At 47.3% G+C, this 72,089-nt stretch overlaps 2 protein-coding genes across 2 annotated transcripts; one reads left to right on the forward strand and one right to left on the reverse strand.

Annotated features, from left to right (window-relative positions):
- Positions 1-3,541: 3,541 nt before the first annotated feature.
- LOC123497788 (E3 ubiquitin-protein ligase SINA-like 11) lies at positions 3,542-5,256 on the reverse strand. The gene is made up of 2 exons (XM_045234548.2): positions 5,141-5,256; positions 3,542-4,202 (listed from the first exon to the last, which is right to left on the reverse strand). The coding sequence occupies exons 1-2, from the start codon at positions 5,254-5,256 to the stop codon at positions 3,542-3,544; spliced, it is 777 nt and encodes a 258-aa protein (XP_045090483.2).
- A 16,025-nt stretch (positions 5,257-21,281) lies between these two features.
- Positions 21,282-21,671, forward strand: LOC141042601 (uncharacterized). Its single transcript, XM_073511443.1, has one exon. The coding sequence runs from the start codon at positions 21,282-21,284 to the stop codon at positions 21,669-21,671; it is 390 nt and encodes a 129-aa protein (XP_073367544.1).
- The last annotated feature ends 50,418 nt before the right edge of the window (positions 21,672-72,089 follow it).

Below are 72,089 nucleotides of genomic sequence, written 5' to 3' on the forward strand. Positions count from 1 at the left end.
TTTATTTTTTTGAACTTATTTGAACTCCAGACTTTTTGTGTGTTCAAAATGCACCATTCAAAGCCACATGATCAATTTTCAACCATTTCTGACTTCATTTGTTATTTTTCATACATTTACTGATTTTTTTGAGCTATAAGACCCTGAAATTCAAAAGCATTTCAAATGAACTCTGAAAAGGTTGAAAGTTGGCATGTTATCATCATTTCACCCACATAGCATGTGCAAAAAAGTTGAGAGAGTTACGGCAAAAACTAGATGCACTTCGTGTACAAAACGGACAATCTTTTTCGAAGTATTAGGATTTCATACGGAAACTCATCTGTTACAAAGGGATTTCATTTTTTTGAACTTATTTGAAGTCCAGACTTTTTGTGTGTTCAAAATGCACCATTCAAAGCCACATCATCAATTTTCAACCCTTTCTGACTTCATTTGTTATTTTTCATGCATTTACTGATTTTTTTGAGCTATAAGACCTTGAAATTCAAAAGCATTTCAAATGAACTCTGAAAAGATTGAAAGTTGGCATGGTATCATCATTTCACTCACATAGCATGTGCAAAAAAGTTGAGAGGGTTACGGCAAAAAATAGATGCACTTCCTGTACAAAACGAACAATCTCTTTCGAAGCATCAGGGTTTCGTACGGAAACTCATCTGTTACAAAGGGATTTCATTTTTTTGAACTTATTTAAACACCAGACTTTTGTGTGTTCAAAATGCACCATTCAAAGCCACATCATCAATTTTCAACCCTTTCTGACTTCATTTGTTATTTTTCATGCATTTACTGATTTTTTGAGCTATAAGACCCTGAAATTCAAAAGCATTTCAAATGAACTCTGAAAAGGTTGAAAGTTGGCATGGTATCATAATTTCACCCACATAGCGTGTGCAAAAAAGTTAAGGGGGTTACGACAAAAACTAGATGCACTTCGTGTACAAAACGGACAATCTCTTTTGAAGTATCAGGGTTTCATACGGAAACTCATCTGTGACAAAGGGATTTCATTTTTTTGAACTTATTTGAACTCCAGACTTTTTGTGTGTTCAAAATGCACCATTCAAAGCCACATCAACAATTTTCAACCCTTTCTGACTTCATTTGTTATTTTTCATGCATTTAATGATTTTTTTGAGCTATAAGACCCTGAAATTCGAAAGCATTTCAAATGAACTCTGAAAAGGTTGAAAGTAGGCATGGTATCATTATTTCACCCACATAGCATGTGCAAAAAAGTTGAGAGGGTTACGGCAAAAACTAGATGCACTTCGTGTACAAAACGGACAATCTCTTTCGAAGTATCAGGGTTTCATACGGAAACTCATCTGTGACAAAGGACAAAGGGATTTCATTTTTTGAACTTATTTTAACTCCAGACTTTTTGTGTGTTCAAAATGTACCATTCAAAGCCACATCATCAATTTTCAACCCTTCATGACTTCATTTGTTATTTTTCATGCATTTACTGATTTTTTTGAGCTAAATGACCCTGAAATTGAAAAGCACTAAAAATGAACTCTGTAAAGGTTGAAAGTTGGCATGGTATCATCATTTCACCCACATAGCATGTGGTAAAAAGTTGAGAGGGTTACGGGAAAAACTGGATGCGCTGCGTGCATTATATATAATTATGTGTGTCAAAAACCATTACAGATTCGCATGGATAGATAAGTGACCAATAGAAGTTCATCATCACATTAAGAACAAAGTACATACATAGTTATCATTGAACAACATATAGCTCTTCAGAGCATCTAGTTAAACCATACATTGAAACTATGTAAAACCTTTCAATGCAACAACAAATGCGATCATAATCACAACCAATGTAACAATTGATCCAACAACATAATGATACCAAGCCTCGGTATGAATGGCATATTTTCTAATCTTCAACCGCATTTCATCCATCTTGATCTTGTGATTATCGACGACATCCGGAAAATGCAACTCCAATATCATCTTCTGCTCCTCAATTTTTTTATTTTTTCCTTCAAGTAATTGTTTTCTTCTTCAACTAAATTTAACCTCTCGACAATAGGGTCGGTTGGAATTTTCGGTTCAACTACCCCCTACATAAATAAAATCTATGTCACATTGGTCGGCATAACTGTCATAAACAATAAATGAACCAAATAGTTATAACAAAGATAATATATACCACATCCAAATCATAGACAGGACGAGGGCCGACGGGGGCGGATACCAAAACCATCGGACTATATGATAACAAGCAATAATAAAAGTAAGAAAATGAGACAAGTATCTATCTAAAGTAAGAATATTTTTTCTTTCAGAAAGAAGATAAGAACAAGATGCTCACCACGGTGGTGCCGGCGACGAGATCGGCGTAGGCGATCGACGGCGGTAAAGACGGGGACGGGACGTGACAGACAGCTAAACCTATGAAAATCTCGGGAAAAATGGAGCTTGGAGGTCGAGCTTCGAGAGGAGAAAGCTTAACTAGTGTGGCTCGGGAATTTCATCGAACACCTCATGTGCATAGGAGGTGAGCTAGAGCACCCAAATGCCCTCCCCTCGCCGGCCAGAAAAAACAGAGCAGTATGGAGTGCTCTGTTGTGGCGATGGGGTATATATAGGCAACTCATTTGTCCCGGTTCGTGGCTGGAACCGGGACTAAAGCTCCCCCTACTGTCCCGGTTTGAGCCACGAACCGGGACCAATGGATGTGGGCCAGGAGCGAGGCCCATTGGCCCCGGTTCGTGCCAAGAACCGGGACAAATGGGTCCAGACGAACTGGGACCAATACCCACGAGGCCCCGGCCGACCCCCTGGCCCTGGGCTCACGAACCGGGACGTATGCCCCCCATGGGTCCCAGTTCGTGATTGAACCGAGACTAATGGGCTGGCCAGGCCTGAACCAAAGCCCTGTTTTCTACTAGTGTTCGTCAAGGTAACGACGCAAGACGCCGCCATCGCCCGTCATCTGCTCAGTTTTCACCGGCAACTCTGTCTCCCCAACTCGCAGCCGGGACTAGATGCCCGATCTAGAGATCCGACCACCCAGCCTCAGGCTGACCATCTCCGGCGAAGGAGGCAGCCACCACCGCTACGCCCAGGGCCGGAGCCCTCGACGTCCTCGTGACGCGAGTCGATCCCAGGGGCAGCCTGCCGTTGACGAGACGGTACACAACATCAGCAAGTGCAGCCCGCCCGAATCCCATCTGGACCTTGATCGGGTGCCCAAGCCTCTGCCGTTGGACCCGTCGCCGAACGCCGTCGCCTGCCTGGCCGCCGCCGCCCTGCACCACTGCTGTAGATCCGGCCATCGCGGACCGCCGCCGTCCTAACCGCATTGTTGGCCGAGGAGAAACGCCGCCGCCGCCGCCGCGGCACACAGGTTTACCTGTGACGCCCCCGGCGGCGGCAGGGAGAGGGTGTGCGCTGGAGTGAAAGGGAGACGGCTGGCGGGGGCGCTCCGGTGCGGCGCGGCGGCGCCGTACGGGAGCGGGTAGGGTTAGGAGTGGGGCTAAACCCAATCATACACATGCGCACCATCACATGCACAAGGGGCCTATTGTGGTGTCACGGTCACCCCCATCATGGCTATGGTGCTTGCACCGGTGCCCCGAAGCAACATCTTCAGCACAAGGAAGGGGAAGCAATCTTTGGGAAACCCATCATACAGATTAGTGCCCCTCGTTAAGAACTCCGTAGCCCGAGAGTAGCTTGGTTCAACGCACGAGAATGCCAGCCTGCACTTGAATTTGGATCCAGTAAAGTGAGGCTGGACGCAGCAAACTGAGATGACACCGCCGAGGGGCTCCATTGTCATGTTAACCAGGAAGAGGTGGCCATCCTCGCCTACCAGAACAGTTGATCCCAGATGAAAGCGGGTCTGGAATGCCTTGTTGTATGTAACTTTTGGTGAGTGCCACTTGTGCTTGCCGAAAAAATGCTCCAGGAGCCTTGCAGTTGATCCGCTGAAGCTGCAGCCGGTTTCAGGGCAGAAACATGGTGCATGTGGGCAACCTTTCTCGTGTTCTTCCTTCCGGTAGTAGGTTATCCTTGCAGTGCATCCATGATTGCCATTGGAGCAAGCAACTTTGATGGATTCAACCACATCTCTTCTACCATGTGGTAGCGACTGTAGACAGTGGGAAGGGAGCAGAAGTGGCACACTTCTCTGGGAGCTTGTCATGGCAAGACGAACATATGGTATGCCCCACAGTGCACTGAGGAGCAGAAACAACAAATCAGTACATATGCTAATGATTTAGCTAAACTACAACCATAATAATGAACAACACAGGAATTGCTTTTTTTTTCGAGAGTACGCCTAGGCGTACCATAGCTTTATAGAAGGCAGAATTTTAGTTACAAGAAACTACACTCGCTGCGAACAATGAGAGTAGCGCAAACACCACACAACACTGCAAAGCAAACTACAACGCAAAAGAGCCTATCCAATCTGGAACACAACACCGCGTCTCGACCAACGCCGAACACCTCCGAAGACCACCAACTTCCGCAGAACATCACTTGTCAACGCACCATCCACTCTTATCGCCTAAGAGGAACAGGCAAGTGGGTGGCAGGACTCGATCTGCTCCGAGAAAGACGCCGTCTTGGACACACCGGCGATGGGCGTACATAGCGCCATCATGGAACAAAGAGGATAGCGACGAAAACCGGAGGAGAGCGTCAAGGAACTTGTCTCCACACACAATGCTCCCAACAAAGGATTGACGTTGGGGACGCCGCAATTGTGCCGATCAAACACCGAATCGAGGCTTTCGCCCGGAGACAACCACAACTCCGAGTGAGCAAGGGACATGACGAACACGCCATGACGACACCTCCAATGAGGGGGATGACATCCATGGGCGCCATCGCCGCCGGGCCGACAGAAGCCCAGCAAGATTTTCATCCGCGTGTCGCACCTCACCACGCCCCCTAGAGTTGGGCAACACTGTCCCAGAAGCTTCACACCGCCGCCACTGCAGCACTTCGCCAACGCAGCTGCAAGCCGAGGGTCTACAACCGGACGCACAACAAGGGGAAAATCGGCCGCACCATCGACATCCAGCTTGGACAGAAACCGCAGCCATCCCGTACCACCAGCAAGGTCCAGGACCACCCGCAATAGCCGTCACCCACTCCAAGGGACAACCTTGCAATGGTCGGACCCACATCTCCATGAAGAGCCAGCAGCACCGCTGGGAGAGCCTCGCCGCTCACCACACCGCACAGAGGTGGCCGGCCGCTCGCTGCTCGCCACGACTCCATCTTGGAAGAGCCATCGGCCCGCCACCACCAGTCAGGCCATGGACTCGCACCGCTGCCTCCGGAGTGCGCCACCGGCACCCGCGCTCGCAAATATGTCGCTGCCTGCTCCAGCCAGGCCCGCCGCTCCACAAGGCCCCCTGCCGAGCTCCGGCCGCCAGCCCCCACTCCGGCGCATGCAGATCTGACCGACCACCAGCTCCGTCCAGAAGAAACGCCGCGCCCACACCGGCCCGCGCGCTCCGCCGCTATGCACCATCACCGGCCAGCCACTACGCCGCCCACCGCCACCTTCCGGCGCGCCCCGCCCGACGCGCCTGACTCTGATCTCCGCCATCGGTTGAGGAAGAGAGCCCCCCGCGGCCCCGCACCACGAGAGGGCAGACGAGATCCCGCCGCCGTCGACAACGCGCGGCATTGCCCAGCGGCGCCCGCCGGCGGCAGCGGGGGGAGGGAAGGAGGGTGGGGGCTGGGGCGGCAGCTAGGGTTCGAGCGCCAGGGATGCCCGCCGGGGGGGGGGGGTACACGGGGTCGAGCGAGAGGACGAGGGAAGTGGCCGCATTGTAAATACAACACATGAATTGCAAAGTATATATATTGCATGGACCATACTACTAGAATAACCATGACATAGTTTGAGGTAACAATACACATAAAGTTGAAAAAATTGGGACAAGATAAGCATTTCCTGCATGGAATTAAGCTAAGCTATTATCCCCATTTGAATGCCTTAAATTCACCACATGAAACTGTTACCTAAGACTTTTTTTTACCATGGCGAAGGGCGAAGGAAGCAGACATGCATAGAGACCTTTTTGAAACAGTTTTGCAATTACTGTTTTTGTGTGCAAAATTGCAAATCAACTGCGCGTGCCACATGTTTTTCTGGACAGAGGAGTATCGATACTCCCTCCAATCCATATCACTTGTTGCTCATACAGATGTGCTAGATGTATTTTTGTGCTAATACATTTATTCCAGCGTTAAGTAATATGGATCGGAAGGAATATTTTTCTTTGATAGAATATCAAAGATTGGTTGAATGGCTTTTCTTAGTGTATACCATCTTGAATCCTGGTATGTTTTCATTTTACAATAATATCAGTTAGTGCCTTAACCTACAAAGAAGTATTACCTCGTCCGAAGATTCTTATTTTAGTTTTGTCTAGATACGGAGGTATCTAACATTAAAACGTGATTAGATACATTCGTATCTAGAAAAATTTAAGACAAGAATTTTGGGACGGAGTGAATATTTAGCACGTCTTATGTGCTTTTGTATGCTATTTTTTTTCTTTTGAATTTTTTTGAGGGAATTTCTTTTTATACTAATTTTTTTTGAACTAGTTTTCTTTTGAACCAGTAGTATTTTTTTGAGAAACTTTTGAACTAGTAGTAGTAGTAGTAGTAGTGTGTGTGTGGTTTTTGAGGAGAAGTAGTAGTGTTTGTTGGTGTGCGTCTTCTAGTTGGGTCTATCTGGGCCGTTGCTCGGCCCACCTTTTGACATGTCTCGCGTTTCCTTCTCGTTTTGTCTCGAAATTTCGATCGCCGCCATCGGGCCAGACAGAAAATGGAATAAAGAGGGCGGCGGCCGCCAGGAACAGACGACTCGCTTCCGGTGGTGCCACGAGAAGCCTTTGCGTCTGCGATCCGGCGGCTGGCCACGCCGCCGCTCCATCATGTGAAAGGAAGGGAGGAAGCGATGGGAAAGCGGCAGCACTGGGAGAAAGATGAGGGCGGCGTCAGCGAGAGGAGGGAGGTCGCGGCGGCAGGCGCCACCAACACCATAGACGACCTCGAGAACCTCGACAACCTCGAGTGCCTCATCTGCCGCGAGCCCCTGCGCCCTCCTATTTTCCAGGTAACCCCTGTGTTTGATCTTCTGATACAACTCAAATCCTACGAGCTCCTGGGAGACGATAGCACCAATGGATCTAAAGAACTATCTGGGTGTCTTAGACATAGAGTATAATATTTTGAAATCTGTTCATTATTAGATTCGTCTAAAGAACTCAAATCCACCGTGAAAAGGCCAGCGCACGGTGGATTTGAGTTCTTGAAGGGCAGCTTCAAAGGGCTCAAGGGATACGCTGTGGGCCGGATGACCAAGAGTCGTCGCGGCAAGCTCTACATCGACGATGCAAACTAGGGCCCCGACGCCGGCTCAATCGAGTACGGGTACCGGGTCCCCTTCGGTGAAATCCATGTCTTTATTGGCAAGATTGGTGAGCCGGGCCTTGAGCCGGACCTCTGCGCTGATCTCATCGAGACGGCTCAGCGTGCACGACCCGCTCGAACTCTGCCTACCTTGAAGCATGCTTTCGTGGGATGCGTCCATGGAGGACTCTCTGAAAGATCTGGATCTGGCGAGGAGACGGCCGCTCGCTCTGACGGCGAGTCATCCACAGAGGAGACCGACTCGTTATACCAACTTCAAGATGGCAGGCTCAGGGGTTGTTCCGATGGCGACAGTATTCCGGACCCCTTCGAGTCGCCGAGCCGGGTTGGAATCTTCATGGCTGGCGCACAACCTGTTCAAAACCCCGCCGCCGGGGCAGGAAGCCCCGTGCCCTCGCCGGCTCAGGTGCTGATGGATCTCACAGACAAGATGACGACCCTGTTAACCACTACGGTCGCCCCAGCGGATTAAGCTCAGCATGACGCGGAGGTGGCACAGTTAAAGTTGGATCTAGCAAAAGCCAAGGAGGATCTGGCGGCGGAAGGGATCAGGATGGCTGTGGAGAGGGCGGCTCTCGACGCCCAGACTCAGCTGATTCAGGCACAGTCTTTCCGGCTCACGATGGATCAGAATGCGTCCAATGAGGCCATGAGAAGGAGGCATCAAAAGGCCCAATCTCGACTCCCTCCGGTTTACGATCCTCGAAACCTCTTCAACACGCCTGGTGCAGGGCCCAGTAACCCGCCAGAGATCACGACGCCCGGTGCTGGAACGTCAATTCAGCCCCAAGTGATGGGGCCTCCCCGGGTGAACGCTGCCCCGGCTCAGTACGTGCCAATACCACCGGGTCATTATGCCAACCCATTGGAAAACATGGTCGCCACGGCGGCGCGACTGGCGGCTCTCCCAATCGATGGCGACTCTCCAACGGCGGTTGAAACCCGCCGGGTCAGTGAACTCCTTCAGACGGCTCTGGCGCAGCAGGAGGCATATTCTTATAGCCGGGACAGGATTCATTCAACCTCTCGTCCAGGCCGGAGCCCGAGTTATAGCAGACACATGGTCTCAGCGACCGGCTTAAGCAATGTCCGACGCCATGACTTGCCTCCTGGCCACGGCCCGGCTCATAACGGAGCCTTTCACGCAGTAGACCAAGACAGAGCATGGCAAGAGGCGGAGCAGGCGCCTCAGTTGACGACTTACCAGCCACCCCCGGCTTATCCGACGGCTTCTGTCGATGCGGGTATACCTACAAGGACTGGAGGTGTCCCTTGTCTGGTGCCGGCTCTCCGCAATGAACGTCTGCCCAAGGATTTCAAAGGGCCTAGGAAGGTGCCTAATTACACGGCTGATTTACAACCCGGAGCATGGATCGAGAGTTACGAGATGGCCATGGAGTTGCTGGAGGTCAGTGAAGCGGCAATGGCCAAGTACTTCACCATGATGTTAGATGGGACTGCCCGCACTTGGTTGAAAGGACTGCCGCCTAACTCTATCGGGTCTTGGGCTGAGCTAAAAGCCCGATTCATCCAAAACTTTAAAGATACATGTAGGCAATCTATGTCAATTGTGGATTTGACTAACTGCAAGCAGCAGGAGGGTGAGTCTACAACCCATTGGGTTCGCCGGGTCAAGGAGATAATACATTCATCTGATAAGATGGATGCCGGCTCTGCAGTCTTAATGTTGGAGCAGAATTGTCATTTTGCGCCCCTGAAGATGAAGGTCGGGCGGCTCAAGCGCGACTGCAATGATATGGGTACGCTGATGGCGGCTCTGGTCAAGTATGCCGATTCTGATAGTACCAAGGATCCCGCGTCGGATGATGAAAGGACAGGGAAGGGAAAACGGAATGGCAATGGCAAGGGCCCCCAGCATAACCCGGCGAACCAGGGAGGTAACAAGCGTAAGGCTGATGGCAGTATGGAGTTTGTGGCCAATGCCAATTCACAGGGTAACAACCACCAGCGTAAGGGGAGACCACCTCCCCGAGCCGGCGGGTCAGGCCCGACGCTTGAACAGTTGTTGAATGAGCCTTGCCCAAGGCATGGCTCTAGGGAAAAGCCGGCCACTCATTTATGGAAGGACTGCGCAATCACGAAGGCCTTTAAAAATTCCAATGCTTTCAATGGCAACAGTGGCCCGGGCGGCGGCTCAGGTGGTGGCGGCTTTCATGGCCCGGGCGGCGGTTCAAATTCCAATTCTCAGAATGTTCAAGGGGGCTTTAATCAACAGCCCGGCCAGGGTCATCAGCAGCAGCAGCAGGGGGGATACCAGACCAATCCAAAGCAGCTCAATGGTGGACAGTATCATGTGTTTACCACCAGTCTGTGCAAGCAAGATCAGAAGCTTCATAAAAGGGCTGTGAATGCTGTTGAGCCGGCGGTTCCACGCTATTTAAGATGGTCTGAGCAGCCTATTGTGTGGAGTAGGGAAGATCACCCCCCCGGGTTGATAATCCGGGTTACCTGGCCCTGGTGGTGGCTCCTCAGGTGGGGGGATATAAATTCACTAAAGTGCTCATGGACGGAGGCAGCAGCATCAACATCCTCTATTATGAGACCTTCCGTCGTATGGGGTTGATTGATAAGAACCTCAGCCAGTCCAATACTGTTTTCCATGGTGTGGTGCCTGGTAAGTCGGCATATCCAGTTGGTAAGATCGAGCTGGAAGTGGCTTTTGGAGATGAGTACAACTACAGGGCGGAAAAATTAACCTTTGAGGTGGTTAAGATAAGAAGTCCGTATCATGCTTTATTTGGGCGGCCGGCTTACGCCAAGTTCATGGCACAGCCGCGTTACGTGTATTTGCAGCTCAAGATGCCGGGTCACAATGGGACCATTACGGTTCATGGCAGCCGAAAGATAGCCTTGGAGTGTGAGGAAGGTGACGCGGCTTACGCGGAATCTGTTTGTGTCACAGAGGAGTTGAAGTTTTACAAGGACAATGTTGACCCGGCAGATATGACGTCTTTGAAAAAGCCAACCACGGAGCATGAGCCGGTAATGAAATTTAAATCAGCTGATGAGACTAAACTTGTTGACTTTGTTCCAGGTGACTCATCTCAGCAGTTCAGCATCAGTGCCAATCTGGATCCGAAATAGGAAGGCGCGCTCATCGAGTTCATCCGTGAGAACAGGGACATCTTTGCGTGGAAACCTTCTGACATGCCAGGTGTACCTAGAGAACTCGCTGAGCACACTCTCAACATTGATCCGAGATTTAAGCCGGTCAGGCAATTCCTCCGGCGGTTTAATGAGGAGAGGCGGAAAGCCATCGGTGAGGAAGTAGCCCGGCTCTTGGCGGCCGGGTTTATTGTTGAAGTTTTTCATCCAGAATGGTTAGCTAACCCGGTGCTCGTGCTCAAGAAGAACGGCACCTGGCGGATGTGTGTGGACTACACGGATTTAAACAAGGCTTGTCCGGCTGATCCTTTTGCTCTCCCCCATATTGATCAGATTATTGATGCTACGGCGGGTTGTGAGCGCTTAAGTTTTTTGGATGCTTATTCTGGATACCATCAGATTAAAATGGCAGTTAAGGACCAGGAGAAGACGGCGTTCATCACTCCCTTTGGAGCCTTCTGTTATGTGTGTATGCCCTTTGGACTCAAGAGTGCACAGGGGACTTACCAGCGTTGTGTGCAGAATTGTCTTCATAACCAGATTGGGCGCAACGTTCATGCCTATGTGGATGATATTGTGGTTAAGTCCAGGGAGAAGGAGACCTTGGTAGATGATCTTTAAGAAACCTTTGACAATCTCCGGGTTTACAAGATGATGCTTAACCCGGCCAAGTGTGTTTTTGGTGTTCCCGCAGGCAAGCTCTTGGGTTTTCTGGTTTCTCACAGAGGCATCGAAGCTAACCCGAAAAAGATCAAAGCAATCACCTCTCTGGCTAAGCCGGCGTGCATAAACGACGTCCAGCGTCTGGCGGGCCGCATCGCTGCCTTGAGCCGGTTTATAAGCCGTTTGGGTGAAAAGGCCATGCCACTGTACCAGTTGATGAAGAAAACAGATGACTTTATCTGGAATGATGCTGCTGATGCTTCTTTTGAGGATCTGAAGAGACAGCTGGCTGAGCCCCCAGTCCTTGCTGCTCCTGTTGACAAGGAGCCCTTATTGCTGTATGTAGCCGCTAACACACGGGCTGTCAGTGTGGCTGTGGTGGTGGAGCGTAAGGAAGCAGGTAAGGAGTATCCGGTTCAGCGGCCGGTTTACTACGTCAGCGAAGTACTCATTGAGTCCAAGCAACGGTATCCACATTGGCAGAAGCTTGTTTATGGGGTATTCATGGCAAGCCGGAAGCTTAAGCATTATTTCCAGGGTCACCCTATCACTGTGGTTAGTTCTGCTCCCCTGGGAGATATCATCCAAAACTGAGAAGCCACAGGAAGAGTGGCTAAGTGGGCTATAGAACTTGGGCCTCATGGTCTGAAATACGTGCCACGCACTGCTATCAAATCTCAAGCATTGGTGGATTTCATCAACGATTGGACAGAGCTGCAGGTGCCTGAAGAGAAGCCGGATAATACATACTGGACTATTCACTTCGACGGGTCTAGGCAATTGGAAGGCTCAGGGGCTGGAGTTGTATTAACTTCCCCTCGAGGTGACAAGTTTTGCTATGTGCTATGGTTGATGTTTCCCTGTACTAACAGTGCGGCTGAGTACGAGGCCTTGCTCCATAGTCTTCGGATGGCTAAGGAGATGAGCTTGAGCCGGGTAAGGTGCTTTGGCGACTCAGATTTAGTGGCCCAACAAGTGTCAGGCAAGTGGGATTCCAAGGACCCTCTCATGGCGGCTTATTGCCGCAAAGTTGATGCCATTGCCGGACATTTTCAGGGTTACCAAGTAGAGCACATCGATCGCAGGAAGAACGAGGCGGCTGATGCATTAAGCCGGATGGGCTCTCAGCGAAAGCCGGTGCCGCCTAATACTTTCTTGGACATTTTGCATAACCCTTCTACTAAGTTGCCTACAGAGGAAGACTTGGCTGTTCCTGACCCGGAGGCACAGTTGGTGGCGGCTCTCCACATTACCCCAGACTGGACAATACCATACTTGGCTTACATGACCCGGGGAGAATTGCCTGAGGATGAAACTTTGGCCAGACAAATAACCCGGCGGTCTAAGTCAATGATAATTATCAATGGCGAGCTGCATCGTCGCAGTGTCACTGGAACTTTCCAGCGTTGTGTTTCCCCTGAGGAAGGTCAAGAAATTTTACGTGAAATTCATGAGGGGGATTGTGTCCATCATGCCGGCTCAAAATCCCTTGTGGCCAAGGCTTTTCGTCATGGTTTTTATTGGCTGACGGCTCATGCTGATGCAGAGGATTTGGTCAGTAAATGTGACGGTTGCCAGAGGTTCTCGCGACGGGCTCATGTGTCGGCTCAAGAATTGAGGATGATTCCAATTACTTGGCCATTTGCGGTCTGGGGGCTTGATATGGTTGGGCCTTTTAAAAGATCCAAGGATAAGAAGACCCACCTCTTGGTGGCGGTCGACAAGTTCGCAAAGTGGGTTGAAGCAGAGCCAGTTAGTAAGTGTGACACAGCCACAACGGTTTAGTTCATGAAGAGGGTGATATTTCGCTTTGCTTTTCCACACAGCATTATAACTGACAATGGTACCAATCTGTCTAAAGGCGCCATGGAGGAGTTTTGTCAACGAGAGCATATTCGGCTTGATGTTTCATCAGTGGCTCACCCTCAATCCAATGGTCAAGCTGAGAGAGCCAATCAGGAAATCTTGAAGGGCATCAAGCCCCGGCTTTTGGTCGCTTTGCAACGGACGCCGGGTTGTTGGGTGGAGTAGTTACCCTCCGTGTTATGGAGCATCAATACTACTCCTAACAGGTCTACGGGTTACACGCCTTTCTTCATGGTTTATGGAGCGGACGCGGTCCTCCCTAGCGACATCCGTCATGACTCGCCTCGAGTGGCGGCTTATGTTGAGGCGGATAATGAGCGGGCGCGCCAAGATGCTCTTGACTTGTTGGACGAACAACGTGATGTGGCAGCAGCTCGCTCGGCGATTTACCAACAAGACCTGCGCCGCTATCACAGCCGCCGGGTTAAGTCCAGGGTCTTCCAGGAAGGTGATCTGGTGCTCCGGCTCATCCAAGATCAAACAGATGCACACAGGCTATCCCCGCCTTGGGAAGGGCCCTTTGTGGTCAGCAAGAACTTGTACAACGGGTCATACTACCTTATCGATGTTCGGGAGCACAAAGATTCACGTAAGTCGGAGGAAGAGACCCGTCGGCCGTGGAACATAGCTCAGCTTCAGCCTTATTACACTTGAGCCACCGGCTCTCATAATGTACATATTTCTATAGCCATGTATATATTATGATAAATAATAAAGCAGGACCTCTGTCCTTTTCTCCTCCAAAGGTAAATGTGTTATTTCCATTACAACATTACATGGTCACTTGGAGGTGGATCCGGCTTACGATCGTATTCGAATCTAGCCGTTAACAATATGATCACCTGGGGGCTTCCTGTTCAAACATAGGTCGTATTCGAACCAAAGCGAACATAACTGTTGATACCCACTTGATTGGCAAATTGCCGAGCTCATTGGGGAGTTTTTCTTGATCATATTTGAATCATGGCTCAACCCCCTTTGGGAACCGACGTGGATCGTATTCGAATCAGCGTCGTTAAACAACTCTTAAGGTCATTTGGGGGCTTCCTGTTCAAACATGGGTCGTATCCGAACCCAAGAGAACATAGCTGTCGGTACCCTCTTGATAGGCAATGCCAAAGCCACTGGGGGCTATATGATCGCATTCGAATCTTAAGCTTAACCCCTTTGGGACGGTTCTCTGGTCGTATTCGAACCAGAAGCCCCTAAGTTTTGATCTTTTGGTTTGCAACAAGTTCTTTTGAGCATATCAACAGTGTGCAAGGGCGGTTCTTACTCCGCCGGCTTAACTTTGATTAATAATGTTGATAGCACACAATAGGCATTCTAGGTGCTGATGAACCGGAGTTGTGTTCTCAACCTCATTATTTGGGTTACATAAGCCGGAGGTGTACTTGCAAGGCTTGCAGAATAATTAAAGACAGTTCTTCAAGCTTAAGGAAAGTAAATGATCAAACATAATCCGGAGGAACATGAAAGAGCAGCTTCAACGGAGTTAAGCGCTGCACACGTGCACGATGGCACGACAAAATTAACTATTTTTCCTACTCTATTACAGGACTCCCCGAGTCCAAAAGGTGAGGCATTGTTTATAAGGCGTAACCATGAGCTGCCTAAGTAGTCAAGGTGCTTGTTGGGTTGAAGCTTCCGGCTCATCCCTCTCCGCTCCTCCGGCTGTTTCCATGACCTGGAAGGTTGATGATTTCTAGTCAATGACACTCAAAGCTTCAAATTGAGCCTCATCATCAATTAACCCGGCCAGGTCAACTTCTGGGGCGAAGGTATGCTTACGAGTCGGAGGGATCAGGCTGACTGCCTCATAGCGTAGAGTTGGGATCCTCTGATTCTCCGCGTCATAGCCCGGCTGATACTTGGTAAGGTCTGTGTCATTCCGAATCAAGGTGGCCACCGGGCAAACGCTCTTCACACAGGCGGCAAAGTCTTTCTGGTCAAAGGGGTGCCGTCTTCCTTCAGGCTGGGATATCCAAGAGCGATGTCGGCCGGGTCTAGCTCCGGTAGAAACGCCTTGGCCCGGCTCAGAGCAGCTATGGCTCTGGCTCTTGCAGAAGCCCGTCTCAGCTCTTGGAAGCGCTGAGGAAGTACGGCAAGCCGCCTGAGTACATCTGCCAGGTGAGTGGGAACTTCATTGGACAGAGCCACAACGGCTAAAGCACGTTGTGACCCGGTGTAAAGTTGCTCCACCAAAGTGTAAACCGCCTTTAGCTTGGTCAGCACGTTCTGGTTGAGGTTGGAACTCCTGGGACCTGCATTACAAAGTCAGGTGAGCTGATGGCAATGGTGGGACTTATCAGACGTAAATGATGTAAACTTGTTAAAAGCTTACAGAGTAACTTACCGAAGATTGCGGCGACCATCTGCGATACATGGCATTTTAAGCCGGAGAGTTCGGCGGTTCTTTCAGTAAGAGCAGCCTCCGCTTGTTCAGCCCGGCTGAGCAGGGCAGTCTTCTCATCGGCCCAGGCTTTTCTTTCTGTTTCAAATTTTTTCTTCAGATTTTCTTGTGCAGAGACACTGAACTCAAACTTGGCATTGGCCTTCTGGGTCTCCTTTTCCTGAGTCTTCAGGCGGGTCTTCAGATCACAGATTTCCGACTCAAGTTTTTTGCAGGCAGCCTGTACAAGTTCCGGGTTACAGTTTGAGTGATTATCATGCAATATTAAAGTCCCAAGCACTTTGCAAGCAAAGACACTTGGCACTTGGGGGCTAATGTAGGCTGAGAAGCTTTATTTACAGTGCTGGTTCATGAAAATAAGTCCCAAGCACTCTGCAGGCAAAGGTGCTTGGCACTTGGGGGCTAATGGGCAAAGTTGCTCCATTACTTGATTAAAACATAAGGTAAAAGACCGGTTCACCTAGGCTATTTAACCCGGCCCTTGAGTGTTAACAGGTAAGCCGGTATTAAGTCTACAACATATTCTGTCATAAGTAATAGACTTGGGGGCTAATATGGTAAGGATGACTATGGAGTAAACAAGGGAATTATACCTCAGATTTTTGCTGTATCTGTTTCACCATGTCAATTTCCAGGTCCCGACTGTTGTGCACTTGACCAATATAACCAGCAACAATATCTCCAATGCTCAAGTTAGCATAGTCTGTGATATCCAGTCTGGCCCTGCAGCGCTCTAGCAGTTCTTCTTTAGCAGAGCATCTAGCCAGCACAGTGGGTCTTCCCGGCTCAACATATTCGGTCCGGGTAATCACCACATCCGGGTCATCGGCCGGTTGAGCTGGGCTGGGAATCTCCGGGTTGTCAGAACCCCCCATGGCTTGTTCTTCAGTTGGAGCGGTGGTTTCTGGAGCTGGTGCGGACGGCGGCTCAGAGGCAGAGGCGTTGGGTTCAGTCAAGACCGGCTCTTCGACCGGGTTACTTTTCTTTGCCCTCTTGCTGAGCTTTGCTTGTGCACTGAAAGTCAAAAGGTTAGTGCAAAAACATGAGTAAGATAAGCACAACATAAGCTGATCATCATTACCCGGGTGCGGTCTTGAAAGCCGGCAAGTTAGATTGCATGGAGTCCCCAGAGGAAGGTGAAGTTTCCTGATAGTTTGAATCAGAAGAATTGAGCGGTTGACGAGTGACGCCCGCCAAAGGATGAAAAGGATATAAGTTGGAGATAACCTCGGTCCGGCGCTTCCTTGATGCTTCAGGTAAGCCGGAGGAGAGGTCTGCATCCTTGTTGGTCCGGGTGTGCCTCCGGCTCTCATGAATCTGTCGCTTCAAAAGAAATTGAGGATCTTGATAAGCTAAAGGATGTGAAAATCTTACTTTCCGGGTTACTCTTCGGACTTTCAGCCTTGGCAAGGGCTCTGAGTCGGAGGAAAGTATAGTTACCTCTTCAGTCACCGGGTTACTCGCTCCAGTGTCCTCCTGTTGATAATCAGTGTCGATAAGGTGGTTAAGAACAAACAAAAAACAAAGAAGAGCATAAGAATCAAGGGCTACCTCTGACTTGGAGGTATCATCCAGCTGAAGCAGGTCTGAGGCGCTAGGCTTACTCCCCTTCTTGCGGGGAGCGGCTCTCCTGGCGGCTTTTTCAGCCTTCCTGGCTTTTTTAGCTGCCTCATGGTCATACCTGACCTTCCAGAACTTATCATTAGCCTGAAAAATACAACAAAGGTTTCTTGAAGTTAAAGACGAAAATTGTTTAAATGAAAAGTAAAGTGCTCAGATCAGTAGCTTACCGCCGGAGCCGGGTTAGCTTTGCAGAATGGACTTAAGCCGGTCCTCCCGCCATCTGCTAAGCTCTCGTTCAGAAGGGATTTGGTCATGTCATCAATGACGTCTTCAGGTAAGTCGTTGGGGCTGTGCCGAAGAGGATCATCCTTCCGGCCGGTGTAATCACACATTAAGCTGGGGCAGCGACTTAGAGGGATCACCCGCCAAGCAATCCAGACCCGGACCAGATCAACGCCGTTAAGGCCGTTTCCCAGAAGAGCTTTGATTTTGTTGATGGTGGGGATAAGTGGTTGACGCTCAGCTTGAGACAATTTGTCTGGCAGGGGGTGGTTTGACTCCAGACGCAGGGCGCGAAAGCCGGGCAGAGGGTTCTCATGAGCCGGAGAAGTATCCTGGCAGTAGAACCATGTCCGATTCCAGTCCTTTGGGTGGCTTGGCGGCTCAGCATAAGGAAAGAGACAATCCCTCCGTCGTTGAATTGATATTCCACCAAGTTCCAAGCTAGGCCCGTTGGCGCATTCATTCTGGCGGTTCAGGTAAAATAACTCCCTAAAGAGTAGCAGGCTGGGTTCCTCTCCAAGATATACCTCATAGAACACTTGAAAGTTACAAATGTTTGACACGGAATTGGGTCCAATGTCTTGAGGTCGCAGATCGAAAAAGTTCAGAACATCTCTGAAGAATTTTGAGCCGGGAGGAGCAAAGCCCCGGCTCATGTGGTCAGCAAATACAACAACCTCTCCATCTTTTGGTTGAGGTCTCTCTTCGGACGGGTCAGGTGCACGGTAGGACATGACCTCCTTTTTGGGCAGGTAACCCGTTTTTACGAAGTCATCTAAGGTGCTTTCAGTAATGTTGTACCTCACCCAGTTGCACGTAATGGGTGCCTTGGGAGCCTTGGGCGGCGTTGTGGAAAATGGAAGCCTATGACAAAGGAAAATTTCCGATTCAAATTTAAGCCGGAGAAAAATTTCAGTTCAGTATTCAGGACGGCGGTTCATGAAGGGGCCTAATGATATATGACTAATTGTGTTAGGTTATTTAAGCCGCCGTGGGTGTTATAAGCAATTTAAGTTATTTAACTCTATTATGAGTAAGCCAGAAATTTCACAGAGCATGGCCTCTTTTAAGCCGGCGATATGAGCCGCCATGGCTCACAGAGGCAGTTTTTGTCTAAGTGTTGCACAAACAAGTTTCACAGATTGCGTGGATTATTTTGGATCAAACGGTCGTTTAGAAAGGAAAAATTGCTAGACCTAAAAACTGGCATAGAGAAGTTCATAAGTTCTAATGAGGTCTTTTTGCAAGCAAGAGGGATCTGCTAGTATGGGAAATGGGTGCGAAACCACTGCCGCAGGAGTTCTATCCTACTTTCCGGATCAGAAGAGGCCGCGGTGGAAGAACTGTGAAGAACTCGAGCTGAACTACGAAGAACAGGGGAGAACGACAGAACCCTAATGCGAATCTACTGTATGGAGTGGCAAGAACTTACTGGCGCTGATGAGCTGCGGAGGTTGCTGCCGTTTCTCTGGGCCAGTTCAGGGTGATGCAGCGGCCGAGGTTGAGGAAGACAAGGGGCGCGGCGGCGGCGGCGGAGCTCGAGCTCTGGGGCGTCAGAGGAGGAAGACGAGCGATCAAGAAGTGACGAAGGCCTATGGGCCGGGCCTATTTATAAGGGCCGTCTCATAAATGGGCGCGAGAAATGAGGAGGCTGGAGACATGATTATCTTGCCGCAGAAACGCCTCGATTCTCGGGATGGTTATTAAGATAGGATCCGTTGGGATATGACAGAATAAAAAAAATGAGTTTAATGGAAGATGACGTCATGGCGGGTTACCAGGAATCCAGAAGATGACGTCATGGCGGGTTATAACCTTCGCACAAGCAGAAGCCGGACAATTTTCTCTTAAAGGGATTGAAGATTGACATGAACCGGTTCAAATCAATCTGGGGCCTAATGTTGAGGATATAACCATTAGAGTCACCCGCCCAGGAGACCGGGTTACGTCATAATGATCATCACGTGAAGCCCAGTACCAAGCTTGAGGACGGCGGGTCAGTAATGGGCTTAAGACCCGGAGATGGCTTAAGGCCCGTAGTGATAAACCGCCGTTATGGTGAAACTTGTAGTGTAAGGCAAGAATAGTTAAGAGTCCGAACCGGACACTGTTATAAGCCGGCCGGGACTTTGAGAGCCGCTGGGTGTCAACCTCTCTATATAAAGGGACGACCCGGCGGCGGTTCAGGGACAGGTAAGATCAAATCGATAACCAGGCAGGGCGGTTTAGCTCCTGGTCGTCGAAACCCTAATCAATAAAACCTCAACTGGACGTAGGCTTTTACCTTCACTGTAAGGGGCCGAACCAGTATAATCCTCGTGTCCTTTGTCCCGCTTAACCCCTTTAAGCTTCCTAGCTGCGATGGCTCCACGACTAAGTCCTTGCACGAGGACATCTGCCGTGATAATTCCACGACAGTATTCCTGTGCGTATGGTGCCTAGTTTAATTTTCTCGCCAACTGTAGGTGATTACCTAATTGCCTGTTTTTGGACTTGTAATTTTGTAGTTGCAAAATTGCAAGTCAATGTTGAATCTCTGAAATCAGAACGACATCACATCAAATGCACGTATTAGTCCAATTTCCGGTGTTGGGTGATTACCAATGCGTCTGGTGCCTAGTTTAATTTTGTCGTCAAACTGTAGGATGGGTGATTACCAAACTGTAGGATGGGTGATTACCAAACGACATCTGATGCAAACATTATAGTCCAAATGCCTAACCAAAATTGATCGGTGCATTTTCAGCTATATATGTTGTCTTCTATCCATGTATGAGTTCATTCAATTGTAATGTCATTCAGATCGTTATCGTGTGGAAATCCCAAACTGCGAGAGCTATGCTATATATATTCTCCAACATTCACAAGTTGGTCAAAAAGTTACAACTACCAACTATGAGTTTGCCACTCAACTTTTTGTAACCTAATGAAGTGGAACAGATTTAGATGGTAGTGAATATTGAAGATGCGCACCCATTTATATTTGTGGAAAATTATGCTATAATTGGGGAAGTCTGTGTACCTTATGCAAACTAGCTAGACAGTATGTATCATCACTATGGGGAAACACAAACTACAGATATACTCAAGGGCGGACCTAGACTGAAAATTACCCGGTGTCCACATAGAAGAACATATGCCTACATGTCAAACAATCAATGGCCTACACACTAAATCAATGGATTATATTAAGCAAGTGCAAATTGGACCCGGTGCCAGTGACACCGGCAAGCTGTACGTAGCTCCGCCCCTGGATATACTGTAGTACTCCCTCCATCCATAGTATAAGATGTTTCTGCAAGCTGTTTTAGCTTGCAAAAATGTCTTATATTATGGGATGCAGGGAGTACTACACTACGGTATATACTATATTCAACGAAGAAATGTTGATTCATTGATATACTATAGTACTGTACTACGGATAGTACTATACTATGGTATGTACTCGTGTATTAAGAACAGGGTGGCTGGTGTATCTCCGTCCTATGCTGATTCGTATGTTGTTCCTGTTATTCCTAGGAGTGAACTTAGTGTGTGAAAATAGCATCTCATGCGTACTGATTCCTATGTTGTTGCTGTGTTGTTCATCATTTTAGCTTGTATTTTATTCTGCTAAAGTTATTATAGCACATTTACTGATTCATTTATTATGTACTGATTTTTTTCGGTTCCTCAGTGCACCATGCGCCATACCATATGTTCATCTTGCCATGACAAGTTCCCAGACAAGTGTTGCTTCTGCTCTGATACCACAGTCTACAATCGCTGCCATGAGCTAGAGGATGCGGTTGAATTAATCAAACTTGCTTGCTCCAATGGCGAACACGGATGCACTGCGAGGATAACATACTACCAAAAAGAAGAGCATGAGAAAGATTGCCCGCACGCGCCATGCTTCTGCCCCGTAACCGGCTGCAGCTTCAAAGGGCCAACGGCAATGCTCCTCGAGCATTTCTCACGCGAGTACAAGTGGCGTAGCACGGAATTTATATACAACGAGGCATTTGGGCTCCGCATCCGTGGCGATACTCCTGGTTCATGCATTCTTGTGGGCGAGGATGGGCACATCTTCATGATCGACATGGAAATGGAACCCGCCGGCATTGTCATCTCAGTTTGTTGCATTCAGCCTCACATTACTGGATCCAAGTTCATGTGCAGGCTGTCAATATCATGCAATGAAACGGGATACTATCAGGCTGCCGAGTTCCAAATGAGCATCACTAATCTGTATGATGGGATGCCCAAGGACTTCATGTTCCTTGTGCCCAAGGGGTTGCTTCGACGTGCCATAACCATTGTGCCTGTGACCATCACGCCAGAATAGGATCCATGTGCAGCTTTCGAGGAGGCATGAGTGTAGTTTTTGTCTCGATGAAAGTCTTTCTTCAAATCGTGCAAGTGATGAACAGACTACATTTCTCTGCTTGATCCTGACTTTAAGTATAATTCATGATATTTGTACCCTTGGAAGTTTTGCTTCAAATCGTTCAAGCAAGTGGATGACGAAACTACATTCGCTAAAGTTCTGCTTAATCCGTATTTGAATTTGTATCGAGCCATCTTTATGTATGATTTATACTAGAATTGGCAGTCAAATCGGCTGCTGTTTCACAGGTCCAGCCAGACAGGGGTTAACCTTGCTCCAGGGTTACATGGTCATGTTACAAACCTCAACCATGCAAGGATGCAAGTCAGGAGATAGCCAAAGCTCTTTTTTCTGTTGAGAGAAAGTTGTTGCGGCTTTATTTATAATGTTGGGCGCATTCCTAGACCATGGTGTCCGAAATAGTTAAAAACCAGTCTTACAGAGTTTAATTAGGGAGGGTTGTGGATAGCCAAAGCTATTGAAGATATCATCTAGAACATTCGGGAGGCTTCCAGAGAATGTGCAAAATATAAGTTGTTCGGATTTTAGCATACGATAATGTAGTATGTTTTATCTTCTTACTAGCGTGCTAATCACCCCCATAACCAAACAGTGTAGTATGTGCATATGGGATAAGCCCCGTCCTACAAATAAATATCATGCAACCCTTTTTTTCGAAACAGGCAGATCTGCATGTGAATATATTAGAAGGAAAGGTCACGGGGCCCTATCTCAAGAGAGGGTTGAATTATTATTTTTGAAATTTGCCCCTAAGGAGTCGTTCTAATTAAAAATCTAGAACAGAGTTGCATTTTAATATATGGAATACAGGCGAAAACTATTCCAACACACCCGCAAGATAATGCACTGCAGTTGACCTACCTACCCATAAGACCCCACAGACATTAATGAAACAAGTAACACCATTGAGGTTGTCTACAAAGTGCCATCGCCACCACTTCTCACGAGCAAGCGACTCTGTCTTTACCATGCGCGTCCAACACAAAAAAAGCCTGCCGACTAATACCAAACAATCGGCCAAACACGCCAAGGACCAGGCAGCTCCAACTTCAGCAACGAGCCTCGAATAAGAAATAAGCATGCCTTGCACCAACAGAACCGACTTGACTATGACATGGCATCATTGTCGTCACGTTGCCCCATAGAGTTACAACTACGACTTCATGCCGAGCAATACGCTAGATGTTTGTCGACGATGGATATTGCCACGACCCTTCTCCTCATGCGACCGTCATTGTTTCTTCATTAGTCGAAACACTACCCGAAGCGATCCACCGCCCAGGCATGGCAGCGGTGAAGAAAGCCGATTCCAGCACCCTCGACCGACGCTAGATAGTGTGTGTGGTTCTCTTAAGGCATCTCTAAGCTCTCATGGCTCTGTTTCGGGCCACACGTAAGGGTACCCGTTGATGATAAAACAAAAAGTGAAAGAGACTATATGGGGCAGGGAAAATTAATAATAATCCTATAAAGGATGTCGGAGTACCCGCCCCTGGCAGCCTCCATGGGAGAGGAGGCCCTCTACAACGTCTCTTTCGAATGGTATCCCGTCGCCGGCTCCCGGGGGTTCTCCACATCGCCCAATCTGTCTGACGGCGCACACCCAGGCGGCTTTTCTCCGGGGTCCAGGACAGGTGGACCGGGAGGGGGGGGGGGGGCCGTCATGTGTCATTTTCGGTCACGAACGCATGTGTCGCCATACGCGGTACTCCACACATGATTAGAAGGCCGGGTGTGCCTGTCAGTGCCGCTCGCCCCTGCCAGGCTAAGTCGTTGGCGCCAATTCATGTGTAGCTATCCACTACTAGGGAAAACGTTATACACAGAACTTTAGCAGTAGCGCTTGCTAAAAAAACACGCTACTGCTAGACAGCAGTAGCGCGTGCAAAATAAGCGCGATGCAGATGCATATATATTAGTAGCGCGTCTCACCGAAAACTCGCTACTACTAAAATTCCAACCACTAAGCTGATAGGCTACACATAGTAGTAGCGATCATCCAAAAACCGTGCTACCGCTAATATTCTTATAGCAGCGCGTTTATGCGTAAAGCGCTACTGCTAACAAAAAGAAAATAAAATGAAAAACGAATAGAAAAGTAAATGAAAATGAAAGAAATAGAAAAAGGAGAAAGGAAAAATATAAAATGTAAAAAAAATTGAAAAAGGGAAAAAAGGATGAAGACGTAGCAGTAGCGCGTTCGCTGAAACGCGCTACCGTTACTTTTGACTTAACCCAAAAACGGTTTCCCCCCGGCCACCACTTCTCCCCCAAATCTCTCGCCCCACTTCGCCGCCGTCTCCCCCACTTCGCCGTCGCCCCCACTTCGCCGCTGTCTCCTGCCGGCGTTGACGCCGCGCTCATCCTCATCGCCGCCGCCCGAGGCTGCCCAGCCTCACCGCCGCCGCCTCTCGGGCCGCCCTCGACCTCACCGTCGCCTCCCTCGATCTCATCGCCGCCGCCCTCGACCTCACCGCCCCCGAGCCCGCCCAGGACCGCCGCCTCCCGATCCCGATCCCGCCCTCGCCGCCCCTACCTCCATCGCCGAGCACCTCCCCGCCGTCTCTCCCCTCACTGTAAGCCCCCCACCCATCCTTTTTAGTTAATAGATGTTAATGTTAAGTAGTAGATAATGTTATTTTTTAGTTAGGGTAATAATAGATGTTAAGTGGTAGATAATGTTGATGTTAATTAGTTCAGTAGGGTTTAGTTTTTGAATTGAGTTTGTTTAACTAGATGTTAATTAGGGCAGTAGGGTTTAGTTTAGAGTAAAGTTTAGTTCAGTAGTTAACTAAATATAATCTATATTTGGTTTTTGAATTGAGTTTGAGAGAGTATGAGATTTGTGTAGATTTTCTTGTAGTGTCAAACGCTTGGACATGCAAATTTGAAGTGGTCAGGATATATGCAAATTCCTCAATTGTGTTTGCACATGTTTCGATTGTGCCCAAGTGGCCTTTTGTTGTTTCCAGGGAATGAAGCCGAGTGGCCTATGTTTTGCCGGAATGTTGATTCATTTCCGTTCCGGCAAATTTCAGGTTCTCGATTTGTCCACTTTTTAGCAAAGGTCATGCCGAAATTTTCCGTGAATTTCGGCATGACTTGTGCTACAAACTAGGACGTATCGAGTGCCTGGGATTTGCCGCACCGGGAAGGAGTCAACGTTCCTGCAAAACAATAGGCCCTTTTTATGTCATTATTCATTTTATTAGGTCTAGAATTAATTGACTAGATTTAATCGTAGGAAACATGGCTAGCCACGATGAAGGACAGGGTTCTGGTGATTGCGACGACGCCAGGAGTATATATACGACGAGTGGCCGGAGTGTCATGCCCAGGTGTACCGGTTTCCGGTTTCCGAGCGACAAGCAGTAGTTAGTTTAGGTTCACGCTAATGTGAGAGGGATACAAACTTATGTATTGCATAGTTCCGCTCTCACTCATAGTGATAGCTCTTCTCGCGTATACCATTGTTTAGATGAATGACGTTGTAGTTGCAAGTATTCGAGACTTGCATGTATCGCTATTTTCGAGATGATACGAGATACCACTTTGTGTTGGATGATGATCATGATGAGACTATTTGTATGTATATGCTATGATTACATTTGTGGTCTCATAGCCATTTGTATGTGTATCATGATGACATTTGTATCTGCTAAAGATTCTTATATAAAGCCTGTTCAAATACAAAAAAAAAATATGCAGAAAAGAAACAAAAACTACTAAAATTAGCAGTAGCGAGTGGAGAAAAGTTAGCAGCAGCGTCACAGTAGCAGTAGCGCATCCAGGCAATGCGCGCTAGAGCTATTAGCAGTAGCGAGCTTGCACGAAGCACGCTGCTGCTACACTTGTATAGCAGTAGCTCGGTGTGCACGCGCTGCTGCTACGGGTTAGCTGTAGCGCCTTATTAGTAGCGCATATCCCCGCGCTACTAATATACCTAGAACCCGCGCTGCTGCTAGGCTTTTCCCTAGTAGTGATCTATAGTTACCAATATGTAAAAAGAAAGAAAATTTCAAAATAAAAGGTTTTCTATTGCATATTTCAACTGCCCATGTTCAGCATTGTAGTAGAAGAGAGCATCTTACTACTATAGTATCTGAATCAGGGAGCAAAGACAGACTCTGCAGATATTTGGAATTTTACCTAGGATGGAAAATACTCCAACAAAAGAATCTATTTACAACTGATCGGAAATCCACAGGATGCTGAAAAACCTTTCCAATGGATATGGAAATCTGCTTTCCTGGCCAAAGAGAATTTTTTTTTCAGGCTTCCGGATCCACTCGGAACTATTATGAATATTCATGAAATAATTCCACAACTATATTCTCATGACTCCCGTCCTACTAAGACTCAATAAATCGTGATTTCCTTAAGCTTGTGACCCCGTAGGTTCGGTAACTCACAGACATGGAAGAAACTGTTCGTTCAAGGACCGACAAGGGGACCGTGGACGTCCATATTGGTCCCTATGAGTACATGAATGATATTCAAATGAACCTTTGGTTATCATGTGGTGTCCCTTTGCTTCGCGATACTTCACAAAACCTGGGATGCATCAGTATCCTCCCGAGTCATCACCATGCTCACTATACTGAAATCCTGGTTACCGGTTTTATTCTTCTTTCTCGTTATTGTGTTCCAACATCCCCATGATGAAGTCACGTGTGTAAGGCCAGATGATGACTGATGTCATCACATCGAGAAGGCCCTAAGAATATCTCTCCATCGTTGGAGGAACAAATCCCACCCTCAAGCTATCCGGCCACTTGTCAAACTTTCTGATGAACCCGAAAGTTGTCGTTATGATCACCATGTTACATGTGACATTTCAGCAACCCTAAAGGCCCTTGTACGGTAAGTAGTGTCCACGATACTCTCATGGTCTAAGGAGCAAAATCACATGTTAACACTCCATGCTATTACAATTGAATACATATGATATTAGTACAATTCACAACAAACAAGTTTGGGTCAATTCAGTATGATTTTTCTTCCAACGTCATAATATAAATGTTGTTTTAGGATCATCGTTAGACTTAACGATATCCTAAGATCCGAAAAACATGATCACCAACAATACTTGAGCTAGTCTTAGAGGCGACACTAGGAACCTATTTTTACCGTTTATTATTCCACACGTACATATGAGTTTTCGTTATAGCATATAATATAAACTCTTGATTATGAATATGGAAATATAATAATACAAATATTATTGCCTCTACGGCATATTTCCAACAGTCTCCCACTTGCACTAGAGTCAATTATCTAGTTTACATATTCTCTTTAACACCTATGGCTATCCGGTGCTGCTCATGCTTTGTTCATGGTAGAGCCTTCGTCATCGGATATGATACATTCAAATCCCTGTGAATCTAGAGAATCTTCACATAGCCCTTCTCAACATATTGTCGGACAATGTGCACTACAAGAAATATGTCAACTTGTGACCTTCTGTCAGTGACCCTGAAAGAAATGGTCGTAAATCTACCACCATTCGAGACCAATTGGTCGTAAGCTGTTCGGGGGTCTCCAAACCCTAAACCATAACGACCGTTTTGGTTAGAAAGGTCACAGTTTCCTTAGACGAAATGGTCGTAAAGAAGATAGTCCTGGTCCGCTGCCTCATTTGTAGCTGATCACGACCAATATGAATGGTAATTACACTTCAGTTTGAATGCATTAGCATGATTTGGCAACCACCTCAGCAATCTGGCGTATGTGTCAATGTTTAGGTGTCATTTTTTGCTTACTTGTCTTTCAACAGAGATCACACACTTACAAGCGGGACCCATTTAACAGCAAGAGCACACACACTAACAGGCGGGACTGAGCGCTTAATTTGCTCGAGAAAAAAGATGCGCTAGCGGGGACTTGTACCCATGACCGAGCGCTTAGTTCACTTGTTCGCTACCACTGGGCTAGAGAGGGACTGTTGGCTATGCATCGAATGTTTCTCTATATTATATAAAACAATGGTTGTCTAGTATCAAACATAACTCATTGGCAAGTGGGACTGATACGTCCCCAACGTATCTATAATTTTTGATTGTTCCATGCTGTTATATTATCAATCTTGTATGTTTTATAATCATTTTATAGTCATTTTATATCATTTTTTCATACTAACCTATTGACATAGTGCCAAGTGCCAGTTCCTTTTTTTTTCTTGTTTTTTAGTCGCAGAAAATCAATATCAAACAGAGTCCAAATGCCACGAAACTTTACGAAGATTTTTTACGGACCAGAAGGAACAAGTTGGGCCCTGGAAGCACCTGGGGGGAGTCCCGAGGAGGGGAAAACCCACCAGGGCGCGCCAGGAGGCCCAGGCGCGCCCTGGTGGGTTGTGCCCACCTCGGGTGCCCCCCGGACCGCCTCTTTGCTCTATAAATACGCAAATATTCCAGAAACCCTAGGCGAGTCGACGAAATATTCATCCAGCCGCCGCAGAGTCCAGAACCACCAGATCCAATCTAGACACCATCTCGGATGGGGTTCACCACCTCCATTGGCGCCTCTCCGATGATGCGTGAGTAGTTCTTTGTAGACCCTCGGGTCCGTAGTTAGTAGCTAGATGGCTTCATCTCTCTCTCTCTTGATTCTCAATACAATGGTCTCTTGGAGATCCATATGATGTAACTCTTTTTGCGGTGTGTTTGTTGGGATCTGATGAACTTTGAGTTTATGATCAATCATATCTTTTTATATCCATGAAAGTTATTTAAGTTTCTTTGATCTGTTATATGCATGATCTCTTATAGCCTCGTATTTCTTCTCCAATATTTGTGTTTTGTTTGGCCAACTTGATCTATTTATCTTGCAATGGGAAGAGGTGCCCGGTAGTGGGTTCGATCTTACGGTGCTCCATCCTAGTGACAGAAAGGGAACCGACACGTATGTATCGTTGCTACTAAGGATAAAAAGATGGGATCTATATCTATGCAATAGATAAACAGATCTTGTCTACATCATGTCATCGTTCTTATTGCATTACTCCGTTTTTCCATGAACTTAATACACTAGATGCATGCTGGATAGCTGTCGATGTGTGGAGTAATAGTAGTAGATGCAGGCAGGAGTCGGTCTACTAATCTTGGACGTGATGCCTGTGTAATGATCATTGCCTGGATATCGTCATAATTATTTGAGGTTCTATCAATTGCCCAACAGTAATTTGTTTACCCACCGTTTGCTATTTTTCTCGAGAGAAGCCACTAGTGAAACCTACGGCCCCGGGTCTTCTTCCTCATATATTTGCTTGCGATCTACTTGTCCTTTGCATTTTTATTCAGATCTATTAAACCAAAAATACAAAAATACTTTGCTGCACTTTATTTTATTTGCGATCTATTATTTCAATCTACTACAATTTTCCGGCATCGTTACCCGAAAGGGATTGACAACCCCTTTAACACGTCGGGTTGCGAGGTGTTGTTATTTGTGTGCAGGTGTTGTTTACGTTGTGTTGCTTGGTTCTCCTACTGGTTTGATAACCTTGGTTTCTTCACTGAGGGAAATACCTACCGTCGTTGTGCTGCATCATCCCTTCCTCTTTGGGGGAATACCGACGTAGTCCTAGCAGACATGAGCTTTTCTGGCGCTATAGTCAGATAGCGAACGTGGACCTATTGGCAGCATTGAATAGAGCCTACACTTAGCAAAAACTTCTAGGTCTTGCGGGGGCGACGATGGAGGCGGCGGTGGAGGAAACCGGTGGGGCCGGGGCCGGCAACGGAAGCAATCAGTGGCGACGGAGGCGAGGCCGGCTGCCGAAGTGACAAATAGGGGCGTGGGCGACCAGCGGTGGTGGGGGCGGGGGCAGGAACGGCGACCTCGCTCACGACAGGAATGACGACCTTGCCTACACAAGGAGAGGCTCGCCGAGCATGGGGACTCGCCGTCGCCGCAAGCACACCTCCCAGTATGCACCCCTCTCCTCTCCTGCTGATTTTCTCTGGTTGCCTGTAGTGCACCTCCTCCTCGTGTGGTGGTACTGCGAGTTCTTGTTTCTAGGCCCACCTAGAAATTTGTTTGAATCATAAGAAATGTTTGTGTGGAGAACTGATAGGACTTAATTAGAATGTAGAGAACTTTGAACTTTGCTCCTAAACTGAATTTTTCTGATCTGAACTTGTGAGCATTGGGCAATGGAACTATTTTTTTGGATGTCATGTGTGTGTGTGTGTGGGGGGGGGGTGTATGAATAATCAATCTGCACCTCTGAAGTTCCAGCCTCAGGTTGATGTAGATTTGATGTAAACTTGGAAAATATGAAGCGGGTTGATGTAGATTTGATGTTACACCTCTGAAATTCCAGCCTCAAATATGTTAAAGAACATCAATGTTAATGTAGATTTTATGTAAACTAGGAAAAATCTCATTGATGTAGATTTACTGCAATATTGGAAATATCATTCATGTAAATTTGCAGTGTTGTTATTGTTGGTGGTTTAACCACAATAGTTCTTTGTGGAAGCATATGTTGTTATTGTTGGTGGTTTAACCATAGTAGTTCTTTGTAAACCACATCTGTTTTTTTGTGAACCAACATGTTTTTGTTAGCTTTTCTTTTCTCCCATGTGAAATCTGTATTTCCTGTGAACTGCTTTTTATTGCTCCCATGTGAAATCGGTAAACCATGTGAACTGAACTAACGTAGTGAGAAATTGGAAATAGCTCAATGTTGGGGTTAGGCAGTTAACATATAAAGTTGGGTGCCTACCTTATTTTCTAGATTTTTTTGTTGCCATTACTGTCATCCATTTTCATTAATTAATGTTAATGCACTTAGATTGATTTGCTAAGTTGCAACAATTTGTTGTCTTTGGCAGATGGACAGAAGCTGGATTAGAGAAGGGTTAAAATGTTTTTGAAAGACCATATGAAAGGAGTTGATGAATTCATGCAATTTGTTCGGAAAATTCTGGGAAGGATGCTGTCATTCTTTGCCCATGCTGCAAATGCCTCAACCGTTGAAGAATAGCTCAAGGAAGAGTGGAAGATCACCCGCTTATTAATGGGATGGCCAACACATATGATAGATGGATATATCACGGAGAACCTTTAGACAGGCAACCTCAACATATTGAAGCTGATACACAGGCCCCTCATATGATGGGTGGTGGTGATGTTGTCATTGATTTTATGGAAAAGATTTTGCGAGAGAATGCTAGTTTGGAAGAAGAGGATGGGAATGAAGATGACAGGGATTCCTGGCCTACTGAAGGATCTGTACGATGCTGAAGATCGTGCTGATGGCCAGAAGTCGATGTTTGCTGAGGTGTTAGAGGAGGCAAAGCGCGCATCTCATGAAGGGGGTAAATTTTTAAGATTTACCTTTACCGTGAAGTTACTCCACATCAAGTCTTGCTACCGGATTAGCAATGACGCATTCAACGCAATACTCCGCCTTCTGACCTTGCAATTCCCTGATAGCTGTGTTCCCAAGTCTTATGATGAATCATCGATCACTAGTGGAGAAAAGCCTAGCTACGGCGTGCCAAAAATAGCCTTGGTGGCATGGACACCCGACGCCACCAATATGGTGCCAGTGTTAAAAATTAGCGTTGGCGTTGGCACCTAGGCCATTAGTATTTTGGACAGTAATAGCATGACGCATTGTCCACGCTAGGAGTATTAGTCATCAGTTGTGACGTTCCATGTTTTTTCGACGCCAGTAATTTGATTTTCAAATTTGGAATTGTACATCAGTGATTTCAGCTAAAATGACTGCATAATCCAGTTTAAGAACAGTCAATAAATCAACTATAAATAGATCTAATGACAACATTTAACTTCAACAATGCACTTATTGATATAGTTCAACAAAGTAGGCAAAGCAACACACATATGAATGTACAAGTTCAAATAAACAGAGGTGATAATAACATGATATCTTCCATGCATGCCAACTAGCTAACTACGACTTTTTGGTGGGCGGAGTCAGGGTCATAGTCCGGAGTAAGTGAACCATCATCGCTACCAGCATGCTTGTAGTAGGCCATGATCTCGTCACGATCGTAGTAGGCCATGATCTCGTCACGAACGTAGTCGAGGTAGAACGTGGATCTCTCCCCAACTTCCATCTCGTAAGCATCTACAAGGGCTTTCCAACTAGGGCAACCGAAGTAGGTACGGTTTGCGTCGCTGGTGACAAGACAATTGAATTTTTGGGCCGTCAGCATCTTCATGAGGGTGCACTGGAATGCGGTGATGGTATCATCTAGAACTTTAAACTTCTCTAAGAAGTCATGCCTTGCCCCACAAGGGATGACCTGAGCAAAATTGAAAGAAAGAAGTAGCTAGCCATTTACACAATTTTGGGCACAATCGTATACATCATGCATGAAACTCAATCAAAACATGTTCAACTAAAACATACCGTCCTAGTGAGGAAGTCATTTGGCAGATCTATGAAGAACTTCTTATCCCTTTGGCATCTCACTGAACCACATGTCTCACATGGGGCATCCATTTACTGTTTTCATGCATGAAGTTGAGAAAAATAAGCATACATAAGATGCACATAAATATAATGCAACATAAACAGTTAGTACGAACCAGCGCTATCCGCCCATCTAGTTATTAACACATACGTACTTTTAATAAAACAGTTCTGCAAACCATGTGTAGTTCAAACATAAAACATGCATAAAATTAAACAGTTCATATGAAATAGGTAGCGCGCTAAGCTAGTGGCCAGAGGGACCGGCCTCGCGGTCGTGCCTAGTCGATCTACGACGACACCCCTACTGACCCTCCTCCTCACGCTCCAAGGCATCCCAGTCTATGGCTGCATACTGAAGTAACACCATCTTGTGGGCCTCAATGAGTTTGTCATCTCTCGCAAGCTCGCTCACCAATGGGTCGAAGAACTGCATCTCGGCCTCTTTGCTCTCCTTCTCGTCAACCCTAGTGCATATCCTCATGTCCTCAGGCACGAGGAACATCGCGAACTCACAACACCCCAGGGAATTCAGATTCGCCCCTTCCTGAAAGAACTCTACTGCCATGGCATCATAAGCACGCGCCGCTAGCTCCGGGGTGTTCCAATGGCCAAGTTCGTGGACCACATTGTCCTTCCTAATGGTGGCATAGTACTTATTTCCCTTCTGTCGCACACCACGAAACTTCTGGGCCATCTAGTTGCTGAAAATGTAGCACGGAGTCCATTGTGGTGGGTTGGTGTCCACATTGTTGCACGTCCAAATCTCAATCAATTCACAGTTGGGCCCAGGATGAGCCACACTCAGCTCCCCACGCAGCTCGGCCAAGTAGGACATTTTGTATATGAGCACTTCGCAATAAGGAGGTGGCGGCGTGACACTGAACGATTCGTCCTCTAGCCTGAAGCGGAGAAACCCTGATGGGGATTCTCCACCCACATGTTTGGTATGGTCGATGGTCCAAAACAACAAGCCCCTCGAGAAAGCCGAGGTACGTGTAATGTCAACGGCATAGGGTGGCTTCTCCACCGTCTCACGCCAATGCTCGTCTACCTGATGGTGTAAACCTCCATGCCAAAGTTGTGGTGGTAGCCGCCCGTCCGGGCGGGTTCTTTAGGGCGGAAGAAGAAGTGGGCAACCTTGTAGGTGTCGCTTCAAGGGTCGTATGTATGTCAGTCGTGTCAAAACCTCACTTGAGCAGGCCATAGTATTGCTTAATCAACCTGGACTTGTATCGAACTATATGTATGATCTATGCATGGATTTGTAAGCGAAAATCGCGTGGAGGCTTCTCCGGTCCAAACTGGGTGATCTTGGTGCAAGATTACATGGCCATATTGCAACCTGAACACTGCAGGGCTGCATCTCTCTGAAGACGAAGGATCGTGTGGAAAGTTTCGATACTGGTAGATTTTTAACTTAGGTGCGAGCCATTGGGCTGGTTGCTTAAATGGATCAAATTGTTAGGATCCATAGAAACATGCTGTTAATTATGTGCCCTTAGATGAACCAAATGCAATGGCTATTACTCATCTGGTACGTGAATGAAAGCAGGGTGAACTTGGCACAAGGTACAACTGAGGCTTTTATTAGATAGCATATGATTTCTGTTTTTAGATACTGATGATTGACCGACTCATGAGGCTTCCTAGGCCAGCCAAATGCCCTTACTTATGGTAGCATATGATTTCTATGAATGTAGTATATGCCGTATCCTAAGCAGGAATACAAAATACATTAATTGTGGCAAAAAGAGGAATGCCTTAGTTTTACTGAATCAACTGAAGGATGTGGGTGATGCGGGATGACACTTTGCATCCCTAATTCTAAGAAGCTGGCAATACATTCGACGTTGTTGTGTGGAGTCTGGGACCTTAACCCTTACTTATACGAGTAATTGTCCAAGCAAAAATTAGACATACATTTGTTTTTTGTAGTATTACAACCAGGATTCGATTTGGACAAGTATATCGAAGATATCTCCCTGCTAGTACATACTCCATGCTAGTATTAACCATAGACTTTTCAACTAGACTGGTACTATGGATGGAACGTAGTAGGGGATTACCGAGTCATGGTTGTGGTGTATCAAGCGTTCTACACCAACTACATCTATGATAACTTGTTGAACCAACACATCTGGGCATAGATAGTACATGGTGGCTCTGAAAAATTCAGTCGTCGGGGGACAATAGATGTTGAAGATGTAACGTCGTGTCCATCTTGGCGGGTTGGTTTCTACGTCGTTGCACATCCAAATCTCAACTGACTCATACTTGGGCCCTGGATGAGCCACACTCAGCTCCCCGTGCAGCTCGCCCAAGCAGGATGTCGCGTATATGAGCCCCGTGCAGCAAGGAGGCGGTGGCGGGACGCTGAATGATTCATCCTCCAGCCTGAAGCGGAGAAACCCTGGTGCGGATTCTCCATCCGCGAGTTTGTTCTGGTCAATGGGCTAAAACAATGAGCCCTTGAAGAAGTTCGGGTTTCTCAAAATGTCAGCAGGGTAGGGTGGTTTCAATGCCATCTCACGCCAATGCTGGTCTACCCCGATGGTGAAAACCTCCATCCCAAAGTTGTGGTGGTAACCGCCCCGGACCGGATCCATATGGCCGAAGAAGAAGCATGTGACCTTGTAGGTGTCACTACGAGGGTCGTAGCCGATGCCAAACACTTGGTGAAGGAAATATGCCCTAGAGGCAATAATAAAGTTATTATTTATTTCCTTATATCATGATAAATGTTTATTATTCATGCTAGAATTGTATTAACCGGAAACATGATACATGTGTGAATACATAGAAAAATATAGTGTCACTAGTATGCCTCTACTTGACTAGCTCGTTAATGAAAGATGGTTATGTTTCCTAGCAGACAAAGAGTTGTCATTTGATTAACGAGATCACATCATTAGGAAATGATGTGATTGACTTGACCCATTCCGTTAGCTTAGCACTTGATCATTTAGTATGTTGCTATTGCTTTCTTCATGACTTATACATGTTCCTATGACTATGAGATTATGCAACTCCTATTTACCGGAGGAACACTTTGTGTGCTACCAAACATCACAACATAACTGGGTGATTATAAAGGTGCTCTACAGGTGTCTCCGAAGGTACTTGTTGGGTTGGCATATTTCGAGATTAGGATTTGTCACTCCGATTGTCGGAGAGGTATCTCTGGGCCCACTCGGTAATGCACATCACTTAAGCCTTGCAACTAATGAGTTAGTTGCGGGATGATGTATTACGGAACGAGTAAAGAGACTTGCCGGTAACGAGATTGAACTAGGTATTGAGATACCGACGATCGAATCTCGGGCAAGTAACATACCGATGACAAAGGGAACAACGTATGTTGTTATGCGCTTTGACCGATAAAGATCTTCGTAGAATATGTGGGAGCCAATATGAGCATCCAGGTTCCACTATTGGTTATTGAACGAAGACGTGTCTCGGTCATGTCTACATAGTTCTCGAACCCGTAGGGTCCGCACGCTTAAAGTTCGATGACAGTTATATTATGAGTTTATGTGTTTTGATGTACAGAAGGTAGTTCGGTGTCCCGGATGTGATCACGGACATGACGAGGAGTCTCGAAATGGTCGAGACATGAAGATTGATATATTGGACGACTATATTCAGACACTGGAATGGTTTCGGGGGTTATCGGATATATACCGGAGTACCGGGGGGTTACCGGAACCCCCCCGGAGGTTATTGGGCCTCATGGGCCCAAGTGGTGGAAGAGGAGAGGCGGCCAAGGGGCAGCCACGCGCCCCTCCCCCCAAGTCCGAATTGGACAAGGAGGGGGGCGGTGCCCCCCCTGTCCTTTTCCCCCTCTCTCTCCTTCCCTCTCCTCTCCTACTCCAATATGGAAGGGGGGAGTCCTACTCCCTGTGGGAGTAGGACTCCTCATGGGGCGCGCCAAGGGTGGCCGGCCCCCTCCCCCTCCTCCACTCCTTTATATACGGGGAGGGAGGCACCCCCTAGAGACACAACAATTGATACCTTGGATCTCTTAGCGTGTGCGGTGCCCCCCTCCACCATAATCCACCTCGGTCATATCGTAGCGGTGCTTAGGCGAAGCCCTGCGTCGGTAGAACATCATCATCATCACCACGCCGTCGTGCTGACGGAACTCTCCCTCGAAGCTCTGCTGGATCGGAGTTTGTGGGACGTCATCGAGCTGAACGTGTGCAGAACTCGGAGGTGCCGTGCGTTCGGTACTTGGATCGGTCGGATCATGAAGACGTACGACTACATCAACCGCGCTGTCATAACGCTTCCGCTTTCGGTCTACGAGGGTACGTGGACACACTCTCCCCTCTCGTTGCTATGCATCACCATGATCCTGTGTGTGCGTAGGAATTTTTTTGAAATTACTACGTTCCCTAACAGTGGCATCCGAGCCTGGTTTTATGCGTTGATGTTATATGCATGAGTAGAACACAAGTGAGTTGTGGGCGATACAAGTCATACTGCTTACCAACATGTCATACTTTGGTTCGGCGGTATTGTTGGATGAATCGGCCCGGACCGACATTACGCGTACGCTTAAGCGAGACTGGTTCTACCGACGTGCTTTGCACACAGGTGGCTGGCGGGTGTCAGTTTCTCCAACTTTAGTTGAACCGAGTGTGGCTACGCCCGGTCCTTGAGAAGGTTAAAACAGCACTAACTTTACCAACTATCGTTGTGGTTTTGATGCGTAGGTAAGAACGGTTCTTGCTCAGCCCGTAGCAGCCACGTAAAACTTGCAACAAACAAAGTAGAGGACGTCTAACTTGTTTCTGCAGGGCATGTTGTGACGTGATATGGTCAAGGCATGATGCTATATTTTATTGTATGCGATGATCATTTTTGTAACCGAGTTATCGGCAACTAGTAGGAGCATATGGTCGCTTTATTGTATGCAATGCAATCGCCCACTAAGCGGTAGCGATAGTCCTAGAAGCAATAGTTGGCGAGACGACAACGATGCTACGATGGAGATCAAGGTGTCGCGCCGGTGACGTTGGTGATCATGACGGTGCTTCGGAGATGGAGATCACAAGCACAAGATGATGATGGCCATATCATATCACTTATATTGATTGCATGTGATGTTTATCTTTTATGCATCTTATCTTGCTTTGATTGACGGTAGCATTATAAGATGATCTATCACTAAATTTCAAGATAAAAGTGTTCTCCCTGAGTATGCACCATTGCCAAAGTTCGTCGTGCCCAGACACCACGTGATGATCGGGTGTGATAAGCTCTACGTCCATCTACAATGGGTGCAAGCTAGTTTTGCACACGTAGAATACTCAGGTTAAACTTGACGAGCCTAGCATATGCAGATATGGCCTCGGAACACTGAGACCGAAAGGTCGAGCGTGAATCATATAGTAGATATGATCAACATAGAGATGTTCACCATTGAAAACTACTCCATTTCACGTGATGATCGGTTATGGTTTAGTTGATTTGGATCACGTGATCACTTAGATGATTAGAGGGATGTCTATCTAAGTGGGAGTTCTTAAGTAATATGATTAATTGAACTTGAATTTATCATGAACTTAGTACCTGATAGTATTTTGCATGTCTATGTTTGTTGTAGATAGATGGCTCGTGCTGTTGTTCCGTTGAATTTGAATGTGTTCCTTGAGAAAGCAAAGTTGAAAGATGATGGTAGCAATTACACGGACTGGGTTCGTAACTTGAGGATTATCCTCATTGCTGCACAGAAGAATTACGTCCTGGAAGCACCGCTAGGTGCCAAACCTGCTACAGGAGCAACACCAGATGTTATGAACGTCCGACAGAGCAAAGCTGATGACTACTCGATAGTTCAGTGTGCCATGCTTTACGGCTTAGAACCGGGACTTCAACGACGTTTTGAACGTCATGGAGCATATGAGATGTTCCAGGAGTTGAAGTTAATATTTCAAGCAAATGCCTGGATTGAGAGATATGAAGTCTCCAGTAAGTTCTACAGCTGCAAGATGGAGGAGAATAGTTCTGTCAGTGAGCATATACTCAGAATGTCTGGGTATAACAATCACTTGATTCAACTGGGAGTTAATCTTCCGGATGATAGCGTCTGATGAGGACATAGACCTAGGGTAGGGCGATAGGCCTGACCTATAGGTCCTACCTAAGGTCCTTGTCGTAGAAGCAAAGAAGTTCAAGAGCAAATAGAGAGGGCTCAACAAAGGTGTCGAGTGCAATCCACTTGACCTACCATTCACTCGGAGATCTCTCCTTATTTAGGTCACTCGACCACTCAACCACTCGACGTACGGAAGACCTAAAGCCACTCTGCGCGGCAACGGTCGGACGTTTACTCATAGACTTAATGATCATTTATAGCACTTTATTATTGACGTTACCTGTAACGCTCTCACTTTATGTACATTGAATCCTGTGTAACGGAGGGGAGCTGGGGTCCTGGCACACTCTATATAAGCCACCCCCTCCTCTGAGACAAGGGTTCGCACCCCCTGTAACACACACACGCATATAATCCAGTCGACCGCCTCCGGGCTCCGAGACGTAGGGCTGTTACTTCCTCCGAGAAGGGCCTGAACTCGTAAAACTCTTGCGTACAACTTCTCCATAGCTAAGATCTTGCCTCTACATCCCTACCCCCCATTCTACTGTCAGACTTAGAACCACGACAGTTGGCGCCCACCTTGGGGAAGGTGTCTTAATGACTTGTTGGAGAAGTTGCGATTTTTCCGATCCCCATCAGCGTGGTTTCAGGAAGAGGATTGGCCGAGGGCCGCGAGTTCCGTTTCGGCGCGCTCGTGTTCATCGCCGACAACTCCGCTTGGCTCCAAGAAGCTCCACTCGACGTCGAGGCGCTCCCCGTCCGCGGGGCAACGCACTTTCACGCGTGCGTCCTCCTGCGGCAGCCGTCGACTCAGTATCGGTCGGCTCCGGTGGCGCCTTCACTCCCTGCTGCCCGCCGGCACAAGCATTCCGGTCGGTCAAGGCTCCAGCGGTGGGTGAGGCACGCGGTGGCTCGCCAATCGGCCACCCCCCAAGTCGCGGAAATCGAGCCCGACGAAACTCTCTATGACCTGTTCGACTGGCTCTGTTGAGACTGCGTCCGAGTGCGACAGCAGTGACCTCGCGGCGGAAGTCCTGATGGTCAACGGACCGCGCAGTCCTCCTGGCTTCCCCCGCGAGGATGGTGGCGACGGCGGAGGCGATCCGTCGCTTGCCCACGCGGAGTACCGCCCCGAGCCCCTCTCTTCGCACCAGAGGGAAGAGCTTGGCCGCCGCAACATGGATGCACTTCACACTCCTATCGTTGGAGAAATCCCCGAGGCCCGGGCCTTGGAGGAGGTGCGCCTGGCCAACTTGGCTGAGCGCACTCGACTGGAGAATCTCCAGCACGCACTCGACGAGCGTGCTCGGCAGCGGATTCCCGAGTCCAGTCGACAACTTTTTCCGCCTCCTACTCAGGTATACCGAACTCCGATTCAGAATCTCACAGCTGCAGCCCGAATAGCAGAGTCGATGCAGCCCTCCCAGTCAGAAGCTGGCAGAGGTTTGATGCAGATCAGGGATTTACTCCGGGCAGCAGGAGAACAAAACACAACAGTATCTCAGTCACGGAATAGGATCCATAGCAGATCCGTGGTAGCAGACACAGTCCAGTCGGCTCACATTCCACGATCGCCCCCGAGGCGTGAGGGACGTGGAGACCGACGAGATCTGTACAGAAACCGTGAGCAGCATGATCACCGACTCGACCACGATGATCGTCGCCGAGTGCCCACGCCTCCCCCAAGGAGTGGGTCATACGCACCTCGGCAACACGATGACGGGCGCCCTCACAGTGGTGGGCGAAGGACTCCAGTCGACCCCCGGGAGCCAGGCTTTGACGCGAGATCCATTCTCGTTCAAGAGGAACAGAGCACACAGAGATGCCCACGATAGAGATTACCCAACTGGCAGCAGGGTGCATGTTTCGGGTCCCGAGTGTTTCAGCAGAGCCATCAGAGCAGCAGTGATTCCTCCCAACTTCAGGTTGGCGACTGGAGTCAGCAAATTCACTGGTGAGTCCAAGCCTGGCACTTAGCTTGAGGACTACCGAGTGGCTGTGCAGATTGGTGGTGGCAATGACGAAGTGGCCATGAAGCACCTGCCTCTGATGTTAGAGGGTTCGGCGAGAGCGTGGTTGAATCAGTTAGCACCTGGCAGTATTTACAGTTGGGAAGAGCTTGCCCGAGTGTTTGTCAGAACAGTTGAGGGTACATGCAAACGACCAGCGGGGCTAACTGAGCTACAGTCTTGTGTGCAGAAGTCGAATGAAACTTTGAGAGATTATATCCAGAGGTGGATCACGTTGCACCACATGGTGGAGAATGTGTCTGATCACCAAGCAGTTTGTGCCTTCAAGGAAGGCGTCAAGTATCGAGAATTGAATCTGAAGTTCGGTCGGACCGGAGATATGTCTCTGAGTCGAATGATGGAAATTGCCACCAAGTATGCCAATGGTGAAGAGGAGGATCGGCTCCGGAGTGGCAAGCACAAAACAGTCGCCCACGAAACCGGGGGATGGAACTCCAGTCGGAAGCAGAAGCGCAAAGCCAAGCCAGCTGCTCCTGGAGAAACCTTAGCCGTAACTCAAGGAAAGTTCAAGGGGAAGCCCAAAGGGCCATGGAACCCCAAGTAAGTAAAAGATCAAGATGGAAATTATGTGTTGGATTTACCATGCCACATTCACATCAAAAAAGATGAGGAGGGTAATCTCATTTACCCGAAACACACCACTCGACAATGTCGGCTCCTAATCCAGCAGTTCCGAGAGAAACAGCCCAAAGAAAAGGGGAAAGAATCGGACAAAGTTGAGGATAAAGAAGAGGCCGATGATGGTTACCCCCACGTCAATTCCACTCTGATGATTTTTGCTGATGTTGAGAGCAAGAGTCGACTGAAAGTCATCAACAGAGAAGTGAAGATGGTCGCTCCGGCGACGCCCAGTTATTTGAAGTGGTCCCAGACTGCCATTACATTCGACCAGTTTGATCACCTGACACACATAGCCACCCCTGGGAGGCAAGCGTTAGTGGTTGACCTAGTCGTCGAGGGCACTCGGTTGACTAAGGTTCTGATGGATGGTGGCAGTGGCCTGAATATACTGTATGCGGAGACCTTGAAAGGGATGGGCATTCCGATGTCCAGACTCAGTGAAAGCAATATGAGTTTCCATGGGGTTATTCCTAGCAAGAAGGTTGAGTCACTCGGCCAGATCGCCCTCGATGTGGTTTTTGGTGATTCCAAGAATTACCGCAAAGAAAAGTTGACATTTGAAGTCGTCGATTTCCAGAGTGCTTATCATGCTATTCTGGGCAGGCCGGCTTATGCACGTTTCATGGCTCGACCATGTTACGTTTACCTCAAATTGAAGATGCCTGGTCCTAAAGGAGTGATCACCATCACTGGCAATCGGAAGAAGGCGAGAGAGTGCTTCCAGAAGGGCTCAAAGATCGCCGATGCACAAATGGCAGTGGTGGAATTGCAGGAGTATCAAAAAAATGCAGATCCGAGTGATTTGTTGCGAGCTAAGAGCCTGCCACGGTTTCAGTATTTCAGTCGTCTGGTGAAACGAAGCCGATCCATATTCACCCGACTGATCCCAATGCTGCTCCAACTCACATTTCGACAACACTCGACTCAAAATAGGAAGAAGCGCTCATCCAGTTCCTCCGTGAGAACTGGGACATCTTTGCACGGAAACCTTCGGACATGCCGGGTGTTCCCAGGGGCTGGCTGAGCACCGTTTGCGAGTCGACCCAAAAGTGAAACCAGTCAAAGAACATCTTCGACGGTCCGCCGTGCAGAAGAGAAAAGCAATCGTTGAAGAAGTGGCTCGACTCCTAGCAGCTGAGTTTATCCGAGAGATTTACCACTCCGAGTGGCTAGCCAATGTTGTCATGGTCCTCAAGAAGGACGACTCACTTCGCATGTGCATTGACTTCAAGCATATCAATCGGGCCTGCCCGAAAGATCACTTTCCTCTCCCCCGCATCGATCAAATTGTCGACTCGACTGCAGGGTGTGAGCGCTTGTCCTTTTTGGACGCTTATTCCGGGTATCATCAGATTCGACTGTATGGACCTGGAGATAAAAACAGCTTTCATCACTCCATTTGGGTGCTTCTATTATGTCACCATGCCATTCGGCCTGAAGAATGCTGGAGCCACATTCATGAGGATGATTCAGAAGTGTTTACTCACTCAAATCAGTCGGAATGTGGAAGCATACATGGATGACATTGTGGTCAAGTCACGTAAAGGTTCCAACCTGTTGGCTGACCTTGCTGAAACTTTTGCCAACCTCAGAAGGTATGATATCAAGCTTAATCCATCAAAGTGCACATTCGGAGTTCCGGGCGGAAAATTACTCAGTTTCCTTATTTCCGAACGGGGAATCGACGCTAACCCAGAGAAAGTCGGTGCCATTCTCTGAATGAAGCGCCCTGTGCGTGTGCACGATGTCCAGAAGCTTACAGGTTGTTTGGCTGCCTTAAGTCGATTCATTTCTCGCCTCGGTGAAAAGGCATTGCCTCTTTACCAACTACTGAAGAAGTCTGATAAGTTCGAGTGGACTCCTGAAGCTGATGCAGCATTTGCAGAGCTCAAAGCCCTGCTTTCCACCCAGCCGGTGCTTGCTGCCCCAATCAGCAAAGAGCCTTTACTGCTTTACATTGCAGCCACTGGACAAGTTGTTAGTACGGTACTTATGGTCGAGCGGGAAGAGGAAGGAAAAGCCTATAAAGTTCAGCGCCCAGTATATTATGTTTCCGAAGTTTTGACTCCATCAAAGCAAAGATATCCACATTATCAGAAGCTTGTTTATGGGATTTATATGACCACGAAGAAGGTTGCACATTATTTCTCTAACCACTCCATTACAGTCGTCAGCGACGCTCCATTATCAGAGATTCTGAACAACAGAGATGCAACTGGTCGAGTGGCAAAGTGGGCGATTGAACTCCTTCCCTTGGATATTAAGTTTGAGGCAAAGAAAGCTATCAAGTCCCAAGCAATAGCAGATTTCCTCGATGAGTGGATCGAACAGCAACTGCCGACTCAAATCCACTCGAAGCACTGGACCATGTTCTTTGATGGTTCCAAGATGCTGAATGGTTCCAGTGCTGGGGTGGTACTGGTATCCCCCCGAGGAGACAAGATCAGATATGTTCTCCAGATTCACTTTGATTCCTCCAATAACGAAGCGGAATATGAAGCACTTTTATATGGGTTACGTATGGCCATCTCACTCGGCGTCCGTCGCCTCATGGTCTACGGCGACTCAGATTTGGTAGTCAATCAAGTGATGAAGGAGTGGGACGTCAGAAGCCCAGCTATGACTGGTTATTGAAATGCGGTGAGGAAGTTGGAAAAGAAGTTTGAAGGGTTAGAGCTCCATCATATACCCCGACTAAAAAATCAAGCAGCCGATGATTTGGCAAAGATAGGTTCCAAGGGAGAAGCCATTCCCAGCAACGTGTTTTTAGAACACATTCATACGCCTTTAGTTCAAGAAGATCCTTTCACTGAAGAGCCCCCGCAGCCTAAGAGTGCCACAGATCCGACTGAAGTCGAAGTCCCAGCCGTGGTCAACCTGATCATGGAGGTTTTGGTCATCACTCCCGACTGGACAGTGCCATACATTGCGTATATCCTTAGGAAGGAACTCCCAGAGGATGAAGAAGAGGCTCGACAGATCGTCCATCGATCCAAAGCCTTCACTATGATAAGAGGACATCTGTTCAGGGAAAGCGTAACCGTAGTCAGCCAGAAATGCATAACATCAGAAGAAGGTCGAATGATCCTCAACGACATCCACTCGAGGACTTGTGGTCACCATGCGTCCTCTCGGACCATTGTGGCCAAAGCATACCGAGCTGGATTTTATTGGCCACGAGCAAATGAAATGGCGAAAGATATAGTCGACAAATGTGAAGGCTGCCAGTTTTACTCCAATATGTCCCACAAGCCTGCGTCAGCCCTGAAGACTACTCCACTCGTCTGGCCCTTTGCTGTTTGGGGATTGGATATGGTTGGACCCTTGAGGACTGGTAGGAGCAGCTTCACTCATGTGCTTGTAGCAGTCGACAAGCTTACCAAATGGATTGAAGCCAAGCCTATCAAGAATCTTGAGGCCAGTACTGCCGTCAGTTTCATCAGAGAATTGACATTCAGATACGGAGTTCCGAACAACATCATCACTGAGAACGGGTCGAACTTTGATTCTGATGAGTTCAGAGCCTTCTGTGCTTCCCAAGGCACACGAGTCGACTATGCTTCAGTCGCCCACCCGCAGTCGAATGGACAAGCAGAAAGAGCAAATGGCTTGATTCTCAAAGGACTAAACCTCCGTCTAATGCGTGATCTCAAGCACGCAATAGGCGCCTGGGTCGATGAACTTCCATCAGTTCTTTGGGGATTGAGGACAACTCCCAATCGGTCGACTGGCCGAACTCCATTCTTCTTGGTTTATGGAGCTGAAGCTGTTCTACCGAGTGACTTTCTTCACAATGCACCCCGAGTCGAGCTCTTCTCTTTAGATGAAGCAGAACAGGCCTGGCAGGACGCAGTCGATCTCCTAGAGGAGGAAAGAGAGATGGCCTTAATCCGGTCGACCATTTATCAGCAAGACTTGCGTTGATTCCACGCCAGAAACGTGAGGGTCCGAGCCTTTCAAGAGGGAGACTTGGTTCTTTGAGTGGATCAGCAGAAACCACACAAGCTTGCCCCTGCTTGGGAAGGTCCCTTCATTGTCACTAGAGTTCTCCACAATGGAGCATACCATCTTTACAATGTCGAGCATCAGAAAGACGAGCCACAGGCTTGGAACACGGAGCTGCTCCGCCCCTTTTATACATGAGTACTCGTTCGGATGAGATGTAATAAGAAATACCTTTGTAGTTTGTTTATCAAAGACAAGAGCTTTACAACCTTCCTAAATGGTTGTTGTTACTTTTGTTTGCGTCTGAAATCCCCCAGTGGGTGACTTTGCCGCGAATCAGTTTCGCCTAAGTTTGAAAAATCCTACCGAGTGATGAGCAAGCCTCTCACTCGGGGGCTTAGCTGCAGTCCAGTACTCGCCTAATTTAAAAAAATCCTACCGAGTGATGAGCAAGCCTCTCACTCGGGGGCTTAGCTGCAGTCCAGTACTCGCCTAAGTGTAAAAAATCCTACCGAGTGGTGATCAAGCCTCCCACTCGGGGGCTTAGCTGCAGTCCAGTACTCGCCTAAGTGTAAAAAACCCTACCGAGTGGTGAGCAAGCCTCTCACTCGGGGGCTTAGCTCCAGTCCAGTACTCGCCTAAGTTTAAAAAATCCTACCGAGTGGTGAGCAAGCCTCCCACTCGGGGGCTTAGCTGCAGTCCAGTACTCGCCTAAGTGTAAAAAATCCAACCGAGTGGTGAACAAGCCTCCCACTCGGGGGCTTAGCTGCAGTCCAGTACTCGCCTAAGTGTAAAAAATCCTACCGAGTGGTGAGCAAGCCTCCCACTCGGGGGCTTAGCTGCAGTCCAGAACTCGCCTAAGTGTAAAAAATCCTACCGAGTGGTGAGCAAGCCTCTCACTCGGGGGCTTAGCTGCAGTCCAGTACTCGCCTAAGTTTAAAAGATCCTACCGAGTGGTGAGCAAGCCTCCCACTCGGGGGCTTAGCTGCAGTCCAGTACTCGCCTAAGTTTGAAAAAATCCTACCGAGTGGTGAGCAACCCTCCCACTCGGGGGCTTAGCTGCAGTCCAGTACTCGCCTAAGTGTGAAAAATCCCACCGAGTGGTGAGCAACCCTCTCACTCGGGGGCTTAGCTGCAGTCCAGTACTCGCCTAAGTGTGAAAAATCCTACCGAGTGGTGAGCAACCCACCCACTCGGGGGCTTAGCTGCAGTCCAGTACTCGCCTAAGTTTGAAAAAATCCTACCGAGTGGTGAGCAACCCTCCCACTCGGGGGGCTTAGCTGCAGTCCAGTACTCGCCTAAGTGTGAAAAATCCCACCGAGTGGTGAGCAACCCTCTCACTCGGGGGCTTAGCTGCAGTCCAGTACTCGCCTAAGTGTAGAAAATCCTACCGAGTGGTGAGCAAGCCTCCCACTCGGGGGCTTAGCTGCAGTCCAGTACTCGCCTAAGTGTAAAAAATCCTACCGAGTGGTGAGCAAGCCTCTCACTCGGGGGCTTAGCTCCAGTCCAGTACTCGCCTAAGTTTAAAAAATCCTACCGAGTGGTGAGCAAGCCTCCCACTCGGGGGCTTAGCTGCAGTCCAGTACTCGCCTAAGTGTAAAAAATCCTACCGAGTGGTGAGCAAGCCTCCCACTCGGGGGCTTAGCTGCAGTCCAGTACTCGCCTAAGTGTAAAAAATCCTACCGAGTGGTGAGCAAGCCTCCCACTCGGGGGCTTAGCTGCAGTCCAGAACTCGCCTAAGTGTAAAAAATCCTACCGAGTGGTGAGCAAGCCTCTCACTCGGGGGCTTAGCTGCAGTCCAGTACTCGCCTAAGTTTAAAAGATCCTACCGAGTGGTGAGCAAGCCTCCCACTCGGGGGCTTAGCTGCAGTCCAGTACTCGCCTAAGTTTGAAAAAATCCTACCGAGTGGTGAGCAACCCTCCCACTCGGGGGCTTAGCTGCAGTCCAGTACTCGCCTAAGTGTGAAAAATCCCACCGAGTGGTGAGCAACCCTCTCACTCGGGGGCTTAGCTGCAGTCCAGTACTCGCCTAAGTGTGAAAAATCCTACCGAGTGGTGAGCAACCCACCCACTCGGGGGCTTAGCTGCAGTCCAGTACTCGCCTAAGTTTGAAAAAATCCTACCGAGTGGTGAGCAACCCTCCCACTCGGGGGGCTTAGCTGCAGTCCAGTACTCGCCTAAGTGTGAAAAATCCCACCGAGTGGTGAGCAACCCTCTCACTCGGGGGCTTAGCTGCAGTCCAGTACTCGCCTAAGTGTAGAAAATCCTACCGAGTGGTGAGCAAGCCTCCCACTCGGGGGCTTAGCTGCAGTCCAGTACTCGCCTAAGTGTAAAAAATCCTACCGAGTGGTGAGCAAGCCTCTCACTCGGGGGCTTAGCTGCAGTCCAGTACTCACCTAAGTTTAGAAAATCCTACCGAGTGGTGAGCAAGCCTCCCACTCGGGGGCTTAGCTGCAGTCCAGAACTCGCCTAAGTGTAAAAAATCCTACCGAGTGGTGAGCAAGCGTCTCACTCGGGGGCTTAGCTGCAGTCCAGTACTCGCCTAAGTTTAAAAAATCCTACCGAGTGGTGAGCAAGCCTCCCACTCGGGGGCTTAGCTGCAGTCTAGTACTCGCCTAAGTTTGAAAAAATCCTACCGAGTGCTGAGCAACCCTCCCACTCGGGGGCGTAGCTGCAGTCCAGTACTCGCCTAAGTGTGAAAAATCCCACCGAGTGGTGAGCAACCCTCTCACTCGGGGGCTTAGCTGCAGTCCAGTACTCGCCTAAGTGTGAAAAATCCAACCGAGTGGTGAGCAACCCACCCACTCGGGGGCTTAGATGTAGTCCAGTACTCGCCTAAGTTTGAAAAAATCCTACCGAGTGGTGAGCAACCCTCCCACTCGGGGGGCTTAGCTGCAGTCCAGTACTCGCCTAAGTGTGAAAAATCCCACCGAGTGGTGAGCAACCCTCTCACTCGGGGGCTTAGCTGCAGTCCAGTACTCGCCTAAGTGTAAAAAATCCTACCGAGTGGTGAGCAAGCCTCTCACTCGGGGGCTTAGTTGCAGTCCAGTACTCGCCTAAGTGTAAAAAATCCTACCGAGTGGTGAGCAACCTTCCCACTTGGGGGCTTAGCTGCAGTCCAGTACTCGCCTAAGTTTGAAACACATCCTTATCTGCAAGGACGACGAGGTGCAGGTCGACTACAACCTTCTCCTCGGAGCTACGCCACAAATACAAAGTACACTCCATCCTCATCCGCAAGGACGATGAGGTGCCGGTCGACTACAACCTTCTCCTCGGAGCTACGCCACAAATACAACGTACACTCCACCCTCATCCGCAAGGACGACGAGGTGCAGGTCGACTGCAACCTTCTTCTCGGAGCTACGCCACAAGTACAACGTACGCTCTATCCTCATCCGCAAGGACGACGAGGTGCAGGTCGATTGCAACCTTCTGCTCGGAACTACACCACAAGTAGAACGTACGCTCCATCCTCATCCACAAGGACGATGAGGTGCAGGTCGACTGGATTCTCCTCCTCAGTGCTGCATCTCAAGTTCAAAGATTATTCCGAGTGAAGAACAAAACCCACTCGAAGACAAACGCAAGCATATTTCAAGGTCAACAAAGTTCAGATAAGTCCTAAGGTTCCGGACCGCATATCAAAAGTACTCGAGCATCAAGCCCGAAGAAGTTTAAAGATTACACAATCACTCAGCATTCCGAGGGAAATAAAGGTGGAGCATAATGTTTTTTGGTAACTCATCGGGAGAAGGACTGGCTGGGTCGCAGAAACTGTCATGGTCTATGCTGTCTGCGATGCGAGTGGCAGCGTCAAGGAAAGTGTCCATAAAGGACTGGAAAGTGTTCCTTTTTGTGTTAGCAACCTTGAGCTCTGCCAGCTTGTCTTCTTTGACATCCTTGCAGTGCACTCGGACCAGAGACAAGGCGACATCAGCACCGCAGCGAGCAGACGACTTTTTCCATTCTTGCACTCGGTTAGGTATTTGGTTCAGTCGAGCCATCAGAGACTTGAGGTCTTGAGATAGTTCCGCCCGAGGCCAGAGTTCAGCATCAACCCGAGTCATCGCTGCCTTCAGGCGGGCAAGATAAGCAACCGCGCTGTCCATGCGAGATTCCAGTCGCAGCACATTCATTGCGACGTCATCTTTGACTGGGCAATTTATGGGGTCGAGACCTGTCTCGACCCGCTCAATTTCCGCTTCAAAATCTTGGCAAAGCTCTGCACAGTTGAGTAAACGGCGAGTCGACGATATGATCGGGCTTGACAGTCGACTGCAATAAGTCAGTCAATCAACAGTACCTTCAAGTTTTTGGACCAGCTTTGCAGCAAGCTGTTCCAGATAAGACTCCAACTCGCCCTTCCTGGCCTTGAGGCTCCCAAGCTCGTTTGTCAGCTTGTCCTTGTCTTTCTTCAGTCGCTCGACCTCCCGATTGGTGTCAGAAACAACAGCCTTCAGTTTGGAGTTCTCTTCTTCTAACTTGCCGACTGAAGCAAGCTTCTTGTCAGCAAGCGCCGTCTTCTCTCGCGCTTCCTTCTCTGCAGCAGCAAGATCCTGATCCTTCTTCTCCAAAGCCTGCTTAATTTTCTCTAAAGAAATAACATTCTTCAGACGGGCTTGGAGTTGACGGTTTTCACTACATACATCTGCTCGAGTGGAGTCACTCGGTTCAAAAATGGAAAGGAAAAGTGACAGCAGTGAGATAGACAGTTGACGATTGGTTACCTCCCATGGCAGCTACTTCATCACGAGTAGTCTTGAGATTCTTCTTGGCCAATTCCAGATCAAGGTTGAGGCTGATTTGTTGTTTGTTCATTGCAGAAAGCTGAGCCCCAAGATCACAAGATTTCTGCAGTATAAGCCATATCAGTTGACTGAGATAAAAAGACATCACAGTGATAGCTACTCTAAGACTACCACCGAATCAAACATTCAACGGCAGTCTCTGGGACTACACGCAGTGGGTGCACTTAGCGTGCCCCCACTGGTGTGAATAAACACTCGACATGGCCTGCCCAGCGCGAGAGTAAAAAAAAGAATTTCTCAGACCATAGTCGACTGCCCGCAGTCAACCACGGTCTCGGGGACTACACCCAGTGGGTGCACTTAGTGTGCCCCCACTGGTTCTGGTTTCATTCGACCTGGTCCGCCCAGACCAAGTGACAAAATTTAGATTCTCAGACCACAGTTGACTGCCCGCAGTCAACTATGGTCTCGGGGACTACACCCAATGGGTGCACTAAGAGTGCCCCCACTAGTTCAAAGATTCAATTCAAGACGACTCAAATTGCCTCGTACAATTTCATAACAGTCACACCCATTGGGTGATCGGATGAGAAGTATGATCAATCAGGAATCTACTAACCTGGACATTGGTCTGCAGAGCTGCTCCGGCGTTGAAGGCCACCTGACTGGCCTCATACACCACTTTCATTTGTCCCATCACAAGGTTCAACTGAAGAAGAGCTTCTTTGGCGGCAGCCGGTGGGTCGTCCGGAGTCTGATACACGGTGAAAAGCGATGATGGCAGAGCAATCGGTATTGGCGCACCAGAAGTCTGAGTAGCTGATCCTAATGGACAATCAGTCGACAGCGGGATAGCGAAAGTGACGTTGGTACGTGCCGGATCTGTCGATCGCTCGACTGCCGTCTCAGGCATCTGAGTCGACTGAGGAACCTGGACCTCAGGCGTCTTCCCGCTCAGTTCCGCATCCCTCCTCCTCCTTCCCCTGAGCGGTACTTCTTCTTCATCGTCCAGGAGCACAACAACGTCTTGTGGTGCTGCAACAGACAGAGAAAGTCAAAGAGATAGCTGACAAACAATCCAGTCATGCAAATAAATTCGAGTCGGGCAGACTTACTGGCTTTGGAGGTAGCTGCATCGGCGGTTTCCTCGTCGACTGGAGTCTTGTCGATATCCATATTAGTCGCAGCCGAGGCCTGGCTGTAAAGGTTCATCATCCACTCGGTCAGTACAAGAGAATTGGTCAGAACAAGAAAATACAGGGAGAACATTTACCCAGAAGCAACAGGAACGTCCATCTTGATTTTAGGCAGGGTCTTTCGAGCCTTCGAAGGATTGATCTTGGGCTGCTTGGTGACCTTCTCAGCCAATTCTGGAGTCGAAGACAGAGCGCGCTTTTGAGATGGAGTGCTCGAGGCCACAGCCTTGCCGCGCCTGCCCGCGGGATCATGGTGCTGCTTGGATCGACGTTCGCAACGAGGTGGTGAGTCGGCTAGCTCCTCGTCGTCCGACTCATTGCTCTCATCTTCTTCACCGTCGGCTGGTGACTCCCACTCGCCGCTCTCCTCCGCGCTGTTCTCGCCTTCATGGTCCTGCTCTAGAGCTTGTTCGCCATTGGGCATTGAGTACATCTCTGTATAAATCTACAAAACAAGGAGCCGAGTGGAAATCAGTCGGATCAACAAACAGTCAGAAAACACATCCAAATTCAATCAAGTGTAGTGGCCAAACCTTGTCTGGCTGGTTGCTTTCGCTGAAAGGTTTAACCCTCCTGGCACCCCTGGGGTTGTCCTTGTTCCCGGTGATGCCTCTCAGCCACTCGGCTACTGTTTTGGCCTCCACCTCCTCCGGATGGACCCGAGCGGTATCACCAGCCCTGGAGTACATCCACATGGAGTGGTCACGAGCTTGGAGTGGTTGAATGCGTTGACTAAGGAACACCTCCAGCAGATCCATGCCGATGACACCTTGGTTGATCAGTTGAACTACTCTCTCAACCAACATGCCCGTCTCCGGCTTCTCCGCGGCGGTCACTTTCAACGAAGATGGAGTTTGAACACGATCAAGAAAGAAAGGGGGAAGTCCAGTCGACTGGCGTGGAGTCGCAATATCCTGGCAATAGAACCAGGTCGACTGCCAGCCCCTGACCGACTCAGGAAGGGTCATCGAAGGGAAGGAACTCCTCTTCCTCTTCTAAATACCCAGACCCCCACCCATCTGGATAACATGGGTTTTCTCGTCGTTCGAGTTTGCTTTCTTCACTGTTTAGGAGCGGATGGTGAAAATGTGCTTGAAAAGACCACAGTGCGGTCGACACCCCAGAAAATTCTCGCACATGGACACGAATGCGGCAAGGTATGTGATGGTGTTGGGACAGAAATGATGGAGTTGAGCCCCGAAGAAATTCAAAAAACCTCGAAAGAAGGGGTGTGGAGGGAGCGAGAAACCGCAGTCGACATGGGTGGCAAGCAGAACACACTCACCCGGTTGCGGCTGTGGCTCCGTTTCCCCCTCCGGCAGCCGCGCAGACCCATGGACGATCAGCCCTGACTCAGCCATATCATCCAAGTCCTCCTGCTGAAGCGAGGAACGGATCCAATCTCCCTGGATCCAACCCCGCGGCAGGCCCGAGCGCGATGAAGATCCCTGATTTGTCTTCTTGCCTTTCGCCGCCTCCGTCGCCTTCTTCGCGCGCTCCAGCGCTGCCGTTTTCTCCTTCCCCATGGCTGCGGAGCGGAGGCGTCGAGAGTGGAGAAGTCGGATGGGGTGAAACAGCGAGAGGAAGAAGAAGGAGAATGGGCACGCACAATGTGGACGCCTCGGCCTCGCCGCTTTTAAAGGCCCACTTCCGAGTGGCTGACGCGTGGGTCCGGGCGATCCTGTCAAATCTCGCAACAGTCGTACACGGGATACTTGGCCAAAAAGGTGGCGCAAAAATCGAAACGTCCTGTTTATCCACTCCGCTTACCACGGCACGCTCCGCCTGGCGCGTTTTCACCGAAATTTTGAATCCCGCGAAATCCGGGATCCTCTGCAACCGATCACGCCAAAGATTTCGTGTCAAAGACAACACTCGGCGGGTGACATTATTAAAACCAATCGGCAATTCCTGAATCGATCAAGACGACTGAAATGAAACCGAAGTACCAACACTAGCCTCCGTTCAGAAATGAGTTCTTGAGAAAGGCAAGAGTGAAAGCAAGATCAACTTCAACCTTCTTTTCACTCGGACCTCAATCCATTCGGGGGCTAATGAAGAGGACATAGACCTAGGGTAGGGCGATAGGCCTGACCTATACGTCCTACCTAAGGTCCTTGTCCTAGAAGCAAAGAAGTTCAAGAGCAAATAGAGAGGACTCAACAAAGGTGTCGAGTGCAATCCACTCGACCTACCATTCACTCGGAGACCTCTCCTTATTTGCGTCACTCGACCACTCAACCACTCGACGTACAGAAGACCTAAAGCCACTCTGCGCGGCAATGGTCGGACGTTTACTCATAGACTTAATGATCATTTATAGAACTTTATTATTGACGTTACCTGTAACGCTCTCCCTTTATGTACATTGAATCCTGTGTAACGGAGGGGAGCTGGGGTCCTGGCACACTCTATATAAGCCACCCCCTCCTCTGAGACAAGGGTTCGCACCCCCTGTAACACACACGCACGCATATAATCCAGTCGACCGCCTCCGGGCTCCGAGACGTAGGGATGTTACTTCCTCCGAGAAGGGCCTGAACTCGTAAAACTCTTGCGTACAACTTCTCCATAGCTAAGATCTTGCCTCTACATCCCTACCCCTCATTCTACTGTCAAACTTAGAACCACGACAGCGTCATTGACAGAATTCTTCAATCACTGCCACCAAGCTACAAGAGCTTCGTGATGAACTATAACATGCAAGGGATGGATAAGACGATTCCCGAGCTCTTCGCAATGCTAAAGGCTATGGAGGTAGAAATCAAGAAGGAGCATCCAGTGTTGATGGTAAATAAGACCACCAGTTTCAAGAAAAAGGGCAAAGGGAAGAAGAAGGGGAACTTCAAGAAGAACAGCAAACAAGTTGCTGCTCAGGAGAAGAAACCCAATACTGGACCTAAGCCTGAGACTGAGTGCTTCTACTGCAAGCAGACTGGTCACTGGAAGCGGAACTGCCCCAAGTATTTGGCGGATAAGAAGGATGGCAAGGTGAACAAAGGTATATGTGATATACATGTTATTGATGTGTACCTTACCAGAGCTAGCAGTAGCACCTGGGTATTTGATACTGGTTCTGTTGCTAATATTTGCAACTCAAAACAGGGACTAGGGATTAAGCGGACACTCGCTAAGGACGAGGTGACGATGCGCGTGGGAAACGGTTCCAAATTCGATGTCATCGCCGTCGGCACGCTACCTCTACATCTACCTTCGGGATTAGTATTAGACCTAAATAATTGTTATTTGGTGCCAGGGTTGAGAATGAACATTATATCTGGATCTTGTTTGATGTGAGACGGTTGTTCATTTAAATCAGAGAATAATGGTTGTTCTATTTATATGAGTAATATCTTTTATGGTCATGCACCCTTGAAGAGTGGTCTATTTTTGATGAATCTCGATAGTAGTGATACACATATTCATAATGTTGAAGCCAAAAGATGTAGAGTTGATAATGATAGTGCAACTTATTTGTGGCACTGCCGTTTGGGTCATATTGGTGTAAAGCGCATGAAGAAACTCCATCCTGATGGACTTTTGGAATCACTTGATTATGAATCACTTGGTACTTGCGAACCATGCCTCATGGGCAAGATGACTAAAACGCCGTTCTCCGGAACTATGGAGCGACCAACAGATTTGTTGCAGATCATACATACTGATGTATGTGGTCCAATGAATGTTGAGGCTCGCGGCGGGTATCGTTATTTTCTCACCTTCACAGATGATTTAAGTAGATATGGGTATATCTACTTAATGAAATATAAGTCTGAAACATTTGAAAAGTTCAAAGAATTTCAGAGTGAAGTTGAAAATCATCGTAACAAGAAAATAAAGTTTCTGCGATCTGATCGTGGAGGAGAATATTTGAGTTATGAGTTTGGTCTACATTTGAAACAATGCGGAATAGTTTCGCAACTCACGCCACCCGGAACACCTCAGCGTAATGGTGTGTCCGAACGTCGTAATCGTACTTTACTAGATATGGTGCGATCTATGATGTCTCTTACTGATTTAACGCTGTCATTTTGGGGTTGTGCTTTAGAGACGGCCGCATTCACGTTAAATAGGGCACCATCAAAATCCGTTGAGACGACGCCTTATGAACTATGGTTTGGCAAGAAACCAAAGTTGTCATTTCTTAAAGTTTGGGGCTGCGATGCTTATGTGAAAAAGCTTCAACCTGATAAGCTCGAACCCAAGTCGGAGAAATGTGTCTTCATAGGATACCCAAAGGAAACTGTTGGGTACACCTTCTATCACAGATCCGAAGGCAAGACATTCGTTGCCAAGAATGGGTCCTTTCTAGAGAAGGAGTTTCTCTCGAAAGAAGTGAGTGAGAGGAAAGTAGAACTTGATGAGGTAACTGTACCTGCTCCTTTATTGGAAAGTAGTTCATCACAGAAACCGGTTCCTGTGACGTCTATACCAATTAGTGAGAAAGTTAATGATAATGATGATGAAACTTCAGATCAAGTTGTTACTGAACCTCGTAGGTCTACCGGAGTAAGATCCGCACTAGAGTGGTACCACTAGTGCAGAACCGGGCTGTAGCGCTGGTTCGTAAGGGCCTTTAGTGCCGGTTCCACAACCGGCACTAAAGAGTGGGGACTAAAGGCCCCCCCTTTAGTACCGGTTCATCACGAACCGGCGCTAAAGTGCCACCACGTGGCACGAGCCAGGCCGGGGTTCGTGTAGAACATTAGTACCGGTTGGTAACACCAACCGGTACTAAATGTTTGGGGGTGTTTTGGTTTTATTTTTCATTTTTCCTTTAATTTTGTGTTTTCAATTTAATTTAGTGATTATTTTAGTTGTTAAATCATTAGGTGAAAGTACAGCCGATTAGTTTTGACTGGATGCATGTGGATCCTAGCTAGCTAAGTGATGAAGTATATGCCATATCCATATTATACTTGATCACCTATAATTAAGTGATCAAGTATAATATGGATATGGCGTATACTTGATCACTTAGCTAGGATCCATCCAGCTGAAACTAATCCGCGGTTTCTTTGATAAATGATATAATAACTCATCATCATATTAATAAAAACTCTTGCATCATATCATCAACAACAGTATACTAGCTAGCTAAAAATCATCATAGTCGTCATTACCACTGTTTAATCATCATAGTCACTACCGCTATCTAATCACCACCAACACTAGCTTAAAGAAGAAACATTCACTTGTACCAGAAGCAAAGATATCATCGAGTTCAACATGGTCATGATATTATAAGCGTTCATAACACCACAAAAGAAAATCACTCTTTCAGATTAAGTTCACGATGAAGAACACGGACATGAGAGAACAAGTACTAAGCGCATGAACTAGCTAAATCACTCCTGCTGCTCTCTCTCAGGTAAAATAGCATAGAACATGTATAGCTCTCCTGATTCATCATACTGGAGCATGCAGATGAACATGTCTCCTAATCGTGGGCTCCGCTTCTCATTGCTGCCCCCCAGTACTTCTCTGGGATCGTTAACAATTTTGCTCCAACCTTTCACTATTAAGCATTCATCGCTTTTAGAAATCCTGAATGCACTCATGTGCAATGTAGGATATCTTGGCCGTAAGCTAACCATTGACATGTGACCCACAACTGTCATCGTATAGTAATTAATATACTTAGCAATGAAAGTTTAGCAAAAAAAATAATGTATGCAAAAGATGCACTGCGGACAAATAGTAAAAATCTTACCATCTTTCCTAAATAGATGTGACCGTAGTTCAATACGATCACTATTGGTCGCACGTTTTGAGACTAACATTTCCAAGTGCAGGAAGAAAATTTGTCTTCACAGTATGAAGATCCTCAAGCCATGAAACATAATGACTTATCTCCTCGCAGTTTAGTTCAGCTCTGGGACAGTAGTAGGTCCTGTCTACCAAGCGCCGGACATGTTTGCTTGAATGGAAATAAGCTGTCAACAGAAATTAGTTGTCAACTATTTTTGAATAAACAATATCAAAGACATAAATATGGTTGAGAAACTCACATAATGGTAGAACTAGAGGCATCTGCACATCGACCCAGATGTCTCTATTACCTTCAATATCATCTTCCGGACGAATATCAAAGGTTGTAACCATATCAGGCTCAAATGCATAAGCCTTGCATAGTGCTTGCCAAGTTTTGCATTCAAAATAGGTGTACGTGTCTGCATTGTACAATTTGACGTTGAAAGTATAACCATGCTCTGTCTTCAGGTAAACTCTCTTTACCTCCATAGTTTCCATAGCACTGAAACCTATCTTATCCAAGACAAAATTCTTGCATGACAGGGGATGCGCTAGTAGAATAGTGAAAATTTAAAATTACAAGTTGAAGCAAATGAAGCATATATAAGTCATGCTTAATTACGAAAAAAGACTTGTCGTTGTGACTTACTGTATCCACTTCGAAGGTCTCATCCAGCTTGATGCTGAAGCGCCTATCATCAACAATAAAATTTCTGTCGCATAGGCCGTGCTGGTCTTCACAGTATTCGCACATAATGAAATCTTTTTCGTCGTCAGACAACATTTTCTATGTTCATATAGGTGAAACATTAAACACTTACTAGTTCTATTAATTCAACTAATTCAACTACTTCTATTAATTCAACTAGTTCTATTAATTCAACTAATTCAACTAAGCATTTACTAAAAATAAACTTCTTCTATTAATTTTCTTACTAAAATAAAGTAGCTGGTTATATATAGTAATATTTTAATTAGATCATCAAATCTCAGATATCTAAATTTTCTTACTAAAAATAAACTAGTTCTATTAATTCAACTAATTCATCTAAGAATTTACTAAAAATAAACTAGTTCTATTAATTTTCTAACTAAAATATATAAAGTAGCTATATATAGTAATATTTTAATTAGATCATCAAATCTCATATACCTAAATTTTCTTACTAAAAATAAACTAGTTCTACTAATTCAACTAGTTCAACTAAGCATTTACTAAAAATAAACTAGTTATATTAATTCAACTAGTTCAAATAATAATCTCATATACCTAAATTTTCTTACTAAAAATAAACTTGTTCTATTAATTTTCATACTAAAAATAAACTAGTTATATTATTTCAACTAGTTCAAATCTCATATATATACCTAATTAATATCTAGCTAATTCATCTAACAATTGACATTAATATTTAACAACTTTTCCATATAATTCATCTAACATTAACATTCTAACATTCTTATCTACGTAATTCATTTAACATTAATCTAAACAACAGAAAACAGAAAAAAATGTGTGTGTGTGTGTGTGTATGTGTGTGTGTACGAGCGGGGGGCGGGGGCATACGGGCGGCGGCGCGAGACGGCGACGCGACGGGGACGGCGCGACGATGGGCGGCGGGCCTGGGGTGACGGCGCAATCGAGACGGCGACGTAGTACGGGGCGGCGGGGGCGACGGCGGGGACGGCGGCAGGGGCGACGACGCGCGGCGGGGCGGCGAGGGCGACGGGGGCGGCGAGGGCGGCGCGCGATGGGCGACGGCGCGGCGGCGGCGGCGATGTCGCGCGAAGAAGTTGGAGAAGAAGTGGTGGTCGATGAAACCGAATTTTTCGTAGGTGTCATATATATAGGAGGGGCCTTTAGTACCGGTTCGTGGCACGAACCGGTACTAAAGGCCAATTTTTGCCAGGCCAAGCGGCGGGAAACAGCCCCTTTAGTACCAGTTCGTGGCATGAACTGGTACCAATATTGAAAACAGGGCTTTCGTTCGGGCCTGGCCAACCCATTAGTCCCGGTTCCGCACGAACCAGAACCAATGGGGTGCATTAGTCCCGGTTCGTGAGCCCAGGGGGCCAGCCGGGCCACGTGGGCCACTGGTCCCAGTTCGTCTGGACCTTTTGGTCCCGGTACAACGCACGAACCGGGACCAATGCGCCTCGCCCTGGCCCATGCCCATTAGTCCCGGTTTGTGCCACAAACCGGGATAAGGATTGGTCCTCGTTGCGGCCAGAGTTTAGTCCCACCTCGCCAACCGAAGGGCGCTCACACCGGTTTATAAGCCCGTCCCTCTCTGCCTTGTTGAGCTCCTCTCAAAATGAAAATAGATGCCCTTATACAGGGAATTTGACCTAAATTCATAGTGAGTTTCTCTGAAATTCATAGAAATTTATTATGAATTTAGGTTGAATTTTCTCTATAGGCGCATCTAGGCTCATTTATTTATGTTTGGGTTGGCGATCTTTACAGACTTTTCGTGCGTTGAATATGCACCATTCAAAATCAGTCTCTGCTTTGAATGGTTCATTTTGAACACACAAAAAGTCAGGAGTTCAAATAAGTTCAAGAAAATGAAATCCCTTTGTAACAGATGAGTTTTGGTCCGAAACCCTGATACTTCGAAAGAGATTGTCCATTTTGTTCACGAAGTGCATCCACCTTTTGCCGGGACAACCATTTTGTTAATTTTCAGAGTTCATTTGAAATGCTTTTCAATTTTAGGGTCTTATAGCTCAAAATAATTAGTAAATGCATGATAAATAACAAATGAAGTCAGAAAGGATTGAAAAATAATGATGTGGCTTTGAATGGTGCATTTTGAACACACAAAAAGTCAGGATTATTGAAATATATAAGTAGAAACAAAATAAAATAAACTTTAATAAAATTTACGAAACTAAAATTAACAAAGTATTTTCTGTTCAAAACATTATAAGAAACCTGTAGTATTATTGAAACTAAAATCATATAAAATTGATGCAACTAAAATTATCGAAATATTTTCTGTTCAAAATCATTAAAAGCAAAAAGAATTTTCATAAAGAACTTTTTTTGATAGAAACTTTAATAGAAAAAAGAATTATCATAAAGTAAAATAAATAAGTAATTGGAAACAAAATAAAATAAAATAATTAAGTATTTTGCTGTAAGTAGAAACAAAATAAAATAAATAAAGCAAAAAAAACTGGTAAAAAATAAAAAATGCCACCTACTGGGCCACCACGGCCTGAATATGACCAGAAACCCATCCATGGGCCAGGATTCAGGCCCGCAGAACGCCCAGCAGGCCCACAGGCATAGCAGTGCAAGATTAGGCCCAGAGGCCTGCAGTTCAGAGGAGTTCAATGAAGATGGCGGGGCAGTGCTTATAAACAGGTCATGCCGCTCCTCGGCTAGCGAGGTGGGACTAAACATCCCACCGCACCGCGGCTTTGGCAGGCGCAGGACATTGGTCCCGGTTGGTGCCACGAACCGGGACCAATGCCCACCTTTGGTCCCGGTTCGTGGCACTAACCGGTACCAATGCCCACCCTTTAGTCCCGGTTGGTGCCACCAACCGGGACCAAAGCCCTCTGCTTCCCGCCCTTTGGGCTGCTGAAAAGAGGCCTTTGGTCCCGGTTGGTGGTACCAAACGGGACCAAAGAGGTGCATTTGTCCCGGTCCGTGACAAGAACCGGGACTAAACCTTCATGTATATAAGGCACACTTGTGAAAATTTTGTTTTGCAACTTGCAGTTCGCCCCCGACGACGCGCGCGGAGAGGACGCCGCCAGGCTGCAGGACGCTGTCGCCCCCGCCCCGGAGCCCACACCGTCGCCGTCGCCATCCGCCGCCCCCGCCCCGGAGCCCACGCCGTCGCCGTCGCCCGTGCCCTGCTCCGCGCGCCCGCCCGGATCCTCTGCGCGCCGACGCCGTCCGCCCCCCCCCCCCCCCCGTCGCCCTAGCCGGCCGGCCCCGCTGTGAGCCGCCGCCGCCCCGAATCCTTTTTTTTCATTTTTTTGTATATGTATTTTTTCCATGTATATATACTAGTAAGTGTTTAACAAAATTAGTTAGATTAGTTGAATTAGATGTTTTTCCATGTATTTTAGATTAGTTGAATTAGATGTTTTTTTGTCAATTTATGTATATATATGTGCACATTTAGAAAAAAATTGTGTTGAACTAGTTAAATATAATAGAACTAGTTAAACAAGTTTATTTTTAGTAAGTGCTTAGTAGTTGAACTAGTTGATTTAATAAAACTACTTTATTTTACTATAGAAGTAGTTTATTTTAGTAAGTACTACTTTATTTTATTTATAGTAAGTGCTTAATTAGTAGTTGAACTATTTGATTTAATAAAACTACTTTATTTTACTATATATAGAAGTAGTTTATTTTTAGTAAGAACTACTTTATTTTATTTATTTATAGTAAGTGCTTAGTAGTTGAACTACTTTATTTTAGCAAGAAAATTAATAGAACTAGTTTATTTTTTTAGTTCAAGCAATTAATCCCGCATCGACGTCGACGATGCCTATCCCGCATCCTCGTCGTCGACTCGGCGGAGGAGGCCGGCTTGATCAGAGGGGCCATGTCCGGGACTGGGCTCCGCCGGGCTGGTTTTGGGAGGTGCTACCTTCCGGTGGGCGTAGGTTGGTGAGGAGCCAACCCGTCGTTGACCCGATCCTTGTTTGGTGGCGGTCGCGTGGGCCAGTGACGGTGCCGAGGCTTCCGGACACCGCCGGGCTGATTTTAGTAAGTACTACTTTATTTTGTGATTTGATTTTGCTTATTGAATGGTCAAAGTGGAAAACTACTCCTACTTTGAATGCTAAAATTGGAGAGCACTATGCAAGGCGTATGCATATGATTAGTTGATAGCTTATAGGGTTTTTGTTTTCGCAGAAATCTAGGAGCCCCCGGCCCCTCCATCATCCTCGCTGTCGTCCCCGTCACCGCCCCCTCCGACATCGAGGTGAGACTAGCCAAAACCTCTTTTAGAAAGATAATTAAACGATATTTCGGGTTGACTGTAAGTCTGTCGAGTCTCCACCATATATGAGAGGACGAAGAATCAAGACTGTTGTCGTGGGGGTAGCTTCTCCTTCGTTCCCGTGTGCTAGACAATTTGGTGTAATGCACTCGAGAACGAAAGGAGGAGCTAGCATACCATCACCGACGGTCGCAAATGTCAGAGAGGAATCAGTGAGGGAGAGTTCCACAATATATATATATGAGAGGACGAAGAATCCTGACTGTTGTCATGGGGGTCGCTTCTCCTTTGTTCCCGTGTGCTAGACATTTTGGTGTAATGCACTCGGGGACAAATGGAGGAGCGACCATCACCAACGGTCGAATGTATACACCACGTGAGCTGAGAGTTTTCAAGAAAAGACTCGACAAACCGATAGTCAACCCGTGATGAATAATAATGATCTAACTTAGGTTTTTTAGTACATATATTTAATTGTAGACGTTTAATATTTGAATTATGAACATAGGAAATGTCGTACTCGGACGACGAAAGTCTCCCGGGGGAGTGCGACTGGTGCCACGACGACCGAGGTCAGTGCGACATGCCTCACCTGGACGAAGATCGACGCTTCAGTATTAAGCTGGAGGAGACCTTCGATGTTGAAACGGTACGCAACAATGACAAATGTTATTTTTTCGTAATTAAGCACGACTTCAACTATTTCAACGTGTACTTTTCATCTTTTACAATTCGGCTAGCTTATCCCATGCCATGCAAGACGCTACGTCTTGGAGAGGATGGGTTTTGAAGACCATGAAAGTATGGAAACAAATAAAATTCACCTAAGGACCCATCATGATATAGATTTTGAAGTAAATCTGTATAATTCTGAGAGCGTAACCCATTTTGGTTGCAAAAATTGGGAAGCATTTTGCAAGATGTATGGTTTTGATGAGGGTATGCTTGTCACCATGGATCTTGGTGATCCTGACATCGAGCAAGACAATATGGACATTTGGGTCCTTGTTGATACGCCTCCAATTCTACCGCTATGTGAGTTTCTCAAACATAGTTATTAGCTAATTTATATTGTTCATTTCAAAATAGTTGACAGCTTATTTTCATTGACATCTTATTTTGATTGTTCAAACAATGTGCGGAACATGGTAGACAGAACCTACTACACCGATGGCTCTGAGTTAACTTATAATGAGAAAACTCATCTGGTCGGATTTTGAACTGATCTTGAGAATTACAATATCTATTGTAAAACTCCTCCACATTATGGTCAATACGTGCCACTAGTGCACGTGTTGAACTACGGTAACTACTATGGAGATGCCCTGGTAAGATTTCTTACTATTACGACATCCGTTCATCTTTTACATACTTCTAAAACTAGTACATCATTGCTAACTATGAAGTTATTACTATGTTTTTCAACAGATAATCCCAGAGGATTGTGTGCCTCATTTGATGTATCAGAATGGTAGGCTTGATGTTTTGAACATACAACCAGGTCATCCTACGAATCTCAATTGTCCATACCGGATTTCTAAAAGAAGTGGAGACATGCAAATCAAAGAATGGAAAAAATGTATGCACAGTCGCAAGGAGGTTCTTGGAAGCAAAAGGAAGCGAAGCACAAGAATTGGAGACAGGATGGTCTCCATTCTCCATAATAGAGAGTCAGGGTCTATATTGTTTTATGCTATTTTACCTTAAAGAGGGTATTTCGGTCCTACCTAATACTGATGACCATGTGCTAAGAACAATTAAGTAGGGTTGGTTCGATGACTATGAGCATGATGATCATATGACTAGTTATTAATAGCGAGTAGAAGTTGTATGATGATGATTAGTAGGACTTGTTATTATATATGATGATGCATGATGCGCGCATGAAGAGTTATTATATATCAGCGGGTGAAATGAACATGGATTGGATTGAAGTGAAGGCAACATGCATGTGGTGCATGTCGAAAGTAGTACAATCCAAACTTGATCAAGTTAGGATTAGTATTACTTTCGACATGCACCACATGTTGCCTTCACTTCAATCTAAGCCATGTTTAGGCATAGCAGTACGTAGCGTTTGTAAACCAAGCACGGAGATATAAGAGAGGACACTTCTCTCTAGCTACCTAATAACAACCTAAATTAACCCCCAAAACCCCTAAATCAGCCCCTTTCAAAAAAAAACCTCAGCTCCAGCCAGATGCTGACGCGTGGATGCCTATTGGTCCCGGTTGGTGTCACCAACCGAGACCAAAGGCCCCCCGGCCTGGGCTGGCCGCAGCGGCCACACGGAGGCCCATCTGTCCCGGTTCGTGTAACAACCGGGAATAAAGGGTTAGGGCATTAGTAACGACCCTTTAGTCCCAGTTCAAAAACCGGGACAAAAGGCCCTTACCAACCGGGACAATAAGCCCTTTTTCTACTAGTGTACTAAAGGCCCACGCATTAGTACCGGTTGGAGCCACCAACCGGTACTAATGGTTGTGCGCTGCCACCCGCGGTGCACAATGTTTAGTCCCACCTCGCCGAGCGAAGGGCAGCCGCACTGGTTTATAAACCCAGCCGCGGGTGCTCCTTCGAACTTCTCTATATAGCAGGCTTCTGGGCCTATCTATGGCGCGCTGCCCTATGAGCCTATTGGCCCTTCTGGGCCTGAATTTGCACACCCTAGGTCTGGCAGGCCCACTGGGCAGTGCCCCAACAATTTTTATATAGTTTTTTTCTTTTCTGCATTATTTATTTTCTTCTATTATTTTTGAGTAACTTTTTTATATAGTTTTTTTCTTTTCTGTTTTATTTATTTTCTCCTATTTATTTCTGAGTAGTTTTTTTGTTGTATTTAGTTTCTTTGTGAATTTTTTTGCTTTAGCTCTCTAAACAAATCGGTAAATGACTGAAAATAGCAAATGTTTTCAGAACGTGTTGGAAATTGATGACGTCGCTTTGAATGCTGCATACTGAACGCAAAAATAGGCTGGAGTTCAAATAAGTTTAAAACATTGAAGTGCCCGTGTAACAGATGAGTTCTCGTCCGAAACCCTGATACTCCGAAAAAGATTGTCCATTTTGTACACGAAGTGCGTCCAGTTTTCGCCGTGACCCTCTCTACTCTTTTGCACATGTTATGCGGGTGAAATGATGATACCATGCCAAGTTCCAACATTTTCAGAGATCATTTCGTAGTGATTTTCAATCTCACGGTCATTTAGCTCTCTAAACAAATCGGTAAATGACTGAAAAACAGCAAATGATGTCAGAACATGTTGGAAATTGATGACGTCACTTTGAATGCTGCATACTGAACGCAAAAATAGGCTGGAGTTCTGTAACACCCCGAGAATCGTGCTACAGTAACTCCCTGTGATTAAGCTAATCATGTTGCTAAACAGGGCTTGATCACATTTGAATCACATTCCTTTTCAAACTCCTAGTTCAAACTTCAATTAAATTTAAAAGTGGAAAATAAAACTTTTCAAATGTCAAAACTAAAATGTTCTAAAAGTGACAAATAAATCATATGTAATATTGGTGGAGGAACCAAGTCTTTATAAAATGTTTAAATGCACCAAACTAATTAAATCAGTAGCTAAAACCATTAATTAAATGCCTTTTATGTTTTGAAAATTACTAAACTAAATTATTTTGGGTTGAAACCTTTTGTGGTTGTGACATAAGTTGTATCATCAATTTAGGTGCCACTTTGGTATTTTATTAATACTAACATAATTAGGAACTAAATGAAAACAGTAAAGAAATAAAAGAAAAATAGAAAAGGAAAAGCAAATCAAGAGAATACAAAAAAAAAGGGGAACCCCCCCCCCGCTGGGCCCCTTTGGCCCAGCTGGCCGTCCACGCGGGCCCCCGGCCGTCCGAATGGGCCGGCCCACCCCGCGCCCCCCCACTCCCCTTATCCACGCCACCGACACCCCGTCGTCTCCCCCCACTCCCCACGTCTCTCCCCTCCCGATCCGATCTGGATCGGGGACGAACTGCTCCCCCCCCTCTCGCGACGCCGGCGCCCAACCCCGCCGCCGGACTCCCCCATCGCCTCGACCCCGACGCCGCGCCCCATCGCTCGCCGTCGCCACCCCGTCGCCGCTGGACCTCGTCGTCCACGTCCTCAGCCCCGACGACCGCGCACGTCACTGCCCTCGTCGGATTCGTCAAGCCCCTCCTCGCCGGACTGCCTCCTCCACGCCGCCGTCGTCCTCGTCTACCTCCCCGAGCCCCGCTGCCCTGGACCCTACCCCCGCGGTGAGGCCCGGCCTCCACCTCCCCTCTCTCCCGCGCCTCACGCCCGCTCCGGCCACCGCCTTGCCACGCCGCTCGTGCCGCCCCGCAGCCTTGCTCGCGTGCTGCCCCGCAGCCCCGCTCGCGTGCTGCCCCGCGCCCGCATGGCCACTCACCAGCCCGGCCGCGCCCCCGCTGCCACTCCCCTACAACCCCCGTGAGGACCCCCTCCTTCTCTTCCCCACGCCCCGCCGGTCGTGCGCCCGCGTACTGATATGCCGGGGCTGCTCCTCTGCAACCTCGCCCCCCTCGTGCAGCCTCTACGCACCGCCGCCGCGCGCTGCTCCCCTGCTCGCGTGGCCGAGCGCCGCCGTGGCCCGCGCCTCCCGCCTGCTGCTGTTCTGCTGCTGCTGCGGCCAGACCCCTCGCGCGCCCCGCCTCCCGCCTCTGCCCCCGTTGCGCTGCCGCGCCGGCGTGCCCTCCAGCCCGCTCGCGCCCCACTTCCCTCCCCCGTGCGCGCACGACCGAGGCGGCCGTCGTGCCCGCCCGCCTTCGCATCGCCAGCGCCGCCCCATTCCGGCCACCCTCGCCGCGGTCCCGGTCGTCGCCCGGCGCCGGCGCCCGTCTACGCCGCTGGACCCTCTCCTGGGTCGGGCGCTCGCATCGCCCAGCACTCGTATCCCCCGCGCCCGTAACCGCTAAGGCCCTCTGGGCCACTGACTATGGGCCCCGCCCACAGAACGGTTTAACAAAAATAAAATAAAATAAAAATAATAATAAAAAATAGGAATAAAATAAAAATAAATAATAATAATAATAAAAATAATAAATTAATTAATAAATAAATAAATAAAATAAAAATAATTTTAATTTTAATTTATTAACTAAACTAATTAAGTTAATTAATCCTGTTTAGTTTAATTAAACAGTAATTAATTAACTAAACCCTAATTAACCTAAACAGTGAATGACAGGTGGGTCCCACATGTCAGTTTGACTTAGTCAACCCCTGCTGACTGCTGATGTCAGCATGACATCATGCTGATGTCGTAAATACAATTTCGAATTAAATTAAATGATTACTTAAATTCCAGAAATTAGTAAATCTTTAGAAAATCATATCTTTTAAACCGTAGCTCAGATGAAAATACTTTCTACATGGAAGTTGCTCGGAACGACGAGACGAATCCTAATACGCAGCCCGTTCGTCCACCACACCTCCCTAACCTATCGAACTAGCAACTTTCCCCCTCCGGTCCGTCTGTCCGAAAACGCGAAACATCGGGAAGACTTTCCCGGATGATTCCCCCCTTCACCGGTACCACCTCATACCACGTTAGAACACGTCTAGCTCTGTCTACTGTCCTGTTATGCACTTGCTTGCTATGTATTTACTGTTTCTTCCCCCTCTTCTCTGCGGTAGACCCCGTGACGATGCTGATGCCCCTGTGGTCGACTACGTCACCGATGACCCCTCCTTCTTGTCTGAGCAACCAGGCAAGCCCCCCCCCTTGATCATCAGATATCGCCTACTCTACTCTCTACTACTTGCATTAGAGTAGTGTAGCATGTTACTCCTTTCGATTAATCCTATTCTGTTGCATAGCCTGTCATTGTTGCTACAGTTGTTCCCCTTACCTGCTATCCTACTGCTTAGTATAGGATGCTAGTTTTCCATCAGGGGCCCTACATTCTTGTCCGTCTGCTGTGCTATACTATCGGGCCGTGATCACCTGGGCGGTGATCACGGGTATATGCTATATACATTATATACATGACACATGTGGTGACTAAAGTCGGGTCGGCTCGAGGAGTACCCGCAAGTGATTCTGATGAGGGGGCTGAAAGGACAGGTGGCTCCACCCCGGTAGAGGTGGGCCTGGGTTCCTGACGGCCCCCGACTGTTACTTTATGGCGGAGCGACAGGGCAGGTTGAGACCGCCTAGGTGAGAGGTGGGCCTGGCCCTGGTCGGCGTTCGCGGATAAACAACACGCTTAACGAGTTCTGGGTATTTGATCTGAGTCTGGCCATTTGGTCTATACGCACTAACCATCTACGTGGGAGTAGTTATGGGTATCCCGACGTCGTGGTATCAGCCGAAGCTCTTTTGACGTCAGCAACTGAGTGGCGCGCGCCGCATTGGACCGTAAGCTCGCGCTTGTATTAAGGGGGCTAGGTCTGCTTCCGGCCGCGTACGCAACGTGCAGGTGTGCATAGGGCGATGGGCCCAGACCCCTGCGCGCATAGGTTTAGACTGGCGTGCTGACCTCTCTGTTGAGCCTAGGTGGGGCTGCGACGTGTTGATCTTACGAGGCCGGGCATGACCCAGAAAGGTGTGTCCGGCCAAATGGGATCGAGCGTGTTGGGTTATGTGGTGCACCCCTGCAGGGAAGTTTATCTATTCGAATAGCCATGTCCCTCGGTAAAAGGACGACCCGGAGTTGTACCTTGAGCTTATGACAACTAGAACTGGATACTGAATAAAATACACCCTTCCAAGTGCCAGATACAACCCGGTGATCGCTCTCTAACAGGGCGACGAGGAGGGGATTGCCGGGTAGGATTATGCTATGCGATGCTACTTGGAGGACTTCAATCTACTCTCTCCTACATGCTGCAAGCTGGAGATGTCCAGAAGCGTAGTCTTCGACAGGACTAGCTATCCCCCTCTTATTCTGGCATTCTGCAGTTCAGTCCACTGATATGCCCCTGTACACATATACCCCTGCATATGTAGTGTAGCTCCTTGCTTGCGAGTACTTTGGATGAGTACTCACGGTTGCTTTTCTCCCTCTTTTCCCCTTTCTATACCGGATTGTCGCAATCAGATGTTGGAGTCCAGGAGCCAGACGCCACCGTCGACGACGACACCCACGACACTGGAGGTGCCTACTACTACGTGCAGGCCGCTGACGACGACCAGGAGTAGTTAGGAGGTCCCAGGCAGGAGGCCTTGCCTTTTCGATCGTTGCTACTTTTGTGCTAGCCTTCTTAAGGCAAACTTGTTTAACTTATGTCTGTACTCAGATATTGTTGCTTCCGCTGACTCGTCTGTGATCGAGCATTTGTATTCGAGCCCTCGAGGCCCCTGGCTTGTATTATGATGCTTGTATGACTTATTTATGTTGTAGAGTTGTGTTGTGATATCTTCCCGTGAGTCCCTGATCTTGGTCGTACACATTTGCGTGCATGATTAGTGTACGGTCAAATCGGGGGCGTCACAAGTTGGTATCAGAGCCAACTGCCTGTAGGAATCCCCCTTTCCAACTCCTTGGCTGAAGTCGAGTCTAGTCATTGAAAAACTTTTACTAACATGGCTGTGTGGCTTACGGGCCCACGTCACCATTGGGTGGTATTAGGATCTTTTATTCCTCGTCTATACTCTGGGACTCTGATCTCTCTTCTATTCGGGTTAAATGAATTTTGTTAAATCTAACATTAGGATCTCGTTATCACTTTCACCCGGAGAGCCCCTTTATTACTGATGATCGTCTGCTGCACGTGAAGACCCTGAAGATACTCTCCGCTGATAACCCGAGAACTTGTGTTCATCGCTTTTGCAATTCCCTTTCATCGATAAACTCCTATGGATAACCATGTATACTTGCCATTCATACATTATTTCCCAGTTGATCTTGTTATTGCAAGATACCCCGAAATTCTCTCTGTTGTTCCGAGGATCCTTTGAGCTTACTGCCTTGCTGTTCTTTGTCACCTGAATACCCCTACGGATAATTCTCGCACTTACCGAGTATCCGGTCTTCCCCAGTTGATTTAAGTATTCCACAATAGTCTTCAAAATACTATTCGATCTTCCGAAAATCCTCAGGAGCCTATTGCTCTTGAAATTCTTGCTTACTAGCATTATGATTAATCCCATAAGTCTCGAAATCTTATTGGCTGCCTTTGTCATTATCTTGTTGAGTCCATTGATTCAATATGTTGCGAATTCTCGCAATCCTGAATCAGATCCTAGAATTCATCCTTCCCGCTCAGACATCTTTAACATGAGCTGGATCTCGACCAATCAAATCGTAATCGATTGTACCCCTAAGGCTATTCAACTTATCCATCCCTAATCAGAGCATTGCTTCTGATCCCTTGTCTTGGAATTCATAATTCCATTGCATTTGAGCTTTTGAGTTAGTCAGTTGTTTCTATAATCAGATCTCCTGGCATTCTTCTTCCTCTGGTTGAGTACTGATGCTCACATCAGATCCCTGGTGGACCACCAGACCCTTTTGTCGGATTTTATCCGCCAATGTCCTCCATAATAAATAAGCTTGTGAGCTTTTCCTCGGATACATGATGCCTTTGGTAAATTGTATCCTCTGCTTTGTCGACCATGCTCTACTTCTGAGCTTGTGTTATTTACTCCTGAAGTTTGTAGTATATCTTTCTTCAATGCCCCGATGGGTTGAACCTATGCCTTCCTTAATCTGTGTGAGCCCGAAAGATTTCGCGGGACATACTTATCTGGTATTGCACCAGGTAAAACTTTCAACAACTAATGTCATTATCAAAATACGAGAGGCGAAGGGAAGGTTATGCATTGAAGAAGTGCGAGTCGACCTTGAACTTTGTGTTCATGCCCATGGACACGATGTAGATCTTATCATTAAAAGCTTCTCTTAAATTAATTATTCCCTTGGTATAAGTTCATCTTATATCTGGGATCTGGCCTTTTGCAATCGTGGTTCCGACCATGTTCTCCTTTAAATACCATTTCTTGGACAAGTTAAATCACTTGTCTTCTGCAGGTCAATACGCCTGCCCAACCTCTATTATGATCTACCTTTGAGTATTACCCCTGGTATCTCGGGGATATCTTACCATTGCACTACATCTTATAAACTTTGATGAAGTACTACCTTACCTTGTCTTTGTCACTTCATGGGCTCTGGGTTGTTTGTCAACCGAGAACACCGAATAGTGAATCAAGTCCGCACTCCGATTCAATAACTCTAGGTAATTTTCGTTGCTTACGAGTTTAATAATCGTGAAGTCATTCCTAGCCTGATCGGCTATACCATTAGCGTACTAAATTTTAACTGTGCTACCCGGTCCTACCCGGAACACAACTTTCGATGATGAGCTAAGCTTACGTCGATCTCCCTCGTCATATTAGTTCGCCTTGAACAACAAGCTTGATTTCAAGTTTGTGTCGTACCCCTGGTTCCAATAACTTTTCACTTCATCATTCCTTTGACTTGATGACATCGCCGATCGATTACCTCTTCATAAATTCTCGCTACAAATGTGTCGTGAACATCATCAACATTCTGAGCTCTTCCAAGATATCTATCGAATTATGGATGAGAAATACCATCCTTGCCCTCGATGATTTGTTTTATCATCGACCATTTTATTGCCTTCCATTCAACACAAACTTGTGCGTGTTTTGTGTTGTACCTTGATTTCCCTGCTATCTAGCTTATGATATGTTCTACCCTGGAGTATTACCAAATTATACGTCAAGTATGTCGTAAGAATTTCACCACCTCGTATGACATCTTGGTACTGTGATACTTCTCCCCATCACCATTCTTTCTTGGTCCCCATGTTGTTTCTAAAAGGAATACTGACCAATGGTCTGTGATGTGTAAATTCTAAACTTCTAGCAACCCTATTGCTTTGAAGTTATTGGTCTATAGCTTCATTCTACGTCTATGGCTTAATGAATCATCATTCGAACATTGATTGTGCTACCTAGCCCATATTTCGGGTGCACATTTCAACCAATGTTTAACTGTGTATGTTTTCCTCGAGCATACATCATTAAGTCATTCGATCTAGCTAATGTTATCTCCTTGTTCACATAGTGGTGGAAATCCATCTTTTGGAAATCTCAATGGATTGTCGCTGAGTCAAGCAGTCACCTCCTCATCTCTCCTTGGATTAATTATGAACCCTTGTTCGGAACTCGCTTCCATAGTTCATCTCCCGAGAATCTCCGCTGTCGTTTCGACAATTTGTGTTGCACCTTTCTTCTCAGGCATCCTAAGTCTGAGTTATCGTGACACCAATCAGATCTGAATCTCGGTCAAATATGATGGTTGGAACATATTTCCAAGAGTTATAACATTGGTCTCTACATAACCCGGTAAGGTGGTGTCTTTGCTTAGCACCCCTAGCGAGAGGACCTTTTGTTATAAATTCCTTTTTTTAGCAAGGTTAACTATTCTTCCATGAGGAAATTGTAAGACTTACTCTATAAGTTGTTCTTGATGGATCCTTTGTGTATCCATAGCCTCATCTTACCTATTGACCATGTCAATGCTATCTCGAAGCA

Source organism: Aegilops tauschii, chromosome 3 (genome assembly GCF_002575655.3).
Source record: "Aegilops tauschii subsp. strangulata cultivar AL8/78 chromosome 3, Aet v6.0, whole genome shotgun sequence".
Taxonomy (NCBI): domain Eukaryota; kingdom Viridiplantae; phylum Streptophyta; class Magnoliopsida; order Poales; family Poaceae; genus Aegilops; species Aegilops tauschii.

What these genes read in the sequence shown, in the direction of transcription:
- LOC141042601 (XM_073511443.1), top strand. Translation starts at nt 21,282, where the DNA reads ATGCTCCTCGAGCATTTCTCACGCGAGTACAAGTGGCGTAGCACGGAA.
- LOC123497788 (XM_045234548.2), bottom strand. Translation starts at nt 5,256, where the DNA reads ATGGAGTCGTGGCGAGCAGCGAGCGGCCGGCCACCTCTGTGCGGTGTG. An exon ending in GTGGGTCCGACCATTGCAAG is followed by an intron (nt 4,203 to 5,140) that starts GTTGTCCCTTGG and finishes TCTGCTCCTCAG; the next exon opens with TGCACTGTGGGGCATACCAT.